The sequence below is a fragment of the Chenopodium album genome, chromosome 5 (assembly GCF_948465745.1).
Source record: "Chenopodium album chromosome 5, dcCheAlbu1.1, whole genome shotgun sequence".
NCBI lineage: Eukaryota > Viridiplantae > Streptophyta > Magnoliopsida > Caryophyllales > Amaranthaceae > Chenopodium > Chenopodium album.
In genome coordinates, this window is record NC_137838.1 from 16,037,846 (window position 1) to 16,109,934 (window position 72,089).

General features: G+C 34.1%; 1 protein-coding gene across 2 annotated transcripts; it reads left to right on the forward strand.

Moving 5' to 3' along the window:
• The first annotated feature begins 27,278 nt into the window (after positions 1-27,278).
• On the forward strand, positions 27,279-32,092 carry LOC145630518 (hyoscyamine 6-dioxygenase-like). 2 transcript variants are annotated; one of them, XM_081682778.1, is made up of 5 exons: positions 27,279-27,378; positions 30,125-30,228; positions 30,357-30,610; positions 30,901-31,222; positions 31,418-32,092. In XM_081682778.1, the coding sequence occupies exons 1-5, from the start codon at positions 27,294-27,296 to the stop codon at positions 31,673-31,675; spliced, it is 1,023 nt and encodes a 340-aa protein (XP_081538904.1). In that variant the 5' UTR covers positions 27,279-27,293; the 3' UTR covers positions 31,676-32,092. The 2 variants fall into 2 exon arrangements, with proteins under 2 accessions (XP_081538904.1, XP_081538905.1); XM_081682779.1 differs by lacking the exon at positions 30,125-30,228 and having other exon boundaries at positions 27,304-27,378.
• The last annotated feature ends 39,997 nt before the right edge of the window (positions 32,093-72,089 follow it).

The following is a 72,089-nucleotide window of genomic DNA, read 5'->3' on the forward strand; positions in this document are numbered from 1 at the left end:
TGTCAACTAAGAAGAAACGAAAGAGGTAGGTTTTTGAGTATTTTGTACACAAATAATAAACATAAGGTTACTAATTAACATTGTAAAAAAAAAAATGCTACTAATTGACAAAAAGTATAAGAGGACTATTTCTAACTCTCCATTGTTTGGGAAATGTTGATTCTATTTCTCTTAATTTATTTTTTTCATTTGGAAAAAAAAATTATTTTTCTAAGTTGCATATATAACTTTTCCTTTTTATTTTGTGTCTGTCATTATTATTTATGCATATGACATGATTTATTATTACTTAAGATTTTAAGAAGTTTAACTTGTTTCCCTAAGGTTTAATGTTCAAAACCCATGACAAGCTTTTTTATATTAATTTATCAATAATAGCATGAACACTTTGTTAAGTGGTGGTGTGTCGTTAACTGATGATGTGGCACAATGCTTGTTGAGTGGTAAATAACATGGCATAATGTTATTGCAAGAAAGGAGGGAATGACTGAATCCCACCTACTTAAGCATGTTGTAAATATGATTGACAATTATAGGAAGCGGTATTTAACATTATAAGACAGGAGACAAATAAAGTAGGGAGCCACAAACAAGTTTTTAAGAAACTTGTAAACTGTTCATGGATTGTTTAAGCAACCACATTAATGCACACATAATTCAAAATATTAGTGATCAATTTGATTATACAACAAGATTAAAAAAAGAACCTAAATCGATCTTCCAAATTATATTTTATTAGGCGTGATGTTCAATTACACATTTCCTTTCAAGATGTAATATGGCGATCATCAATACAAAAGAATAAGCAATAATATTGGAGCAATTTCACCATAATAATATAGCAATTAATAGATAACAAACATAATAAAAATTTGTTAGAAATATAATAAGAACAAAAGGAACTTAATTCTTACTTTGCTTGCAATTATAAAACAATAAACACGTTAATAACTTCAAGAAAAATAAATATATGGAAATCAAATTAAATGAAAGGAGAGTTGATTTGGGGCAAAACCCTCAAACAATAATTCTACCTTTGACGTACGCATTGGTTTAAGTACAGTAGTTCGGGTGAATTACAAACTCCGGGGAGTGCTTAGGGGTTGAATGATGTAGTTAGGAGGACAGTGTTTGATGCTAGAGTATGGAGCGAGAAACTGATAAAGAAAGACTATGTGTTGGTGCCACAAAACTCGTAAATGAGTCTCGAATTTATAGTGGAGAAATGAGGAATGAGATCAAGAACCCTAGAAATGAGGCGTCGTGGAAAGAAAAAGGTATCGCGACATAGCACATGTGCTATGTCACGCTACTAAGCATCGTATCACGGCATAGGTACCGTGTCACGGTATTGGCGCGACAACAAATATATATTATAATTTCAAAAAGTCAAAACGAGTGACAAAAGATAAAACTGGGCAAAGCAGGTACTGTGTCAAGGAATTGGTACCGTGGCACGACACACAGTACCGTGTCACAGTTCTCTTGCAATGACGCAACACTTGGTTTTCTGGAATTTTTTTAAAAAAAAAATCATTTTTATCTGATTTCTCATTAAACACGTGGTAATTAGGCATCTTTTCTGTCATTCCGGACTCATTTTTAGGTTAGGGTGTTGTGATTTTATTTATAGGGCTAAATTAATAATTAATGAAATAGATTAAATATGGTTCGGGCTAGAAATGAGGTTTGGATAAGGATTAAATAAATTTATTGCTAGATGTGGACTGACTGTACTTATAAAAATGTGTTGGATTGAATATGGATTTTAAGCACTCCTAAGATTAAATACTCAACCCGACCAATAATGGCAGTGAAAGGTTGTTCATCATTGGGTTTGGTTTTGAGGAGACATTTTTAGGTGTCTACAATATAATGACGTGGCATATTATTTAACAATTTTAGGAATGCTTTGTAATATATAAAGTGTAGACTTGTGTGTGGCCCGAGCGTTGCATCAGGTTGCTAGCTAGTTTAATTGAACATTTTAATATTTATGGTGTCTTTTTTTTCCTTTTAAATTAGAACTTATGATTGCAATTATATATAGTTATTTTCATATTTATAACATGATTCATAATTGGTTTAGGAGGGTAAATAACTACCCTTCTTACATCCTCCGTTTTAAATTAGATGCATCACTTTTAAAATTGCGGACTCCTAGGCAATTTTAGAGTAGAGAGATATAGAGAGAAAAATTAAAGAGGATCCATGTGATATGAGTAAGATAAAGAGAATTTCTAATTTTTTTTTTTTTTTGGAAAAATAAACTTTAATAATCCCAACTCTGTTGAGTTTACTTTAAATATTCCCAACTTTCACCTGCATTTTTTTTTCTTCAATCCCAAACCGGTCAACAAAAGTCAATGACCTAATATTCTAGGTCACTTGACACGTGTCAAGTCGTAAGTGGTCTAAAAAAATAAAATTAAAAATTAAAGAAAATATCAATAATAAAAAAAAAAAAACTAGCCACCACCAGCCAGGCTACAACCATCGGCGATCGCCAATTCCATCCACAACCAACCCCGAACCACCACCTCCCTTACCCCGGCCACAAAACTCCCTAGAAACCGCCCTTACACCGCAAAACCGGCCCCCTCTACCTCTCCCCACCCCTTAAACCAGCCATAGCCAAAACTCTTACGTCGAAACCACCGCCCATAAAACCTAAAACCACCATAACCAAAGCCCACATCCCTGAAACCGTCCCTATCCCTCCCCCAACCCCCGAAACCACTTGTCACACCAACCTTGACCATCAAAATCACCTCCCCCATCCCCAAAATACAAAAACGCAACCCTTTCTCTCTCCTATAATCGCCAGAAATCGCAATCAAAAGGAGTGACGATAGGGTGTTCGGTGAGGGGATGGTTTCCGGTAGGTCGAAAAAGTGGGTTTGGGTTTCTTGGGTGGTCGGGTTTGTGGGAGATCGAAGTTCGTGGGTGCAGTAGTTTGGGTTTCGTGAGTTGGTCGGGATTTCGGGGTTAGTGGGTTTCGTGAATGAGATCGGCATTTCAGGGGTGGTCGGGATTCGTGGGTGGTGGGAGTACGTGGTGGCTGGGGTTCTTGGTGGCTGGGGTTCTTGGTGGCTGGGTTTCATAGGCGGTGGCTGGGCTATGGGTCTTACCGGTTGGGGAAGTGCGGCCACCAGTGTTGGATGGCTGATGGTCTTTGTTTTTTTTTTTTTTTTTTTTTTTAAATTTATTTTAAAATTATTTTTTTAATCAATTATAAAGCGACACGTGACTTATAATTTTTTAAAAAAAATATTAACCCTTTGTTTAGATAACCGGTAATCCGGATTGAAGAAAGAAAACACATATGAAAGTTGGGATCATTGCAGAATAATCGAAAGTTGGAATTATTTAAATTAAATTGAGCAAAGTTGGGATTATTAAAGTGTATTTTGCCTTTTTTTTGGGATATCCTCTTTGATAACACTATAAATTTTTAGTTTTTTCAGTGGTAAATTGCTTAAAAAAAAAAAAAAACTTATTATCATTGGTATTTTTGAATTTTTTATATTAAACTAACTATAACATTAATGATAAATTTAAATTAAATATTTTAACTATAGTTAGGTTTTTTTTTTTTAATATTTAAATGAATTTTAGAAATAATTAATTTGAAAATAAAGTCACCCCCTTCCCCCACAAGTCTGCCACCACTCCTCCACAACCCACGCCGGCGCCCAGCCCCTCCCTAGCCGACACACTGGGCGTCGGACTCCTCCGCCGCTCCCCCTTCCCCCTGAACCACCACCCCGTCCCCCGAATCGAAACACATCTCCCTCCACTCGATAACCCTAAAAACCCTTCACTCACCCCTAAAATGCCTCGTTCGCATGTTGAAGACCTTTCCCTTGCCCTCTTTCCTTTCATTCACCTCGCCACCATCAAAAAATATGAACAATCAGACCACTTTTTGTAAATTTTTAACCTACCGGAACCTTAATCTACGTAATTTGAAAAGGTGGGGAAATAGAGAGTGGGCGAGGTGGACGAAAAGGAGGTGGTGGAAGTGTCGGGAGTAGGGGAAAGGGTCGCCGGCTAGGGAGGATGTGCGCCGGCCAGGGGAGGGGTTGGATGCCGACGGTCGGGTTGCTGGTTGTGGCTGTGGCCGGTGGTGGAAGGGTGATTGTTTTTTAAAAAATTATTTTTAAAATAAATTAATTGTTAAAAAATTCATTAAACTAACCATGGTTAAAGAATTTGGTTAAAATAGTTATTCTCTTTGGTAATAAAAAATTTTAGGCTTCATAAATTAAGATTTTTTCGAGTAATTAGAGATTCAGTCACTAATGTGTTTGGAAAAATATTTTTAAAAAACTGAGCATACTTCTAATCTTCATTACAAATTTGCAATGGTAATGCCCGATATCTTGATAACGTTTAAATTAAGGCAAGAATGAAAAACAAAGATTCTAGTGATAGTCTCGGTTTTCACTATCATTTCATAGTCAAACGTAATACTACAGTAAAAAGAGCATAGGAAAAACACAAATTTGATATGTTTTGCAAGTAGTCACTGATAATCACCATATCCCTATAATCTTACAGTATAATGTAAAACTACAATTATTTCAAGGTTTGTGAGAAAAACTACCCCTTTTTTTATATGTATTAAACAAATGTGAGAAAAGCTACCTGATATAATGTTTTTGGGAACTTTAATCTATTTTAAGCAGCCACTTTTCCTCATTCAATATATAAAGACGTTGCAAGACAAGCTCACATATTATCAGCTCTTGTCTTTCCTGCATATTACAGACAAAGAGAGAATAGTTATAACCAATAAGTTTAAGAAAACAAAAGAAGCATCAAGCCGTCAAAAAAAGGAGGGAAAAAAGTTTCAATTTTTATGGTGACAAATCCGTATTCAGTAGAATTCAGTGAAGGAAATGCCAACATCTATCAATCCTTGTCTTTATTGACTAACATCTCATCATGATAACGGAGAATATGCCACAAAAGTAGTAGCTCAGCATACAACTAAAAGACTGAATTCACAAATACTTTAACAAATAATTTTTAATTAAAATTCAAGGGTAATTTAGATGGTAAAGTATGAGCCAGAATAATTAACTGAAATTGAAGGAAGATTACAACATATGCCTTTTTCCTAAACTTTACTTCTACCACCAACGACTTGTAGAGATTAGAAAACCAAAATTTCATAGCATAAGATATAAATGCTCAGATTAAAGTTATGAAAAAGAAAAATTCTCTTACTGAGTAAAACTCGTGCTTAGGGCTTGACAAACAAATTTCTCATTATATGCATTGTAGCTCTTCTCTACGACTCTACTACATTCAGAGTCTCAGACTAAGATCTTCTTCATTCACTAGACATCCAATATCATAAGTCTTTCTCTAAAGGGTGTTGTTTTCTCTTCTGAAAAGCCCTTGACTTTCTCAGTCTCATCCTCAATCAATCTCTAATTCAGGAAATAAAATGTACAAGTTATTACTACATATATACGAATCAACTACCTCAAAGCTAAGCAAAGGATGACAACAATTGAAACATAACCAATGTTTATCTACTCAATCTTTTTAAGTTTTATCAAAATTCTAGTTGAGAAGGAAATTAAAGATCACTTCTATAGAAAAAAAATCCAGAAATAAGTAGCTGCAAAAGGTATTATCAAAGAAAAAATAATATACTTCGGAATAAACTACAAAATTTTCTTTTACAGATCAATTACAATTAATCAAAGTTCATTTAGAATCATTAGACAAATGAACGAAAAGAACAAATATATTGTACGAGTAAAATCAACCTTTAGTGATTAGGCAACCAGGACCATAGATACCAGTTGGGTGGAATTGCAAGAATTCAAGATCCTGCAAAACAACAATTCAGCTTAAATTTTGAACTTCAAAGCCACCAAAAAAAGATACTAATGAGCTGAAATTTCGGTTTCAATTAAGCTTTTGATGTTTTTTGTTGTCCCTAGTATTCTCCCTTTACCTTCCTATTCATTTTTTGGAATCCTATTGCAATTTCCATTCAAAACTTCATATTTTCATGATTTTTTTTTAAAAAAAAAAAAAAAAACTTGAGACCCATATATTATATTCTTATCCCTAATTAATGGAAACCCAAGCTCTAATTTCACCCACTTCAATTTTCTAATTACACTAGGTTTTTGTTCCCCTCAACTTCTTGAATATCCTTATATATCAAGCAATCAAATTAAAACTAAAAGAACCAAGCACATTAATTTAGCCTGTCATGCATAAATTTTCACATATTCCCATTAGCTTGATTCATATAGCTCAATTCCCAAATGACAGCCTTCCATTAAACTAAATTCCACCAAAACCTTAAAATTTTCATTATTTTTTTTGTTTTAAAAAAACCTAATCTAGCTTTGTAGGACATACAACACAACCTTTCAATGCAAAAATTGAATTTTACTCAAACTTCAATTTAGATACAAAATTAATTTGAATATTAACCTAATTATCAATGGAAGTATAAAATAAAAAAAATAAAATAAAATAGCATCAAATCAGCTCATCAATTAAAGCCAAAATCAAGTAAATGATGAAAAAAACTAAACCTACTCGTAGTAAATAAAACCGATAACAACGGTACCTATATCATCCCATGCTAATCATAGGTAAGATGATTAATTTAATTCTGTTGAAAGTTGCATTAATTAAACCGAATCAGTTAAGCTGTCATACAAAATCCACAAAATTAAATAACTAAATTCAACTACTACCAAATACAAATGGAAATAAATAGCCATTAACATAAGAAAATGAACAATTAACCCCATCTTACATTGGAATTTTTCCAAACAAATTATTAGAGTTGGTATATTTATGTTAATATTGTATTTATGTTAAGTTTATCCTTTTGGGAGTTTTAGGCTAATTAGGTTTCCTAATGTATTGGGTATATATATGTGGATAATATCAATACAAAGCTTAAGTCGTTTTCTCCAATATTTCTTGAGTTTAACATGGTATCACAGCCTCTCTAATTTCTAGAGATTTTTCGATCCTTGGTTCGTTTTTTTTTTTCCGCATATTGTTTGTTTGTGAGATTAGGCTTCAATTTTTTTTTTTACATTCCACAAAATTATTTTCTTTTGGTTGAATTCAGTTTTCCGTAATTTTCTGGTTTAGCTTTTCGAATTTAGGCTTCCAGACTCTAAGTTCGATTGCTGGGTTTCTGTTTTGGTGCGCAAGTTCCTGCTTGTGTGCTTCGTTTTTTGTGGTGCTCGTGCTTGAGTGCTACCCTTGGTGTGGTGTTGCTGCACGCTAGTGGTGCGTGGTGGTGCTGTGTGTTGTTTCTTGTTTGCTGTGCGAGTGCGTGATGCGTAAGGAGGGTGTGTGCTGTGCGCTATCGTGTGGTGTGTTGGTGTTGCTGCTGTGCGTTTGTGTGGCAGTGTGTGTGGCAGTACTTTGTTGCTGCTGTGTTTTTATTTGTTTGCCTTCTTGATTTGGTTGTGTTTTCTTTTTGGCTCGTAATTTAGTGCGATGGCGGGTGATGACAATACACCTCCTCCTCCTCCTCCTACTACTAAGTATGAGCTGTTCACCGATTATTATCTCCATCCGAGTGAAGGTTCTCAATTGGTGATCTGTCCGGTGTTGCTTACTGTCGACAACTATGAAGAGTGGTCGAGGTCTATTCGCAACAACCTTCGGTCCAAGAGCAAGCTCGGGTTTGTTGATGGTTCTATAGTTCAACCTGATCCTAAGCATCCGGATTATCGTCAGTGGGGTATTGTTAATTCTACTGTTGTTGCTTGGATTTATAATACTCTTGATGTTAGTATTCGTTCTACTGTTATTATTCCTGATGATGCTAAAACTTTGTGGGATGATTTGCGTGATCGTTATTCTCTTGGTAACGGTCCTCGTATTTTTGAATTGAAACATGATATTGCTGATTGTAAGCAAAGAGGTCGTTCTGTTGCAGTTTATTATGGTGAATTGAATAAATTGCAAAATTTATTGTCTAGTTATGTGAAATTGCCTGCTTGTACTTGTTCCGCTGCGAAAGAATATGCTAAGTTGCATGAGAATGAGTTATTGCATCAGTTTTGTCTTGGTTTGGAACCTAAGAAGTTTGATTATGTGGTGTCTACTTTGTTGATGAGTGATCCTTTGCCTAGTATGAATGCTGCTTATGCTAAGGTTATTGCTGATGAGCGTAAGCAATTTGTGTCTGAGGCACATGAGACCTCTTCTTCCTCTGCGACTGTTGGTTTTAATGCAACAGGTACGGCTTCCGGTCAAACTTCCGAGCGGATTGAGTGTACTTATTGTAAACGGTCTGGTCATGATAAGGACCACTGTTATCAGCTTCATGGCTTCCCGGGTGGGGGCGTGGAGGGCGTGGTGGTCGAGGAGGTAGTGGTGGTCGGTCTTCTGGTAAGGGCAAGGGTGAGTTTGCTGGTGCTGCTGAAAATTATCGTGGTAACAATGACCCGGTTTCTGATTCTGATCGTGGAAGTGTTCCAACGATTTCTGATGCTCAATGGAAGGAGCTCATGTCTGCGGTAAAGGGTGCCAAGTCTGGTTCTTCGTCAAATGGCAACAAACTTGGTACGTATAATCCCACTAATTGGCTAATTGACACTGGCGCTTCGAATCATATGTCTGGTAATATTGATCTTTTCACTGATTTACATGACATCTCTTCGCCTGTTGGTTTGCCCAATGGGAAGACACGACAGCAACGAAAGAAGGAAGAGTTATTTTGTCCGATAATTTAACTCTTGATAATGTTTTATATGTTCCTGCTCTTAAATGCAACTTGTTATCTGTGTCTCAATTATTAGAAAAACAATACTATTTTATTATGTTCACTGACAAGCTATGCATTATTCAGGACCGCAGTTTGAGGAACCTGATTGGAGCGGGGGTCCAATGTGATGGGGTCTATATTTTTCGTCCGATTCGTGCTCGGAATCTGCAGGCGAACAAAGTGGTTATTTCAGATGCGAGTTTATTATGGCATAGGCGTCTCGGGCACCCGTCAATGCAAGTTGTGAGCTCTCTTCCGGGAGTTTCTAGTAGTCGTAGTACTCATAGTAGTGACAATGTTTGTTTTTTTTTATTGTTCTATTTGTTTTATGGGGAAGCAACCACGAAACTCTTTTCCGTTAAGTATGAATAAAGCATCTGGAATTTTTGATTTAATTCATTGTGATATTTGGGGTCCGAATAAGATTGTCTCGAGTTGTGATGCTCGTTATTTTCTAACCATTGTTGATGATTTTTCTCGTGCTACTTGGGTGTTCTTGATGGTTGGTAAATATCAGGCTTCTCAGTTGGTTCGTGAGTTTTGTGCTATGGCCAAGACTCAATTTGGCAAGAAGGTGAAGGTGATTAGAAGTGATAACGGTCAAGAATTTCTGAGTTTGGGGTCGTTTTTTGCAAAAAAGGGCATTCTGCATCAGACATCATGTGTTGATACGGCTCAACAGAATGGTAGAGTTGAGCGTAAACATCGTCATATTTTAAATGTGGCCCGTGCACTTCGGTTCCAGGCTAAGTTGCCGAAGTATTTTTGGGGTGAGTGTGTTATGACTGCGGTGCATCTTATCAATCGCACTCCTACTTCGGTTTTGAAAGGTAAAACACCCCATGAGCTTTTATTTGGTCAGTTGCCTTCGTATGATAGTTTGTGGGTTTTTGGTTGTCTTGCTTATGCTGCGAATCGTCCTCGAGTTAAGGACAAGTTTGATTCTCGGAGTCGACGGTGTATCTTTATTGGTTATCCTCACGGAAAAAAAGGTTGGTGTCTCTTTGATTTGGAGACAAATGAATTTTTTATAAGTCGGGATGTGCAATTTTTCGAGGATAAATTCCCGTATTTGGAATCTCTTCCGGATGACCGACGTGTGTTGTGGGAAAAGTACTTTGCGACTCCGCCGGTGTGGGAGGACGATGTGTTGGGCGATTTTGGTGTGTATGATGGTAGCTTGGGGGTGCGAACTTTGAGACAGCCCGCACCACAGCCTAGCCGCGGCCAGCTCCTCACAGCCACAACCAGGCCGTGGCACGGACTGGCCAGCACCCCCAGCCAGCGCCCAACGCCAGGCCGCTAGAATTTCCAGCGCCAGCCACTGACCAGCAAGCTGGAAATCCAGCGGCAGTTGGCCACAACACAAGCAGCCAGCAGCACGGGTCTGACCAGCCCGCTGCATTTCCAGCGCCTGCTGGACAACAGGCCAGACGCACCCAGCCATCCAGCGCTGGGCAGTCAGCACCCCAGCCTGGTTTGGCTGGGCAGTCCAGGCCGGAGTCCGGCGCCGATCAGACCTAACCTCGGTCAGAGGGTAGTCCGGCAGCCGGCGGTGGCGGCGAACGGTGAAAATTTGCCAATTTCTGAAAATTCGGGTGATGTTGACAGTTCTTCGAGTATTGTTGAGCGAGATTTGGATGGAAATGGTATTTTTTTAAACCCGGATTTTTTGAGGGGGAGTTCGTCAGAAAATTTGGGTCGTGGACATCGTGATAAATGACCTCCTTCTTGGCATCGCAATAATGTAACGCACACTATCATCACTGAAAATATAGACCCTTCTACATCAATTGTCGACCCTTCTCAATCACATTCCTCAGGTAAACCTTTCCCTATAGCTTGTCATGTTGAATATAATCGTTTTTCTATGAGACACAGGTGTTTTTTGGCGACGATAACCAAGGGAAAGGAACCGTCTTCTTTCAAAGAAGCGGTTAAAGACGTCGGTTGGCGCAAGGCAATGCAAGATGAGATTGATGCTCTAGAACGCAATGGCACATGGACTGTTGAGGATCTTCCTCCCGACAAAAGAGCGATTGGCAGTGGTTGGGTGTACAAGATCAAGTACACCGACAAATCAAAGGTGGAACGTCTCAAGGCTCGGTTAGTTGTTTATGGCAATCGACAGGTTGAAGGTGTTGATTATAATAAGACGTTCGCTCCTGTTGCTAAGATGGCTACGATACGTATTTTATTAGCTGTTGCAGTATCTTTGAATTAGGAGTTACATCAGATGGATGTTCATAATGCTTTTCTTCATGGTGATTTGGATGAAGAAGTATACATGCAGTTTCCTCCAGGGTACGGTACTCCGACACCTGGCAAAGTTTGCAGGTTGCGGAAGTCTTTATATGGCTTGAAACAAGCCCCGAGACAGTGGTTTTCTAAGTTGTTGAGTGCTCTGCGAGGTTTTGGGTTTCAGAATTCATATGCTGATTACTCTCTTTTCAGTTATGTACAAGGCAGTGTCTCTTTGCATGTTCTTGTATATGTCGATGATTTGATTATTGCCGGCTCCTCACACGATGCTATTGTTCGATTTAAAGCATATTTATGCAAATTCTTCTATATGAAGGATTTGGGTTTGCTAAAGTATTTCTTAGGCATCGAGGTTGCTCGGAGTCCGGAGCGCATTTTTCTTTCTCAAAGGAAGTATGCTCTAGATATTTTGACTGAGGCAGGAATGTTGGGTTGTAAACCCATTGTTACTCCGATGGAGCAGAATCATCGTCTTGCTCATGCTTCCGGGGAGTCGTTCGCTCATCCGGAACAGTATCGTCGTTTGGTTGGTCGTTTGGTTTATTTGTCGGTCACTCGACCGGAGTTGAGTTACTCAGTGCATGTTTTGGCTCAATTTTTGAGTGTTCCCCAGGTTTCTCATTGGGATGCGGCGGCCATTCGTGTCTTGCGCTATCTTAAGGGTAGTCCGGGACAAGGTATTTTGTTGAGACCTACGACGGATTTACGCTTGACGACATTTTGTGATAGTGATTGGGCGGCGTGCCCGTTGAGTCGGCGTTCCTTGTCAGGTTATTTTGTTTTCTTAGGTTGTTCCCCTGTTTCTTGGAAGACTAAGAAACAACCTACTGTCGCCACATCCTCGTCAGAAGCCGAGTACAGGTCTATGGCTCTTACTTCTCGTGAGTTGAAATGGTTGAAAATGTTATTGTTTGTTCTTGGTGTTAAGCATTCAAAGCCTATGCAGTTGTTTTGTGATAATTAGTCGGCTTTGCATATAGCTAAGAATCCTGTATTTCATGAACGTACGAAACATATTGAGGTAGATTGTCACTTTGTTCGTGATGAGTTGGTAAGCGGTAATATCTCTACCTCCTATGTTTCGACGGGTCATCAGTTGGCAGATATTTTGACCAAGGCTCTTGGACGACAACAGTTTGGTTTTCTATTACGCAAGTTGGGCATTCGCGATTTGCATGCTCCAACTTGAGGGGGAGTATTAGAGTTGGTATATTTATGTTAATATTGTATTTATGTTAAGTGTATCTTTTTGGGAGTTTTAGGCTAATTAGGTTTCCTAATGTATTGGGTATATATATGTGGTTAATATCAATACAAAGCTTAAGCCGTTTTCTCCCATATTTCTTGAGTTTAACACAAATTGATATGATAGAAATAATCTTATAATCTTGTAAGCAAAAATCTACAAAGCCTTTAACTTAAAGCTTAGTACGAAGTATTAATTTTTTTTTTCCTAAAATTTTAACCTCATAAATGATGTTTAGGCTTATCAATTGTTTTATTATCTGTCTTTTTTAACTATATGTAATCATTCAATATTTTTATTGCATATATATAATATTGAATAAAAAAATAAAATATGCAAACATATAAGAGAAGAAAAAAGTGCACATCATTCTTACATATCACCTGTGACTAAAAGAGTTTTGAATTGTATTATACTGAAGAATTACATTCTCCTTATATTACATAGCTTGAGCTAAATACGTAGATAAATAAACTATCTTAGTAAGGACAACTAATATCCTTGACTAACGCCTATTATGTACAAGATAGATTGACAGCTAATATCCTTGATTAAGGAATATCAAGATATTAACTAAATAGGATCACAAGAGATATTATACATTTATACTAAATGAGAATATATCCTTGAGGAGTGTAATTATCTTTTACTATTCTCTACATGCCCCTGCAAGACTGACGATGGTTCGGAAAGTTTAATCTTGGATGCTAACAAGTCTAGCCATGGTCGAGTTAATGGCTTGGTTAAGCGATCTTTTAATTGATCAATCGTAGAGACATGAACCACGCGCAATGTTCCTTTTTGAACTTGTTCTCGTATGAAGTAGAAAGCAATAGCTAGATGTTTCGTTTGGAGTTAAAAACGGGATTAGCACTCAGGTGAGTAGCGCTAAGATTATCACAATAGATTACCGGAGTATAACCAAGACGAACACCCATTTCTATAAGCAGATATGTATCCACATGACCTTGGATGTTGATGAAGAAACCGCCCTATACTCAGCTTCGGTTGAAGATTTTGCTAATGACTTTTGTTTCTTATAACACCAAGTGATAGGTGTACGACCAAGAAAAATAACATGACCCACTCTGGAAGTATAGTCATCCTTATCTAGAGTACTTCACAGCTGGTCAATGGTCTAAAGTAGGACGATGCATGAATTGGGAAAGTTTGTTCACGACAAATGCTACATCTGAACGAGTCAGAGTGAGATATTGAAGGCTTCCAACTGCTGCCCTGTAGTCTTTAGGTTCATAAAGTACAACCTCGGAGCTAGCGGACAAAATTTGCGTGACTATCATAAGAGTAGGAGATGGTTTAGTTTCAAGCATGCCCATTTTTGCAAGTAAGTCAGTGATGTATTGTAATTGGCTTAAAAATAAACCAGTAGGAGTTGGCATTACCTCCACACCAAGAAAATATGAAAGATCACCCAAATCCTTGAGTGAAAAACGTTGAGAAAATCTTGTGACAAATGAGTTGACAGCCACCAAGTTTGGTCCGGTGACAATGATGTCGTCCACATATACAATTAAGTATATGGGGTTGGAGGATCGGAGTGATGTAAGATGAATAGCGATGCATCTGAAACGCAATGTTTGAACCCATTTAGTAAAGTACGAATGGTGGCCACTAAGAGAGATTTATACCGTTCAATTGAACGTCTTTCTTGTATTTAATTAGAAATACCCATTTACATTTGACAGTATTGTATGTGCTAGTTAACGAAACCAAATCCCAAGTACCAAGCTTGTAAAGTGATGTAAGTTCATCTTCCATTGCGTTATGCCAAAGTGGATCTTTTAGAGCTTGTGCAACAGTAGTTGGTGCAATTGGTTTGTTTTGAGTGGAGGTATGATGTGCATATTTTGGGTTTGGTTTAAAGATATTATTTTTGGACCTAGTTATAATGCCATGTTTTTGGTTGGTGTCAAGAGTGGGATGTAACTCATGTGAGATAGGAGTGCTTTGGGTGATAATGTTAGTGTCTATAGACAGTGATGTGCTTTCCTCAATAGGAGATGAGTTTAAATTGTCACTAGAATATGAGTTTTTTGGAAATAGGTTGTGAGTTAGTGGAGGCTTCAAAGGTAAAGTGTGCATTGGTGGAATTTTTAGGTGGGGAAGAGGGAGTAGCAACGTGTGAGGTGTTTTGATTTTGGGATAATGAGCTGCTATGATTTGGAGTTGGTGGGCCTAATGGATTATTTAGTGCTGGCATGTGTAGTGGATTTTGTAAAAAGGGTAGACTAATTGATAGTGCTGTCAAATTTCAAACCAAAACCGAAACCGTTTAACTGCCCGAAACCGACCGATTTAAATGAGAACTGAACCGATTAAAAACCGATTTTGTAAAACCGAAAACCGACCCGAACCGTATTTAAGTAAACCCGAAACCGAACCAATCCGAATAATGTCAAACCGTATAAGAACCGAACCCGTTAACAAACCGAACCAGTTCTAAACCGAACTGTAATCAAACCGAAACCGAAAAGGAACCGAACCGTTTCTAACCCGAAACTGTTTCCAATCCAAAACCGTTTGAACCGAGGTAAAAACCGTTTACACCGAACCGTTAACAAACTGCAACCCGTTTGCACCAAGGTAAAAATCGTTTACACCGAACCGTTAACAAACTGCAACCCGTTTGCACCGAACCGTTTATAAACCGAACCACTTACAAACCGAACCGTCTATAAATCAAACTGTAATTTCGACGTCACAATAACTCATCAAATCATGATTATGACACATCAATTAGTTGATTGAGTAAGAAGCAGCTAATAATGTGATAGTAAAACAATAATAATAATTCATTAATACACTAAACTTTTATAATCTACGTTACTTCGTAATAAACTAGTAAGATCAGTATGACTAAACTTGAAATAACATGATATGTATTTTTATAATCGATGAGAATTTGTATATAATATAATGCTTAATGCCTAAATATGAAGTGATGAAGTCTCGGCTTGATATAAAACTTGTTAACCGGCAAAAGGTTAGCAAGTACTATGAAACTTCAAACCAAAATCGTTTAACTGCCCGAATCCAAACGACCCGATTAAAAACCGGTTTTTTGAAATAAAAAACCGTTCCGAACCATAATTTAGTAAACGTGAAATGGAACTGATCCGAATAACGTTAAATCGTATAAAAGGCAAACCCGTTAACAAACCAAACCAAAATAAAACTGAACCGAAAAAGAATCGAACCGTTTCTAACTCGAAACCGTTTCCAACCCGAAACTGTTTGAACCGGTATAAAAACCGCTTAAACCGAACTGTTAACAAATTGCAACCCGGCTGCACCGAACCGTTTACTTTCCGAACCATTTACAACCCGAACCGAATTAAAACCGCTCAAGAATAAACCGAAACCGAATCGAACCGATAACTATTTAAACCGAACCAAAACCGACCCGCGAGACACTTAAACTGATTTCAAACCGACCCAATTTAATACCGAACCGAACCCGAACTGTCAAACCGTTTTGACAGTGCTGCTAATTGAGCACTAAGAATCAGGATGAAGAATGGAGGAGGTAGAATGTTTTTCAATTAGTTGGGAATACGGAAACTCAATTTCGACATACTTGACATGTCGAGATGTATATACCCGATTAGTTGTAGGATCAAGACAATGGTAAGCACTTTAAGTCTTTGAATAACCAATAAAAATACACGGCTTAGATTTTGGATCTAATTTGTGAGAAGTATATGGCTTAAGCCAAGGGTAACACAAACATCTAAAGATCCGTAATTTAAGATAATTAGGTGGATACCCAAATAAGCAATGATAAGGAGATTTACTTGATAAGGTTGGAGTAGGAAACTTATTTATTGAATAGGATGCCATAGAAAAGGCATAAGACCAGAAGTTAAGAGGTAATTTAGCATTAGATAAGAGAGCTAAGCTAGTTTCAACGATATAACCATGTCGTCATTACGCAAAACCATTATGTTCGAGAGTATGTGGTGTTGATGTGAGATGAGATACACCATCGATGGTAAGAAATGACTCTAGAGCTTCATATTCACCCCCATTATCCGAATAGAGAATTTTTATTAGCTTTTCAAAAACTTTTCCACTAGAGCTTTAAATCGGATGAAAAAAACCTTAGTGCCCGATTTATTTTTAAGAGGGTAGAACCAAATATATTTGGTAAAATGGTCTGCAAAAATAACATAGTACTTAAAACCATCAAGGGAATAAACTGGAGATGTCCATAAATCAGTGCAAATAATGTCTAGTAGAGCATAAGACATTAAAGTAGAGCGGTTGAAGGGAAGTTTACGACTTTTATTGCATTGACAAGCATTACAATTAAAGGACAATGATTGAGAGACACCCAGATCAAAATCCGAGATAAGCTTCTTAGAAAAAAGATATTGAGGGATGCCCAAGTCTATGATGCCAATCTATTGCAGTAGTTTTCATAGTGGACAATGCTAGGATATTTGAAAAAGATGGTAGTTCATAAACCCCTTGGCTAGTTGTACCTTTGAGCATATGTGCCCCCGTGAGACTGTCTTTGATTAAGAATGAATCAGATAAGAACTCAAAAACTAAATTATTTTTGTAAGACGGAGACCCGAGGGTGCACCGGTGCGAAGAGTGGAAGAGTGGGACCATGGAGGGATTAAACGAGGAAGAGGGAGACCAAAGATGACTTGGTTGGAAGGAGTGAGGAAGGATATGAAGTGCATGGATTTACGTGAGGATGAAGTTTTGGATCGTAAGGGATGGAGGAGAAAGATTTATGTTGATGACTACACGGAATAATCAAATTTGGTTCATGTTAGCCGACCCCACTTTTGGGATTAAGGCTTTGATTGATTGATTGATTGATTGAGTTAAGAAAAAGAAATGATGTTACAAGTCATAGTGGGTGCACATAGAATATTCAATAAATGAATAGATTTAGTAGGAGAGGTGTGAAGAGTAACTGAACCAGTGTGAGTAATAGAAACACCAGTGTCATTGTCAATGACAATTTATTCGGTTCCTTTGTAGGGATGTGGGAAGGTCAAGTTGGACATATCATGAGTGACATGATGCGTGGCACCCGTATCAAGGAGCCAAGTTGTGGAAGGCGTGGCATTGCGAGCTGTTGTAATGTGAACTTGAGGTGATGAAAGCATACCAATGGAAGGAAGGTATGTGTCATGAACCGGGTTATTAGACAGCCTGGTGTGCCGTGTTTGCGTTCGGAGTCTTACAGGAAGGGGATGTAATGGTCTACCATTAGAGTTATTTGAATCCATGAAGGTAGGTAATGTTGGTAGAGGGAAAAAAAAAATTGAGGTTATTGTAGACACCTAAAAATGTCTCCCCAAAACCAAACCCGATGATGAACAACCTTTAACCGCCATTACTGGTAGGGTTGAGTATTTAATCTTTGAAGTTCTTAAATCCATGTTCTATGCAATACATTTCATAAACCAACCCATTTCCTAGCTCATTTCCCTAAACTATAACTTGTTCTCATCTCTTCGTGTGCACATCGCAAAACCGAGAGAAACTAATTTTTTGGTCTTATATTTTTGATCCAATTATTATTATTTTGGATATTCCTTGAAATAAGCTTTCCAACCATATATTATAAGCCCAATTTCCGATGTAAAATGAAGAAGATATGAGCAAAACACTAAACTCGGCCCAAAACCGACACCCTTCTCCTAAAACGACCATATTTTAAAATATACAAATTATTTTGAACTTATTATAATTGGGTTGGAAATAAGACTTGATAATCTTTTCAATGATATATTTTATGCTTTATTCCGAGTTACAGATCAAAAGTTATGATAATTTTAAAAACGCGCTAAAAAACTAGAATTACCGCGCAGCAGCTAAAATGCCGCGACGCGGCAAATGCTGATGTGTCACGGGGCATATTTCCGTGGGTGACTTTTTGTGTAATTCTGCCTTTTCTTCACACATTTAATTTCCGCGTACTTTTTTTTACCGTGACACGGTGTACGTACTATACCGTGCCACGGTAGACACTGTCGTGTCACGGTTTCCGTGTCACGGAATCTTCTCGTGTCTTTTCCGCGTAAACCCTTCACGCGTTTTTACTTCCGTAGGTCAAATATTTCCTGCGTCACTCCAGATTCCCCCGTGTCACGGTATTATTTGCCATGTCGCAGTGTTCTTTGCAGGGTTGCGACATTATTTTTAGGGTTTTTATCTTTTTAGGGTTCCGTGTGTTCCCTCTGCTCATTTTCCCTATAAATACCCCCCTCCTTTTAGGGTTCCGTGAGTTCCCTCTACTCATTATATTCTCTCTCTCCCATATTCTAAGCCTTAAACCTATATTCCTAATTAAACCATTCTTCCCTTAAGCACTCCAAAGAGTCCATTCTTAACCCGAGATTCTGTCCTTAAACTAAGGCGTGAAAGGTACAAATAACTGAGGGTTTGGACCAAATCAAATCTACATTTATTTAATTTAATTTTCATTTGATTTATATTTTTTTTTATTGAAGTTACTAACAATTTATTCATGATGTAGCAATTTAAAGGAACGCGCGGAATGTGAGTAATTAATTAATCCAATTACTCTTATTTTATTTTAATATTGCTAGCATCATGATTAGGTTATTTTATATTTGATTTAACTAACGATATTATTGTTAAATTTCTTCCAATATTAATGTTTATTTTATTATATTTATTGATCACCATATTGCATGTTAAAGGGAATATGTAATTAAAAATCACGCTTAATAAGATAATTTGGACAACTGGCTTAGGTTCCTTTTTAATCTTATTGATAATTCAAGTGATCACAAATATTTTAGAATTATGTGTTGCATTAATATTCAACCAATTTAGCATAATAATAGTTTAGAGCAAATTGAATCATTTTTTGCATGCCTTTAAGATCACAGGAATCACTTTTCACTACAAGAATCGAGTAGAGGCCAATACGGGCGAATATCACTCCATGACTCACTTCGTACCATCACCCCCGATCCTCCTTTCGTGGTTCCGAACCATTTGGAGTTAGTAATCTCATGGATTATGAATGGGGTGTAACCTTCACGGGTCAATCGTTGTTGTCTATCGTTGTCCCTTTATTCATGGTTGCCTTTTATGATCCGTGAACGGTTTACAAGTTCCTTAAAAACTTGTTGGCGGCTCCCTACTTTCCTTGTCCCTAATCGTTGTCCTTAATCGTATATGTCAATCCCCACTTCCTATGAGTGGCAAGCATATTCACAACATGTTTTAACGTAGGCGCACTTCGAGCGACGCCTACAATTTGGCGACTCCACTAGGGAGGATTCTTGGTTATTTATCGATTTGAGTGATCAGTATTTAATTAAGATGAGTGGATGAGACTTGAAAGATTTTTGAAAATATTCCTGTGATTAAATTGGCATTTTTACATATGTATAGATGTTTTAACGTCGTATTTTAGGTCTATCCCGTAGGAATTAATCACGTAGATTTTATTTACAAGCATTAATCACGTAGATTTTATTTACAAGCATTAATCACGTAAATTTTATTTACAAGCATTAATCACGTAGATTTTATTTACAAGCATTAATCACATAGGGTTTACATTGCAAAAGTCGTTATTCTTATTTAATAATATTTGTGAAAGAACAATAAATAAACAAGATTCGCCTTGTCTTAAGTGATAAAACAACAATTAACTATTCCAATTGTAGTCTTGATTAACGAAAGAGTACTATGTGAATTAATTAATTAAAAGTTTGTTTAAAGTGATCAAACAACACTATTTATTCAATTAAAGTGATTTAAACAATAAAAGAAAAGGGATTTATCTAAGTGCTCAGGAAACTAACCATTCTTCTTTTATGTTAAATCTTCGTTTAATGTGTTTATGGACTTTCTTTCTTCTTCGTACCTTCAGGAGCTTCAATGGATGGATTAGGGTTGAAGAGTAGTATGGAAGAAAGAGGGAAAAGTAGTATGATAGTAAGAGAAGTAGAGAGATTAGGGTTTTGAAAATAATAGGGTTTTAATTTTGATTTTTCCAGTCCCCGTAATGCTGAACGAAGACTCCTATTTATAGGCGTAGGGATCTAGGTTTAGGGTTTTAGAGCCCCGCCGTCAGGTGGCGCGCGCATCTCAATGAGTCGCGTGCGCCAGGCACGCGCAACTGATTGAGTTGGGCTGGTTTGCGGTTTGCCTTATACGAAAGCGCGTTTTTAAAACTTCCATAACTTTTGATTGCGGAGTGGGATTAAGGCGTGTGAGATATAATTGGAAAGCTCTGAATGTCTACTTTCTAATTCCGTTATAATTTGGTTAAAATATGTTATGTATCAAAAGTTATGGCCGTTGGAGTGCAAGGATATCGGTTTTAGGCCCGGTTTAGTGTTTTGATCACAACTTCTTCGTTTTGGCTCAGAATTGGGCTTATAATATACCGCTGGAAAAATCTTTGAAAGGTATATCCATCTGTATAGGCTTTGTATGGAAATTTGATAGTTGTTTCATCTGTTTGGCTCGGTTTTTCAACAATGTTGGTTCCATTGGATCCAATCATTGCATTTGACGCATTTGGGTCCGTTATTAATCAAGTTTAAACATGTATGAACACGTTTTAGGCCTAATTAGTAATTGGAAAAGGATCTAATATAAATTGGTCTCAAATATGGGTTTCAACTTACTTTATAATTCTTTTCATAGTCCATAAACACTTCAACTTTGATCTAGCATGAGGAACGGATTTTTGTAACATCATCGCACTTCCTTTCGGGACAAGAGGCCAAAAGTAGGTGTCTACACATATCGTTCTTAGATCCTTGACCTAAGCAACGTTCATTATGCAATAATCACTTTATCTATATGCGTGCTTAGCTTCCAGACCTAAGTGACGTTCAAGATCGTTTCTTTACACCATATATGATGCTTAGCTCCATGACCTAAGTTCATTCATCTATCGTGTCACATGATGTAATTGTCCTTAGCCTCCTAGCCTAAGAACATGCATCATGCATACAATCCATGTGATTCATTTCTTCTTGCTCAACGAGGAAGTTCAAAACTTCTTCCTTTTTTCATGTCTTTTCTTTTGGGGAAATTCAAAAACTTTTTCTAAATTTTCTCATCGAGGGAAATTTGAAAATAAAAGTTCGGTTTTCACGTCTTTCTTTTTCGGGAGAAAGTCAGTACCCTCCACTCGTCTCATGACAAAAATGGCGGAAAATTTTTGCTTTTTGCATTGTTGATTGCTTGTGTCTGCTCATACATTCAAATCATACTTATACACACACAATCACAAGTCATACACATGTCATGTCGTGTCAAGTCAAAGCTTGGTCAAGTCTGTTGGTCAAGTCAATCATAGTCTATACGAGTCTCTTAGCAAATTTTATTTTGCAGGCCTCAATTACAGCCCACGTCCGGGGACAAGCGGACCATCTACATCCCACGTCCGGGGACAAGAGAACCATCTACAGCCCACGTTCGGGGACAAGCGAACCATTTCCAGCCCACGTTCGGGGACAAGCGAATAAACTACAGCCCACGTTCGGGGACAATCAAACCACCATCATTTCACGACGTAGGTTCTCGATACAGAGAGACTTGCAATCTCATCATCTGTCGACTTTCCTCAAGAATGGAAAGTATTATTCGGTGGATTTCTTCAAGCATAGAAACCTGCCAAAATCATCTGTCGACTTTCCTCAAGCATGGAAAATGTCATCTGCTGAATTTCTTCAAGCATAGAAAGCTGCCAAAATCATCTGTCGACTTTCCTAAAGCATGGAAAGTATTATCGGTGGGTTTCTTCAAGCATAGAAAACCGTCAAATTCCTTTGTCGACTTTCCTCAAGCATGGAAAGTATTATCGGTGGGTTTCTTCAAGCATAGAAAAAAACCAAATTCATATGTCGACTTTCCTCAAGCATGAAAAGTATCACCCGGTAGGTTTCTTCATGCTTAGAAAGCTACCAAACTCATCATTCGACTTTCCTCAGGCATGGAAAGTATTTCAAAAAAATGCCATCCGGTGGATTCCTTTAAGCATAGGAAGCTACCGAACACATTTGTCACCGATACACTAGTGTCAGATAACCATTCTATCCCTTTACTCTTTTATCTGCGGAACTACCACTTTTCTGCATGTATCGGCGTATACAGAGTGATTTAGGATTGCAGAACGTCTTAAATCATTTTCCGTCCCTATCGACTACTTTGACTGTAGTTTTCGAAACTGACATTTCTAAAAACTCAGTCAAAGTGGGGGCTTCTGTAGACACCTAAAAATGTCTCCCCAAAACCAAACCCGATGATGAACAACCTTTCACCGCCATTACTGGTAGGGTTGAATATTTAATCTTTGGAGTACTTAAATCCATGTTCTATCCAATAAATTTCATAAACCAACCCATTTCCTAGCTCATTTCCCTAACCATAACTTGTTCTCCTCTCTTCGTGTCCACATCGCAAAACCAAGAGAAATTGTTTTTTCGGTCTTATAATTTTGTTCCAATTATTATTTTGTTGGATATTCCTTGAAATAAGCTTTCCAACCATATATCATAAGCCCAATTTCGATTTAAAACGAAGAAGATATGAGCAAAACACTAAACTCATACCAAAACCGACACCCTTCTACTAAAACGACCATATCTTAAAATCTACAACATATTTTGACCTCATTCAAATTGGGTTGGAAATTAGACTTGATAAGATTTCCAATGATATATTGTATGCCTTATTATGAGTTACGGATAAAAAGTTATGATAATTTTAAAAACGCGCAAAAAAATTGGAATTACCGCGCAGCAGCTAAAATGTCGTGACGTGGCAAATGCTGACGTGTCACGGGGCATATTGCCGTGACACGATGCCTTTTTGTGTAACTCTGCCTTTTCTTCACACGTTTAATCCACTGTGTCACGGGAATATTTCCGCGCCACGGGATTTTGCACCATGTCAGGGTACAATTTTCCGTGTCACGATGCACATTCCGTGACACGGGCCTGTTCCGTGTAATTTCCGAGCACTTTTTTTTACTGCGACATGGTGTACTGTACCATGCCACGGTGGACACTGCCGTGTCACGGTAAATGTGCTGTGTCATGGATTCTTCTCGTGTCTTTTCCGCATAAACCCTTCACGCGTTTTTACTCCCGTAGGTCAAATACTTCACGCGTCACTCCAGTTTTTCCCACGTCACTCCAGATTCCCCCGTGTCACGGTATTCTTTACCGTGTCGCGGTGTTGTTTGCCGTGTCTCAGTGTTCTTTGCCGTGTCACGACATTATTTTTAAGGGTTTTTATCTTTTTAGGGTTCCGTGTGTTCCCTCTGCTCATTTTCCCTATAAATACCCCCTCCTTTCTGCAGTTCGGGGCATAAAATCATTATCTCTTCCTCTCTTTTACACCAAATATCATTCTATTCTCTCTCCCATATTCTAAGCCTTAAAACTATATTCCTAATTACACCATTCTTCCCTTAAGTACTCCAAGAAGTTCATTCTTAACCTGAGGTTCCGTCCTTAAACCAAGGCGTGAAAGGTACAAATAACTAAGGGTTTGGACCAAGTCAAATCTACATTTATTTAATTTAATTTTCATTTGATTTATATTTTTTTATTGAAGTTACTAACAATTTATTCATGATGTAGCAATTTAATGGAACGCACGGAATATGAGTGATTAATTAATTTAATTACTCTTATTTTATTTTAATATTGCTAGCATCATGATTAGGTTATTTTATATTTGATTTAACTAACGCTATTATTGTTAAATTGCTTCCAATATTAATGTTTATTTTATTATATTTATTGATCACCATCCCTCAAAATAAATATTTATTGATCACCATATTGCATCTTAAAGGGAATATGTAATTAAAAATCACGCTTAATAAGATAATTTGGACAACTAGCTTAGGTTCCTTTTTAATCTTGTTGATAATTCAAGTGATCACAGATATTTTAAAATTATGTGTTACATTAATATTCAACTAATTTAGCATAATAATAGTTTGGAGCAAATTGAATCTTTTTTTGCATGCCTTTGAGATCGCAGGAATCACTTTATACTACAAGAATCGAGTAGAGGCCAATACGGGCGAATGTGACTCCATGACTCACTTCGTACCATCATCCCCGATCCTCCTTTCGTGGTTCCGAACCATATGGAGTTAGTAATCTCATGGATTATAAATTGAGTGTAACCTTCATGGGTCAATCGTTGTTGCCTATCGTTGTCCCTTTATTCGTGGTTGCCTTTTATGATCCGTGAACGGTTTACAAGTTCCTTAAAAACTTGTTGGCGGCTCCCTACTTTCCTTGTCCCTAATCGTTGTCCTTAATCGTATATGTCAATTCTCACTTCATATGAGTGCCAAGCATATTCACAACATGCTTAACGTAGGCGCACTTCGAGCAACGCCTACACTTATGGATCAACCTACTTTGATACCATGAAAGAGTTTTGAATATATTGAAGAATTACATTCTCCTTATATTACATAGCTTGAGCTAAATATGTAAATAAATAAACTATCTTAGAAAGAACAACTAACATCCTTGATTAACGCCTATTATGTACAAGATAGATTGACAGCTAATATCCTTGATTAAGGAATATCAAAATATTAACTAAATAGGATCACAAGAGATATTATACTAAATGAGAATATATATATTATACTAAATTGAAATTATTTTTTCTAAATATTATATATTTAAAGTGAAGTGAACAGAGTCTTATTATAATAATTTATTAATTCTTAAATAACAAAGTACAACATTGACAAAGTAACAACTATAACACTAAATGGGTAATCTTTATAACACTAACCGAGTAACCCTACGATGATTGGCTACACACATATATAAAATTAGTACCAAAATCTATATTAAAAATGAAAATTATAGTTTTTATTATAGGGTGGTACTCATATTATTATTTTTTTATATGCATTTATTTATGTCTATTATGCAAATTTATATATGATATATAAATAAAATCATTCTTATACATATTTAGTACTAATATAATTTATAAAAAATTCTAGCTTCATAAAATGGTCAATATTGCTTGTATTTTGTAGCTATTCATAATATATTATTAACTATAATTTTAGAAAAAAATACCACTTGCCAATCTTTTACCAAACTGCAAAAGATTTTTAATACATAGATTTTATACATAAAGTGGTAAAATATAGGATAAATATATATTTTCTATAGATTATATGTATCACTCCTTATCTTTTAATAATATTCTAATTAATAATATATTACATTCTATAAAAAAAGATAGAATATTAAATATTATAAAATATACGTATTATATTTTTAAGGAATAGTATACTTGAGTGATAGATGAGTGATCTATATTATCAATACGTATATATTATATTGAGTTCCATACAAGAATATAAACAAAAAAATTTATTTATTAATATTATATATGTAGGATAAAAAATTATTTACTATAATTAAGGTATAAAAATATTATTCAACATCTTTCACAATATTAGTTTGCTACTTAATACTACCCTCGCTTTTCTAAGTTCTATCCATTTAAAATTCCTAAGGTTAAAGTGGAGGTAGTATATTACATAGTATATTTGTAAATAAAATAATTTATAAAATTAGTGTATTTGAGTAATAATCTACCTTTAATATATAGTTAATTATATCTTTACAAAACTGTAATATAATCTTAACTAAAATATTCACTATTCATGTGTTATATCATATTTTATAGATTATAAAAATTGTTTTATACTATGCAATCAATAGAATCTTCGACAATTATATACATTCTAACTAGGGTTGTACACAGTTTGGTCTGGACCGTAACCAAACCAGACCAAACCGCATTTTAGCGGTTTGGTTTGGTTTCGGTTTTTTGGGAAATACGGTTTGCGGTTGGTTTGGTTTTTCAAAAATTATAAACCAAACCAAACTGTAAACCAGTAAACCGCATTTTAATATTTATATATTTTTAAATAAATTATAATAGTTATTACATATTATTAAAAAATTAAAAAATCATGAAAAATCATTAGAAGACTATACGGTCAGTATACTACTATACTCTATACTCAATCTCAAATATCAATACTTAAAATTCAATAGGTCATATAACTATAATGGAGTATGAATTATTTTTTTGGACAAATGTATTATGTTTTTTTCCACTGTTAATTTGTTATGTATTATTTTTATTATGTGTTATTGTGTTAGCACTTAGCACTTGATTAGTTGGTTGTTATTTTTATTGAAAATTTGTAGTAGAATTTAATCCCTTTGGACTAATTATTAGAACTTTATTATAAATTTATTAATATTTGACAATTTTTAGGAAAAAATGTCGTCTCATCATAAACCGCAAACCAAACCGCACCAAACCGCATTATTACGGTTTGGTTTCAATATTAATATGGTTTGGTTTGGTTTGGAAAATTGACCAAACCATATTTTGCGGTTTGGTTTGGTTTAGACTCAAACCACACCAAACCAGACCATGTTCACCCCTAATTCTAACAATAGATAACTCAAAAATAAATAAATCAATAAAAAGGAAAAAACCAAAATATTAAAACAGCTACACGTATCAACTTTGGAGCTAGTGTACCCTGTTTTAGTATAATATATAGATATAATTAGTATATATAATTGCATCATAAATACACGTAATAGTTCTACTTCAAAAAAGTAATAATACAGGGCATTTTCTGGGCCTAAGCCTCAAATACTATGGTTTAAAACTAAATCAGTCCAGATACATTCCTATATAATATTATATGGAATTAATTAATCAAGATACTCTAAATACAGGATTGTACAATATAATATCTTTCGGGATGGTAATAAATCATTCAGGATTGTACAATATCTTTAATTTACAAATATCTTGAATATCCTGTAAAAACAATAATGATTTATTACCAAAAAGTTACCCATATAGTTGTACTATAAATAGGGGGGTTGCCAAAATGGCTAATTAGTCTTCTCATCACAAACTGCAATTATTCTAGTTATGGCGAACCTCCTCTCAAGTAGCATTATTATTGCAAATAGAGAAATTCCTCAAAAGTATGTGGTTCCACCGAAAGAAAGAGCGGGTTAGATTTCTTATAAACCTTCATAATTTACTTCATCTGTCACATTTTAATCTTTACATTCCATGAATTTTAGTTTTGTGCACTACAATTTTGATGGTTGGCTAACTTAAATTAAGTAAGCCCAATTGTCTATTAAAAAAAAAAAAAAAAAAAAAAGTAAGCCCAATTGTCTATTCAAAAAAAAAAAAAAAAAAAGTAAAAAAAAAAAAAAGTAAGCCCAATTGATATACTTGTTCGGTCGTTAGCAAAAATTAACGAGTGAGATTGTACTAATATAGACATCCACAACGTTGTAAAACTATCATCTCTCTCATTTCAACAATGTTGAATTGATGGTCAAATCAATTATAGAGTATCCTCATAATTGAAAAATACGAGGATATAGACAATCCCTTAATTAAAAAGTGATTCAAGATGTGTAATTTTTAACTTATTTTGAATTATTTTTTATTAGCTTAAATGGTGATAAAAAAAAATTTAGATATAATCAAATTAATTATAAGGCGTTTGGTATTATGGATGGGAATAAGGAAGATAAGAAGGTAGGATTAGAATAAAAAATTAATAGTGGGATAAGGATAAAAAATAAGACAATAATGGTTAATTTATATGAGAAACATATATCATTATCCTTTAATAAAGGTTATAGATTTTTTAAAATGAAAATTTTAATGTTGTGCTTAAGGGTGCACTCGACCAACAATTGGTGTTGTCTTAACCAAATTTGTCTAAAAATATATGAGTGCTATTCTTTTGATATGGGTTAGGGATTTGATTGGATAACTAATGAAAATACATAATTACCCTTACCTACCTTTGTACAGTCTACTCTTCTTTCATTTTCAATAAAGGTAGATATATATTTTACTCATTTAATTATGTCCTTTCCCTCCTGCACCCCCTTGTTATTATTTTGGAGCGAGCTGAAGGATAAATATCCTTCTTTATCCCCCTCCCCACCCTGGCCTCCTTCTTATCTCTATCCCTCTAACAAACAAAAGATTTGTCAAATCCATTCTCTTTTATCCATGTCCATTCTCTCCTCTCCTATTTCTTTAAAGGTATAGGTTGTTAAAGTTCATACAAGTTTTTCAATGTTACTTTGTATAAGCGCAGCTAGGTTTAATAATCAATACAAAAACAAAGAAAAAAATCATTAAAAATACATTTTAATTAGTAAACTCGATTTTAATCCGTACTTAAAAAAAGTGCAAATCATGCCTCACAAGTTGAGACAAAATTTAATTAAATTTCAAATTTAAAATTAGTTGAATAAAATACACTCCTAATATGTACACTGTAATTTAGTACGCTTTCATAAGTGCATCGGTTTGATTTACAAATAATTTTAGATAGGTGGCTTAAATAAACTAAAATATTGGGTATGTGGGGTTTATTGGGAAATTTAAAACCATAGAGAAGAAGCTATAATGGAGTAATTTGTTGAAAAAAAATAAGAACATGCATAAGAAAAGAAGAATAACTGAATAACTAAAAAAACGAGTGGTGATCATGTGAGAAGAGAGTTATGATAAAACATAAAAAAAAAAATTAAAAAAAAAAAGTAATTATGGACTTAAAAAATGTCTAATCTACAAAAGCATTGTATTTAAAAAAAAAAAAAAGGGAGTATATATATGTCACCATATTGATTTAGGCTATGTTTAGTTCAGTATATTTTTTTAATTTTTTTTTTTAATTTGATCTGATTGCTTTATTTGATCTTATATGTGCAGTAATACACAAGGGAAAATGTATTACATTAGGTAATATAAGATTTGTATATATTAATGCATATTTTACAAAACATCTAATTTTTATAATATTTTTTTTTTTCATTCTGGAATCAAAGATATTTAATAATAAACATAAATCAATAAGTATGACTTGAGCCTATAAATTATTTGTATTATTTGTTAAGAAATACTCAATTTATTTTTATTTAAGTGCTCCACTTTGATTGGACACATGTACCAATGCAAACTTTTGACCAATTTCATCAAGTATCCACATGACTATATATTTTCTTTTAATGCAAATCACTGTCGTTGATCAAAGTAGATTATATTACGTGTTAGGAATAGAGATATGAGATATGAGATATCGGAAAATATATGTGTGATATATTTTCCGTAAATATTATTAGGAGAATAATATATTTAGGTTTATTTATGTTAAGATATTATTAAGTGAATATATCTTTAGGATATGTGGTTATGATTGTATATCCTCCAGGAAGATTGTTTCCTATGATGTTAGGTTTTATATAAATATTTTACCTATTGATCAATAATAAGTAAGTCATTCCATTCTATTTTCTCTTTCCCCCAAATTTGTCATGGTATCAAGAGCTGATTAGGTCTTAGGAGTATTTACTAACAATTTCCTTGCCGGTGGGTTAGAAAATTAAATCCAGCGACGGGATTCCCATTTTTTTTTTGGTATACGTGATTAATTAATCACATACATATATAATGGTAATGGTATGTCCGTGATTTTTTTTTCTGTGAGTGGACTTCATCTACTATTACATATATATGGAGATGAAGAGAAGGCGTTATATTTGACGCAATAAACAATAAAATAAAAAAAAGGTCAACATAGGACACTTAAAAAACGAAAGAAAAAAAAAAGAGTAAGTAATAAGGTACTTTTTTGACAAAAATCAACAAAATAGGTGAACTAAACATACCCTTATTAAGACATGCATGAACTTATAATTGAAAATTTTCTATATTATTTTCAGGTCATACAGTGGGCAAAATAGAGATTCCAATAATTGATCTTCATGACGAAAATAATTCAACCCATCACATTATGAAGGCTAGCCAAGATTTGGGATTATTTCAGGTTCATACTTCATGATATATATTTTGTAACAATTGTAAATAAAGCTACATCACTATATATGTTATTATTTTTTTCATTAGCAATTTGATAATAAGGTTAATTTATATATTTTTCTTTTCTCAAAATAGGTGATAAACCATGGAATTTCTATCGAGTTAATGAATGATGCAATGAAAGTGTTCAAGGAAGTATTTGATTTGCCTCCAGAAGAAAGATCGAAAATAAACATGAAAGAGGATTTAAAAAATATATGCAGAATTTATTCGAGTAGCTTCAACTATAATACCGAGGAGTTTCACTTTTGGAGGGATGTTTTGAGGCACAATTGTAACCCTTTGGAGGAATGCATCAAATATTGGCCTCAATATCCCAAAAATTATAGGTAATCATTCAAATTACTCAGTAAAGATAAATTTTAACACGTAATAAATATTATATGAATTGAGATGTGACATATAATGACATGTTGGCTTGTCTTTACACCGCTCATTTAATTAACATATACGCTCGAATGAAATTAGACTTATTGGCTTCTTTTAAAAGTGCAATTACCTACATCTTAACACTAAAATAATAAAATTTACCCATTGAATACACTAGTCATTTAGACTTAGTATGTACAACTTTAATTTAACAGTCATTTTTACATTGTGCTCATGCTAAAATATTCAGGGAGATAGTCGGAGCTTATGTTGTTGCATTGAAGGGCATGGGAATGAAGATCTTAGAGCATATATCCCAAGTGCTTGGGTTAGAAAAAACTTATTTTGCAAATGAACTAACTGAAGACAACATCTTAACTATAAATCACTATCCTAAATGCCTTGATCCAAGTTTGACCATGGGACTAACCAAGCACAAAGATCCGACCCTTATAAATATAGTTCATGCACCTGCCAATGTTCCGGGGCTACAACTCTTTAAGGATGGTCAATGGTTTGGTTTTGAGCCGGCTCCTAATGCATTTCTAGTCTTTGTGGGAAATCAACTTGAGGTAATAAATGTTGTTCTAAATGATATTGTACAATTTTTACATTGTTCTACATATAAACTAGTACAATATATCTATGTACCTAAGTTTTCATAATATCTGTATTATATTCCTCGTACCAAACACCTTGTAAGATTTTTAATTTATAAGTACATACATTACATTGGAGATTATTAAATAAAGTGCACCTTGAGGCAGGTTGTAAGCAATGGGAAAATTAAAGGGGTAGTGCATCGAGTCGTGACAAACTCAATTGACGCACGAACAACTGCAGTGTTCTTTGTTAGTCCATCAATGGAGTGCATTATTGAGCCAGCTAAAGTTCTTGTAGAAGCAGAAGATTGTGGTCCACTCTATAAGACATTTCGATACAAGGAATATTTTGACGTCCATGTTGGCCATACTGATGGGGATAAAGATTCTATACTTGAAACTTATAACTTTAAGATAAAGTAATAAATATCAATGCTAAACTTATACCCCTCCATCACAAAATATAGTTTATTATACCTATTTTGACTATTTTATTGTCGCGTAAAATATGTTAAATAAAGCTAGAATTATATAGAAATAGAGGGGAGTACATCGTTTCTAGCTTCTTAACCGTAGAGTACTTTGTATTATTTTGCGGTTGTTAGTTATTGTTATACATTATATTGTTATGATTGATGTCAATAAGTGTGGTGACATGAAACTATGTTTATTAAAATTAAAATTCAGGAGTTTTTTTTTTAATTATTTTTTATGAGTAGTACATGGTACGTACAACCCTTGGTCATCCCATTTTCAACTTTTTAATCAAGTCAAATATAAATGATAGCTAGCTATTCAGGTATTAAGGGCTAACTTTATTGTAATTGGTTGATTATATATTGCCTCTATTTCTAAATAAATTTAATAGACTAAAAATATTTACGAGTATTACAATTCATACTAAAATTGGCCAACTCTATTAACTTAAATAGGATTTTTTTTGTGAAAAACTACCTAATAAAATTCATTTTTTCTGAAAAAGTGATGGAAAAACTACCTTTTATAAAATATGTAATAAGAAACTACCTATTATAATGCAAAATGTTTGTAAAAGACTACTATAAGTTGGAATCTCGCCGTTGACTTTTTTCTCCGGCGTTGACCTAACCACGTGACCATTAACAACCCCTTTGCACCCAAATTTCTTGCCCAATTCTTCGACACACCCTCTCATAGCCCTAAACTTCAATTACCCGTTCATTTTCATTGTCCTTCCCCTCATTGCAGCAAATACGTTCCCTTCTTCTTCCTTTCAATTATGTAAGACTTCCTTTAATTTAATTAGGGTTATTTTGTTGTATCAATTGTTGGGGGTATACAAAATTACAACTGTCATCGCCAATAAGGAACCACCACTTCCCATCGCCCTTAGCACAACCAATTGCTACATGAGAACCACTCGTTGTACCCATTTAAACTCATACCATAAGTTATGAAATACAATTAAACCCAAAACCCATCTCAATTTTTCGTCAATTGCATATTTTTGTTGTTGTTATTGTTGTTGGTTAATGATATAGGCAGGCTAGATCTGGCTTCACTAATTTGATCTTCGAAATTGGTGGTAGAAAGGATGTGCTTAAGGGAGAGGTGGTTGTGTAATAAAGTTTGTGAATGCTGGGAATTTGAGAAGAAGAACGAGGTTGATAAATGAAAAGGGAAAAGTAGGTGGAAAATGAGTTAAAAACAAGTCATTTAGAAGGAAAAAGTCAACGGTGAGATTCCACTTATGATAGTCTTTTACAACAATTTACATATTAATAGGTAGTTTCTTACCGTACAATAATTTTTTTTAATAGGTAGTTTCTCACAAAAATCGGATTTTATTAGGTAGTTTCTCATAAAAAAAATCATTTTAAATAAACTTTGAACATTCTAGTACTCACCTTGGTAATATTTCTTACAATATTTAGAAATTTCTAATGCATCAATTAATTGACAGAGCTTTGAATTTAATAGATAGAGTTTTCATGTGACAATGCTTATGAATAATAATCATAACAAAAATAAATTAAAATAAAGTAAATTAATTGGTTGAAAGTCAACATTTTAGCCTATTTATATATGATACTTTCAACAATAATCAATTAATTGACTTAATTTTTTTCTATAAATTTTGTCGTTAATATCCATAAACATTAAGGTTTTTTCACCAAATACCCTTGAATATCGAAAAAAAAATCACCAAATGCCTCATTATTTTCAAAAGTAACCAGATACCCCCATAGTTTTTTTAAAAAACACCAAATGCCCTAAATGACTAAAATGGTTGTTAGCTTTGTTAGTTATTAACTTATTAACCCTTAATTAAACAAAAGAAAATATCTTGCTAGGTTTGCTTGCTTTAGTTTGAATACTATGCAAATTACTTGGTTAAGATTTTGAAGATCATTTTGGACCTATGGCAAAATTTCAGGTCGAAGTTGGCACAAAAAAAAAAAAAAAAAAAAAAAAAAAGAAAAAAAAAAAACACTAAAAATGCCTCAGTGCGTGCAAGCATATTAACAAGATAATACCAAGAATATATTTTGATATTAAATTTTCCATATACATAATTGACCATTAATGTTTTTTTGTTACTCTGTACACATTAACAAAAAATATAAAATGTTGATATTATAAAACTACATATTGTGACAAATTTAACAATACCCTCCCATGATCATATTTAATTGTACATTTTGAGAAAAATTTTAGTCAAAGTTTTTTTTAAAGTTTGACAATAAAAATAAAAATGGACATTATATTATGGGATGGAGCGAATACTTTTTTTTAGTATGTGTAGGGAATATTTCAAGCATCTCACACTTAAGCCCCACTGTGATCATACACTTAAGTATGGTGGCGTCCAAAGGGAAGGAAACTAGAATAAAAGAGTTGCCAACAAGTTTTAGGAACTTGAATACCATTCACAGGGTGAAGGTTACACCCCTTCACGATCCATGAGATCGCTAACTCCATAGTGGTCTGGAACCATGACTGGATATTTGGGGATGAAGGTACAAATCCAACCTAACAGAGATTGAACCTGCCCTAAAAATAGGCCTCTATTTTATTCTTCTCGTATTCATGTGCGCTTTTTGACTAACATATAATCAATAGGTTAACCCTAAACCTGTTTATCTATGTTGGTTGAATATTAATGCACAAGAAAATCTATTATTGGCAATCACTTGAATTATAATCATATTAGCCTAAACAAGATTATTAATTGTCTTATTAAGCGTGATTACAAGTACAAATTCCCTTTAAACATGCATGAAAGGCGTGATCAAGCAACAACAATAATATATACATCAAGCAACATAATAATAATGAAGCAACATAATAATAATATTAATCTCAATCTCATGAAAGCATAATGATATTAGCAATATCCTAGGCATGATACTAACAAGATTAATAACAAACCCTAGCATGTTACTAAACATTATAGATCAAAACTTTATCCCTAACATGATATTAGGAAAGATATAGGAAGCATCATAAACATACATAATATTAGAAATCTTAGTTATTACCCTAAACATGATACTAGGAATCATAAAAACATCCTAACATGATACTAGGAATCAAAATAATCAAAGCATGATCTCTATATCAAAAGAATAACGATTAAACTACTTACTTGGATGCCTCGTATCTCTTTCTAATAACAAAATACACGCGTTAGTAATTTCAAGGAAAATATTAAATCAAACAATTAATTAAAAGAATTAAATAAAGATTTGGGACCAAACCCTCAGAAAGTATCAACCTTTCACGTTTAGGGAGAAGGCAACTTCGAACTTGGTTAGGTGTGTCTAGAGCTAATGTATGTGGAATTTTGTAAGAGGGAAGGTTTAGAAAAAGAATAGAGAGAGAAAAAGCTTCTAGCTTTAGAGAAAGAATAGAATAGAGATTGAAGGTTGTGAATGAATAAAAACGGGGAGATACGACCCCTATTTGTATAAAAATAGCCCGGAACCTGAATCAAGTCCCATTCGGAGATACGACAGGCTTAGCGCTAGGCAACAACTGTCAACGTCAGGCGACAACTGTTAGCACCAGGCGACAGCCTTGTTGTCTTGCGCTAAGTCGGAAATCAAACGCGCTTTATACGCGGAATCCTCTTCTTAATACGATTAAGCTGTTAATTCCACGTTGATCAGATTAAAATCACGTTTGTGATAAATCACATATTTTTTTCCAAATAAAACTCTTTCAAATATAATTATCAATCCTAATACTATTAGAATTTAAAAGAACTTTCTAGATTATTCTAGAAGATTAAAGTCAATCCTAATAACTTTAGGAATAATAATTAATAGGTCCTCCTTTAGATCTTTGGATCGCATATAAAATTCATTTCGGGCCCAATTTAGTATTTTGGTCATAACTTCCTCATTATTCATCGGAATTGGGCTTATAATATATCCTTGGAAATCTCTTTTTGAGCCCAATCCAACTACACCATTATTAGACCTTTATCATGGAATATATTAAATAAGACTGGCTATTTTCATAAATAGAGTATAAAAAGAAATATTTTCAAAAACAGAAATAGAGATATTTTAATAAAAACAACCACACTACTAGACTTTTCACACTTTCACTTTGTTTGATAATCAAATGACGTGAAAGGTATTCATCACTGGGTTTTGTTTTAGGGAGACACATTTGGGTGTCTACAGTATGTACAAGTACTTTTCTAATGACATTATGTTTCTTTATAAACACTTCCTTCGTTTTGTTTTTGTTGATACATTTTGACTTTTGTGACTATTTCACAAACTCTACTTTGACTACCATTTGTGATTCATTATTATGGTATACTATGTACTATAGTCATGTAAGATGTAATTAGAATCATCTCAATGTATATATTTATAATTATCAACTTTTAATTTTTACTTGATTAATCGTTGAACTTGTACACAAACTTGATGAAAGAAACGTGCAATTAAAAAAGAATGGAGAAAATATTAATTCTTTTTTCTTAAGTGCATTGATTTGGCTATCTTAAGTACAAATTAGATCCCGTGCCATGCACTATTTTTCACTCTTTAATTAATTGTTATCAATTTAACACCTTTTTTTTAAGTATGCAAAATAATTTGTTTCGAAAGTACTATGAATATGATTTTTTTTTGTTGAATATATGTTGTTAAATAGCCACATATAACACATTTTTTTTAACTGTGTATTTAACTGTATGAGAATTATTTGTCTATTTTAGGGACAAATTGGTCCCGTTATTCTTCTAGTTAATCAACTAAGTATTTTAAAACTATGTATAAAACTATAAGAATATACTACATTAATTATATGGTGCTATTGTAAAAAACAAAAATTACCTATTTTTTTTTATTTAATCCCAAGTCAAGCAACTTAAAATATTATTCTTTGTCTTTCATGATTACATATTATTTTTTATGCAAATTTTTTTCTATTACGAACCTTGATGGTATTATTGTATTTACTTTTTTTAAATTTTTACATTGGACGATTTTTATTCACCAATTATTTTATACTTTGTTTTATATCGTACTAGGTTAGAATATGTGCGATGCAAGGTTTAAAATATATTTTTATAATATTTATATTTTTAAATAATGGATAAATATAAATAAAAAATTATGCACCTTGTTTAGGGTAAAAATACCCTAGACATGTGGACCAATAAGAGAAGGCCACGTGTCAAGTTCAGGTTGGCCCAAGTGGCCCAATAGCCACCTGACACGTGTCCCCTTCAGATAGCTTCTGGAATGACGGCCTTCAAGGGCCCAAATCCTAAGAAGCGTCGTAATTCGGCGCAGCCCACTAAAATCTAGGTCAAGTGACCTAGATAGGGGCACACCCACTAACGACCCTATAAATAGGGAGATATTTCCCCATTTTGGGGACACATTCAATCATTTTATTACACCTACTTTCTCTCTCATCAGAGAAACACCTGAGCTTGGAATCCAAGTAGATACCCACCTAAATTTCCGTACTCTTTATTCTCTTTCAAGTTACTAACTTGATCTTCGGAGGCAGAGCTCCAACCACTCGGAGTCACCGTTGTTTTTGCAAGTACAACTCAGCCGGACCAGTCTTTGTGACGTAACTCTCCCGAGGGACAAAAACTCCCAAAACACACCTTGTAACAAAATATTTGTAACTTTAAAATTTTTGAATTTCATCAAAATTATGATATAGTATTTGTTCAACGTCGCTTAATACATATTTCAATGTAGGAGTCCATTTATTAGTGTGCTATTGACAATTATTTCATTATTTTAGGATAAATTGAGGGTTTGTTTACTTCAGCTTAATTTCAGTTCAGTTTAGTTCAGTTCAGCTCCAATTAGTTCAGTTCAGTTCATTTCAGCTCCAATCAGTTCAGTTCAATTCTGCTCCAATCACTTCAGTTCAGCTTAGTTCAGTAAATGAGAACAGGCCCTGATAGGTTGCTTGTAGTTATAATGTAGAAGATTCTAATATTCAAATTTCAAATTTATTAAATATAGTAACTCCACAAAAAAAAAAATGACTCATCCTTGCATTTAGTCGGGAAAAAATTTATTATGACATAGAAGATTCTAATATTCAAATTTCAAATTTATTAAATATAGTAACTCCACAAAAAAAAAATGACTCATCCTTGCATGTAGTCGGCAAAAAATTTATTATGATAGTGACATGTGGACAGTGATGATGTCAGCAACGTTTTGTTATAGTAATAGTTAATAGATAACATTTCTTTTTTTATTCAACTTTCCATTTACAAATTTTTACTACACATTTTCTTTGTTTATATATTAAAATTATATCTTGACAAATTTTTCTATTCAGAATACTTCTTGTTAATTTTTTATTTTATTATATTAGACTGTCCTTTAATTTTATTGATTAAGTTCAATTTCCAAATCATATTAATTCCTTTAAAATTTATGGAAATTTTTTATCAAAAAAAAAAAAAAAAACAAAAATAAAATTACATTTTTATCTTGTATAATTATTTTTCATAAGAGAATAATGAAAGGGCCAAAAACATATGTGTCACGCCAAGAATCAAGTAATTGGCACATGTTGTTTTTAGTGTGTCTTTTAGTATTTATTTCATGATATGTGTGGAGTATGTTAGATTATTCATTGACTATTATATATTTATAAATAGTACTCTCTCCATTTTTTTTATAGGCTAGAGATGAGATTATGCGGAGTTTTAGGTGTTTTAATAAAATAAAATGTTAGGAGAGATGTTAGTGCGGTAGATAAAGTTAATATTTTATTGAAAATTAAAGTGGTGTGAGATGGAATGGGGACCATTGGAGGAGTGAGAAATGATAAAATACGGAAGAGTGGGAACATTATTCGTGGGTAAAGATATACTATTAAATTGTAAGAGATTTCCAAAAATGGAACTCTAGCTTATAATAAAAAGGGACGAAAATAGTAACTCTAGCTTATAAGAAAAAACAGAGAGGGTACTCTGTATAAAGTTCTTAACTAGCTTTTGGGCCCGGGCGATGCCCTAGATTACTACATGAAACTAAGTGATCATTAATATACATTGTAAACATGATTTAATTTTCTTGGAATGAATATGTGTTTTTTTTTAAAATAATTATACCATGTATGTATGTATATATATATATATATATATATATATATATATATATATATATATATATATGAAAATTTTGATAATCACCACCATCTATAGTAGGAAAATTGGAATTACCACCTCAAGTTTTTTTTTTTAAAATTACCACCTAGTTTTTTCCAAAACTTTAAAAACTCCCACCTGTTTGATAAATGACGTCATCATGGGACCCAATTTTGCGTTTTCCCACTCTCCTCCCTTGAATTCCCCTATTTCCTTGCCTTCCTTCTCCCTTTTTATAAATTCTTCTTTGAAATTCAATTTCAATTACTCAAATTAGGTTTACATTTTTGCAATCTTACCTACTTCGAATTGAATTGAATAGTGTAATTAGGGTTTAGGGGTAATCAATTTGGGGGGTTTTGCTAAAATTGAAAAATTAGGGTTTATGAAATGAAAATTGGACAATTAAATTAGTAATTGGCTCGAAAACACAATTAAATCATGCAATTTGATGGGCAAGAGAAACAAGGTAATTCGAGGGAGGATAGAGGGAAAATGCGAAATTGGGTTCCAAGATGACGTCATTCGTCAAACAGGTGGGAGTTTAAAAAGTTTTGGAAAAAACTAGGTGGTAATTTTTAAAAAAAAAAAACTTGAGGTGGTAATTCCAATTTTTCCTATTACAGATGGTGGTAATTATCAAATTTTCATATATATATATATATATATATATATATATATATATATATATATATATATCTCATATTTATAACATGTTTGATAATTAGCATAGATGACTAAATAGTCAATTTTGTTGTAAGTGGTTTGGAGTTCGAATCCTCTTATCTTCATATTTTTTTTTATATTTGTGATAATGTGGCATGTTGTGATGTTGGGTAGACGACGTGGCGCCATCAAGTGTTTGTGAACTAACGTGGCGTCATGAATTGTTAGTGAAGTGACATGGCGTAATTTGGAAGAGTCTAGGTGGCGCATGGACGTTTTTATAAACGCCTTTTAATAGATTAGTATAGATATATGTTTATGAATTATTGATTGATTTTTGTTATAATAATTAACTAGTGTGTGTCCCGGGTGATGCCCCGGATTGCTAGTTTGTGTATTTCTTTAATTTGATGATTATGTTCAACTATTTGTATATAGTGTGTAATTCGAGCATTGTCTTAATTGTCACTTTTTTTTTTTACCTCATATATATTTATATTTTAGTATTGTGAAAAATAAATGAATTAAATATATAATATTATATGAAATTTGAAACATTAATAAAAGTTGGTCGATATGGTATATGTATTACCTTTATGTTTAATATACTTCCTTTTTTAATTAGTATATTAAGTTGGGAATTTATCTACAATTCACAAGTGAACCGGTGTAATAAATGTTTATTTATTGTCTATTTTTCTACCTTTAGCTTTTTATATGCAACCGTAAGGGTTGCACATATCTTTTTCCTTTAATATATAGTATAAATTTTTCAAAAAAATAACAAAATATGTTGTTGTATGGATATTCACATTGCTCTATTTTTCAATACAATTAAATAAATTTTATTAGGAAAATAATCGATAAAAACTTTGTATACAGTTAATTTTTTTTATTATAATTATTATTTTTAATATGTCACAAAATAGCAAAATGAAGATTCGAACCTTTAATCTATTATAACAAAAATGGCTATTTAAGCATCTAAACAATTATCAACTATGTTATTAATATGTACAAAAAAATTACACAAGTGTGATCGGGATAGAATAGGTCGTTAAACTACTCCCCTAATCAAATTAACAATTTATAAAGCCTAAACCTACACTAAGCTAGTCAGTGGCAAGTAAAGGGTCGAACCACTAGGGAAGCACGCTAATTCAACATCAAATATCACTAATGCAAGAGTAAAAAGGGGATTGTTTTGTTGGTTTTGTTGAGTAGAACACTAAAACTACAAGTAACCAAGAAAATGATGATTAAAATCAATAGAAAATAATGATGCTAGGGATTCGGGGGTTTCAAACATGCATTAGAAGAGGGGAACAATGATAGTTATCATGATGAACATGCCAAAGAACACAAGATTCTACCTAAACAATTCATTCTCATGCAATAGTCTAGGCAAATCAATGAAAGAAGTCTATGCTAATTAGGATCATTCTCATGCATCCTATTAGACACAAGCAAATCAAGAGAATAAAGAAGCACAATACATGAAACTCCATTTTAACAACTCATTCTCATGCAATCATTAAAATAGAGGTGATCTTAATCTAGTTCAAATCATTTTCATGCATTCAAACTAGGAGGCAATCAAATAAAGTGCAACAATAATCTCAAGCCATTAAAAATCATGTCTTTCATCAATTTAAGGCATGTAGTCAATCCAACTATCATCATTCATCCATCATTCAATACATATCTTCCACCCCCTTCCTCTAGCTAAGAGTTTAGCCTAGAGAAGGGAGATTAAACATAATATCAAAACTAGAAATAAACACAAGAAACTCAAACCAAAACATGATTGAAATATATGAAATCAATAATAACTAGATAAACTAATAAGATAGACAAAAATAAATAACAATAAAACAAATAAATAATATTAAAGGAAAGGAGAAGAGATTACTAAAGAAAGGATTGAAGAAATATTAAAACTTGGATACTTGCTTGATTGATGGAAGATTAAAGCTTGAGGAAAGTTGAATACATTAAAGGAAGCTTGAATAACAATCTATTTTCTCTCTTAGATTAGGCTAATGTTCTATGGAATTAGTACTAAGTGTCCTTCTATTACAAAGAGTCCCGTCTATATATATGTGGCTCCACCCAAAAGAAAGAGACTTGGACAACAAGGCGCAAATAAATCGTAAACCCAGCCGTGCGCACCCACACAGATGAGCTGCGCGCCCGCACAGAATGTTTGTGCGCCTTCTCAGCGTAGTGCGCGGCCGCAACTTTGAGGGTACGGGAAAAATGAGCGCGCCCGCACATTAGTCCTGCGCGCTCGCGCATCAGGTATGTGCGCCCGCACACAAGTCGCGCATAAGGTCGCGCAAACTCTCTGGTTTGGCTCTGTTTCTTCAGTATGGCTGTGCGGGTTCTGACAGGGCCGCGCGCCCGCACAGCCTCACATGTGCGCCCGCACAGAAGCCGCACAGTACCCCGCGCACAACAGATAGCTTGGTTTCTTGATATCCTCTTTCTTTCGGCACATAATACCTACAAAACCAAAGCATGGAAATCAAAATAAAAACAAAGAGAAAAGACTAAGAGAAGGGAAGATAAGGGAGAAAAGGAAAGAGGAAGTAAAACTAAGTAAAAAATGCTTAGGAAAAGGGCCAAACAAGCGCAAATCAGGGGAGAATCCTTAGAGAAAAAGGATAAAAGAGTGGCATAAATGCCACTCATCAAAGTGCAAAAGGTTCAATGAAAAAAAAAGATACTTAAAGAGTAACTCAGTTTTAGTTGACAATAACAATTTCAGTTTTGAAAAGCATTTAAAAAAAATTATCGATTGGACATCTAAAATAGTAGCAACCCGGGGCAACGCCCGGGCTATTTACTAGTATTATACACCCTCCGTTTCGCATTAATTGCAACAGTAGGGTTGGCTCAAAGTTTTTTTTTTTTTAATCAGTTGGCTCAAAATTGAAAAATATAGACTATGCCTATAATATAAAGTACTCGTATTATTAGTAAGAGAGAAAATAATAATAAAAAAAAAGTAGTGTGTGTGGGATTTGTAGGAAAGAGAAATAATAATTTTTTTTTTTTATTTTTTGAAAAAAGATTAATTCATAAATAAAAAGTCATACGATATCTACAAAGAGATTTGAATATAAAAAATATATGACTATTGAATCAAATAAAAACATCCTTTCAGAAAAGCTACGATCGTGCAAATCGGACATTCTTCATACCTTTTTTCATATCGCTGTGATTTACAACCTTCTTCAACGAGGGGATCTATCGATCTGTTGTAGTCGTGAAGAAAATTTCCATCTAAATCATCTGATTGTAATTGAAGGATGAACCTCTTTCTCGATCCCGCACAATTCTTAACAACTTGTACCATACTAAACTCAAAAAACAAAAACAAAAACAAAACTAGAACAAAACCTACCATAGGGGCACTTACGACACTCAAACCCACTATAGGGGTACTTATTACCTTCAAAGAGTGTAGATTTATTGAAATAAATAACCTTAGAGAGAAAAAAATAAAATATTTGTGAAAGTGGGATTAGTGGGAGAGAGAGAACTTATACAATAATGGGGGGTCTTTTCCAAATATAAAGTGTTGCAATTGATATGAAACAGATGTAAAAAGAAAGTGTTGCGATTAATATGAAACAGAATGAGTATACTACCTCCGTTAAATATTATGTGCAGCTTATGCCAAAAACTGATGATAAAGATAATGTGCAACTTTTCATTTTCTTATCTATTTTAGTAAACAAAAAAGCTTAAAAAGACTGATATACCCTTACTTAAAAAATCAAATTTGAATAATTAAGTGGGATAGTCCCATTTTCTCTCTCTCTTTTTTAAGTGGGGTGGTCCCATTTTCTCTCTCCCTCCAAATAAAATTAGAATTCCTCACCCTTTTTTAAGTGGGGTGGTCCTATTTTCTCTCTATCTCCTAAGAGCACCCACTATGGGGTTACTCACACCCTACTCACTACTCTCTCTCTCTCTCTCTCTCTCTCTCTCTCTCTCTCTCTCTCTCTCTCTCTCTCTCCTATTCTGAGCAAGCTCACCATTATTGAAGACTTGTAGGTGACTCGTGAGTAGCATTTGAGCTGAGGCTCCTCCCACTTCCGGGTAGGTTACCTCCTCGATCCAAGAACCACAAAGTTGGTCGTTTTATGTATTTTTGCCTTATCCCAAAGCTTAAACGACGTCAATTCTTGCAAGAAATAATAATAAAAAAAACAAAAATTTACCTGATAGATCTGTAGTGTATCAGATAAAAAGGGTCCTAACAAAAAATTGACATGTGGCAAAACTTATTCAAATGTTTGTACAAACGGGCCACGTGGAAACAACAATACTATGCAATTTTACTCCTACCTAGCTTTATGTTTATGTTTATGTTTTATCTTTAGTTTACTGATGCTAGTTTATCTTATTTCTATTCGGCTGTAGCTGCTTCCATGCTCTGCAATTTTCTTTGTATCAGCAATCATGGAAGCCCCTTTTGCTTACTAACTATGGTTTTCCTAGATGTCCTAATCATCTAGTTGTAATATAGTATCTTTTCCTTGTTAAAAAAAAATTGTTACTGCTAAAAACCATTCACCATATGAAATTTAAGTATTTATATTTTACACTAGAAACCTTTCAACGGTAATAAAAAAAAATTCTGCTTTGTTTTTCAAAAAAAAAAAAAAAACGTTGCAATTGTCATAATTTTACCTATAAATAGATTCTAATATTGACATATTTTTTCACCCTTAAAATTTTTAGCCTCTCTCTATTAATGAACCCACAACATTCAATTTTTTATCTAAACCCAAAAAACAAAATATTAGTGTTTCTTATGGATCCTAATAATCTTAATCAAGTATATAATTTCTACTCTACAAATAATCCAAATTTGCAAAATAATTTCAATTCTCCAAATTTTCAAGCCAATTATCATATTGGACCCAAATAATATTTCTAATCCAAATGTTCAAAGAATGTTATATTATAATAACATTCCTAATCGGCCAATAATACATCCAAACCAACAATTTCCTAACCAATTTCCACAAGAATTTCCAAACCGATTATAACAACAATTTGTACATCAAATCCCTCAAAATCATCCACCTGGTTTAACGCTTTTGATGTCTCAACACTTTGTTAATCAACTCAAAAATACTCTAGCAACTCCCGGGGGAGATGGAAGTAGTAACAAAACTCTTCCCAAAATGAATGCTAATGATGACGACAATGACAATGAAGATGTTGATGTAGTAGATCTGCTAGAGTGTAACATCTATTGGTGAACTAGTAAGTGGGGTGCACAAGAAGACGATGCACTAGTCTTCTCTTGGATTCATTGTGCGATTGATGACCCAGATTCAACAACGATCAAACCCTAAGGGATATATGGAAAGGTATATATGAGATGTATGAGCAAGCTACGGTAGAAAAACCATTTATCATCCAACGTAGAAATTTGAGGGCTATGAAAAGTCGTTGGGGCAGAATAAACAAATAATTTAACCAATGGGTTGGTTGCTACGTGGGGGCACAACCTAAAAATGGTAGTGGTACCAACAACCAAAATGTCATCACAAATGATCAAGAATTATATAGAGAAACATGTCACAGAGCAAGGTTTACTTTACTTAGTGTATGGGAAGTGCTTAGTACTTGTGATAAATGGAATCCAATAAAAAATCAAGTGCCAGGAACCAGTGGAAGTAGTAGCTCCAAAAGATCCAAACCAGATACTCCAACAGATGAAGGAATACATGGATGTCCCAATGGGGTGAAAAAGGAAAAAAGAAAAGGTAAATATGTTGCTAGTTCTAGTATTAATAGTTTAGATTCATTTACACAAGCCTTATCAGAGATGAATATGATGAAAGAGCAATACAAACTGTTGATGAGAAGTGAGCAGATGTAGCACAAAAAAATGTTGGATTATCATAAAGAGCGAGATGTGATGAAGAGACAGAGAAAGGAAGAAAAGAATAGGTTCAAATTATTTAGTGTCTTACTTGCAGTATCACACCTGACTGAAGACGATGAAAAACTTCTTGACAAACTAAAACAATAATTTGCCACCTCCTAGGGTAGTTTGAACGTCTTTTTAAGTTAATTTAACTTGTAATTTGTAATTTATCTTAACTTATGTTGTTTAGTTTTTAATATTGTAATGTCGTGGTTATTCACTTTATGTTTTAATGGTTTTATACAAATATTTAAGGATTATATAAGTTAATGTTATTTAAATATGTGCATATTGTTTCTTTTAGTCATGTTTTTCAAATTTGAAATCAAAACTGATAATGAGATAGTTACTTTATTTAACTGTGTATATAAAGATATGAATTTAATAAGTCAATTGACAGTTAACCTGTTTCAATTGAGATGTTAGACATTTTTTTGTTTTTGGGTGAAAATCTTGATACATTATCAAAAATATAATCTTTCTGAGATTCGTGGTCATACATTGCTTTGTACTTGGAAAAAAATCTGAATGTTTTACCCAAAATCTCATCATCTAGAATTATGTGCAATAGTATGTAATTGTTATTGGAAAGAAATCTGAATTACCTTATCAAAAATATCATCTCATACAGTTTTGAGCCTATAAGCCTTGCCTTTAATGAACTTATATATTTACACTGGTTACACTTTGTAGTTGGTACACACAAATAGAAATACCTTCTGTAAAAACAATACCTACTTCTAAAACACTACTTGTAAGTCTCCACTATTCACATATATCAAAAATGAACTCTGATTCAAATTCATCTAGTTCATCGAGTTCGTGAGTTTTTTAATACATGGTGAATGATTATGTAGAGTGACATGAATTAATTACTCAGCGGCGTAAAGAAGAGGAATTAGTTGAGTAAGCAATCGATCAACTCAACCGTGTGTGCCCCTTGTAACCTCTACTTTTCAAGTCGCATTCATTCCTGATTCTATGAGAAAAAAAGGGGAGTATGTATCAAGAGTCCGTGAAGATTCCGAAACACAATTATACAACGACTACTTTAGCCCCTAACCTCTTTACAATGATGTTATGTTTCGTCGAAGATTTCGCATGCGTAAACCTGCCTTCCAACGCATTGTTGAAAAACTAAGCGAAAATGATGTATACTTTCGACAAAGGCCTGATCCTGGTGCATCCGTGTTACAAAAATGCATAGCAGCTATGAGTATGTTATCTTATAGTTCAGCAGCCGATGCAGTTCATGAATACCTCAAAATTACGGATAGCACAGCAAAAGAGTGTCTTAGACACTTTGTTGAAGGGATTATCTCAAATTTTGGTCAACAGTACTTGAGGAGAGCGACACCAACGGATGTCGAATGACTTCTTCGTGAAAGTAATGCCCGTGGATTTCCTGGTATGTTGGGGAGCATTAACTGCATGCATTAGGAATGGAAAAATTGTCCGCGTGCATGGAAAGGAATGTACCAAGGAAGAAGTAAAACTGCAACCATAATTTTAGAAGTTTTTTCGTCACAAGACTTGTGGATATGCAATGCTTTTTTTTTTTGGCACACCAGGCCCCCTTAGTGATATAAATGTACTCCAGCGGTCCCTAATGTTCGATGATAATTGTGAAGGTCAATCACCACAAGTTAGCTTCAATGTCAACGAAAATACAAACAATATGGGATACTACCTTACAGATGGTATATATCCAAAATGGCAGCATTTATCTCAGCAATCAAGCTTCCACAAACCGCTAAACAAAGATTATTTACACAGAAATAAGAAAGTTATCAAAAAGATGTTGAACGTGACTTTGGAGTGTTACAAGCTCGATTCGCAATAATACGACAACCAGCTCTCGCATGGTTGACATAAATCTTAAATTATGGAAAATTATGATGGCTTGTATTATCATGCACAATATGATAGTGTAAGGAGGGTGTTCCCATCGTAGGGTTTCCTTCTCCTTAAATGCTCATGGCTCTTTAAAAGCCTAGAACTTTACACTTGTTAGGGTGTATTAGGATTTGAATTCCTGACTGTTTAGGCGACCTTGAATTAGAATTTATATTATCATCACGCTTTTTTATGAGAAACAAGTAGGAGTCACCAATGAGTTTTAGGAAAATTCATAAACCTCGTTCATGTCTTTCTCCCTAGAAGAGTTCAAGGGATATCTAGCATGAATCGTAAGTTTAATTTACCCATGCCCAAATTGGTCTACATGTACCAAAAATGAGTTCGAGAGCGAGGGTACTAAAATAACGTTCCTTTTAGGGAGGAATCGATATTCTAGCCCTAGTGCGGCCTCTACTAGCTCTTCCTTTTTCACAATTTCGTCACCAAATAATATATGCAATGTGGCTCCTAAAAGATAAGTTAGTTGATTTTATTTACAATCATTAATCATGTAGGAAATATATTGCAAAAGTCGTTATTCTTTTGTTATTCAAATTCGTGAAAAGAACAAGATATAAACAATGTTTGCCTTGACTTAGGTGATAATACAATTAATTAATTATTCAAATTCTAGTCTTGATTAACACAAGAATACTATGTGAATTAAATTAATTAAAAGTTTGTTTAAAGTGATCAAACAACACTATTTATTCAATTAAAGTTATTTAAATAATAAAAGAAAAGTGATTTATCTAAGTACTCAGGAAACTAACCGTTCTTCTTTTATGTTAAATCTCCTTTTAATGCATTTATGGACTTTCTTTCTTCTTTGTACCTCCAAATATTTCAATGGATTCAATTAGGGTTGGAAAGTATTTGGGAAGAGAGGAGAAAAGTAGTATGATAGTAACAGAATTTGAGAGATTAGGGTTTTGATAATATTAGGGTTCGAATTCTGATTTTTCTTGTCCCTCTTTAGTGTTGAACAAAGACCCCTATTTATAGACGTAGGAATCTAGGTTTAGAGTTTTAGATCCGCGCCATCAGGTGGCGCGCGCAACTCTCTGAGTCGCTCTGGTATTCCCAACGCAACTCTTTGACTTGCGCTCGGCTGGCACGTGTGGTTTGCCTTATACAAAAAGGCGTTTTTAAAACTTCCATAACTTTTTATTAAAAAGTCGGATTAAGGCGTGTGAGATATCATTTGAAATATCTGAATGTCTACTTTCCAATAAAGTTGTAATTAGGTTAAAAAAAAATTTGGATCAAAAGATATGACCGTTAGAGTGCAAGGGTGTCGGTTTTAGGACTCGGTTTAATGTTTTGATCATAACTTCTTCGTTTTAGCTCGGAATTGAGCTTATAATATACCATTGGAAAGAAATTTGAAAGGGATATCCAACTGTGTAGGCCATGAATGGAAATATGATGTTTGGTTTATCTATTTGGCTTGGTTTTTAACAATGTAAGATCCATTGGATCGAATCATTGGATTTGCCGCATTTAGGTCCGTTATTAATCAATTTTAAACATGTATGAGCACGTTTTAGGCCTAATTAGTAATTGGACAAGGATCTAAGATAACTTGGTCTTAAATATGAGTTTTAACTTACTTCATAATGCATTTTGTAGTCCATAAACACTTCAATTTTGATCCAGAAAGAAGAACGGGTTTTGTAACATCATCGCACTTCCTTTCGGGACAAGAGGCCAAAAGTAGATGTATACAAATAGTTGAAGATGAACAAGAAAACTATTTGCATTACTATATATAGACACCAAAATGTGTCTCCCCAAAACAAAACCCGGTGATAAATATCTTTCACGTCATTGATTATCGAACTAGGGGAAATGTGAAAAGTCTTGTGATGCGATTGTTTCAATAAAAAATACTTCTTTCTGTTTTTGAAAATATTTATTTTCTTACTCTATTAAAGGAAAACTTCTAGTCTAGTTTATTTTGGTCCATGATAAGGGTCCAATAATGGTGTAGTTGGATGGGGTTTGAAAATACCTTCCCAGCGATATATTGTAAGCCCAATTCCGATAAATAATGAGAAAGTTATGGCTAAAATACTAAACTGGGCTCAAACCGGATTTAAACTACGGCCCAATGATCATGTGGAGGGTCCGAAGGTTTAATCCCATTCCTAAAATAATTAGGATTTATTAGAAGCTTCTATAAGTTTCTGAAAGATATTTATTATCCTTTTTTAAAAAGATAAGATCAAAGAATTCGAAATTGAATAAAACTTCTCTTTTTGAGAGTCCTTATTCTATGCAAAATGGAATATTTTCAAATATTATTTTCGTGCCGCATAGTCTTTATCCAAATCTTATAGGGTTGGATAGATCTTGAAATTATATTTCCAATGAAACATTATAATATTAATTCCGTGCTATAACGAAAAAGATATGAAAGAAATACGAAACTCTATCTAAAACTGATACCCTTCCACTATTTCGGCATATATTTTTATCTAAAATATTTTAATCTGATTTTAATTGGGTTAGAAAGTAGACTTCAAGATCTTTCTAACGACCTATTATATGACTTATTTGAACTTCTGGATCAATAGATATGATAAAAACAAAATCTGTAAAAAAATTGTCCCATCGCCAAATGACAGCTTTGTCACCAAACGACAAAGCTTGTCGCCATGCGTGATCCCTATCGTTTCACAACAGACCCTGTCGCGGGCGACAACTCTGCGATAGAACCAATTTTATTCCGATTTGAATTCTAATTCTTTTCTATCGTTTTCAGACAATTTTCTCTATAAATAGGGTCGTATTTCCCCTTTTTTATTCATCAACAAGCATTCACAACAATCTAATTCTATTATTTCTCTCTAGAAGCTTATTCTTTCTCCCTCTTTATAAGCCATCCCCTTTTACAAAATTCCACATTCAAAAGTTTTAGACACATCTAGCCAAGTTCGAAGTTGTCTTCGCCCTAGACGTGAAAGGTTGATAATTTCTTAGGGTTTGGTCCCAAATCTCTATTTCAATTATTTAATTTAATTGTTTGATTAATATTTTCCTTGAAGTTACTAACGCGTGCATTTTGTTACTAGAAATAGATACGAGGCATCCAAGTAAGTAATTTAATTACTTTGTTATTCCTTTGATAAATAAATCATGCTCTAATTATTTTAATTCCTAGTATCATGTTAGGATGCTTTTATTGCTTTCTAGTATCATGTGTAGGTTGCTTCCTATTCTTTCTTATATCATTTTAGTATCATGTTAGGGCTAAAGCTTTGATCTTTATTGTTTAGTGACATGCGAGGATTTGTTATTAATCTTGTTAGTATCATGCCTAGGATCTTGCTAATATTATTACGCTTTATTGAGAATATTATTAATATGATGATGATGATTGTTGTTATTATGTTGCTTGATATATATTACTATTGCTATTGCTTGATCACGCCTTTTATGCATGTTTAAAGGGAATTTGTACTTGTAATCACGCTTAATAAGATAATTAAAAATCTTGTTTAGGTTAATTTGATTATAATTCAAGTGATCACCAATAATAGTTTTGTTTGTGCATTAATATTCAACCAACATAGATTAAACAGGTTTAGGATTAACCTAATGATTGCATGTTAGTCAAAAAGCGCACATGAATATGAGAAGAATAAATTAGAGGCCTATTTTTAGGGCAGGTTCAATCTCTTTTAGGTTGGATTTGTACCTTCATTCCCGAATATTCAGTCATGGTTCCAGAACACTATAGAGTTAGCGATCTCATGGATCGTGAAGGGGTGTAACCTTCACTCTGTGAACGGTTTACAAGTTCCTAAAACTTGTTGGTGACTCTTTTGCTCTAGCTTCGTTTCCTTTGGACGCTACCATGCTTAAGTGTATGATCACAGTGAGGCTCAAGTGTGGGATGCTTGAAATATTCCCTACACTATGTATCTGAATTTACCTCTTACCAACCTCAAAATGTTAGCGAATCATCAAATCAAGGTAACAATGAACCATTATAGTGAGACGTGGAAGACTAGATAAACTAAGTTTAGCGGGTTACATGGCAAATAGAAATAATGTACGTGATAGGGAGATTCATATGACATTAAAGAAAGGAAAATTTGTCAGGAACTACATGCTTAATAGGGGTATTTGGAAACAACTACCCACTAAAAAATTTTATCAAAAAAACTACCCTCTAAATTTAAAAAGTTAGAGTAGCACTACCCATTTGCATTTTTCGGCAAGAATGTCCGGACTTAGCTTGGTTGAGCATATATGGAATCGTTTTGGTAATACATGAAGGTAACTAGTAGTTTGAGAAACCTTTTCTTGTTTAATGATTTACCCGCTATTATGTTTTCCCATATTAGTTGTAACATACTATTTTAGCAAGCCCATAATATTGATTGTAACAATGTTGTTTTAATTCTTTCTAAAAAAAACAATTTTGTTTTAATTTTAATAATAATATAACATATTTAGTTATTTTAATAAGTTTAAAACCACTAATTCTCAACTAATCTAATTTATTTCAGAGTAGTTAATAGAGATAGTAATTAAAACATAAGATTATTAATTAATTGTATTATAAAATTAAGTTATGACTATTAAATAAAACATTAAATTTATTATCATAAAATAAAAATATAAATGATATTGAAAAAATTAGGAGAGATAATGTTGGGGTGACTCACCATCTTAGGAAAAATTAATGGGTTACTCGATCACAATAATAACTAAAGAAAAAGGTTCGAGAGAGAAATAAGTGAGCAACTCACCAATGTGGGTGCTCTAATAAAATCATATTTCCCCACCCCTTTTAAAGTGGAGTGGTCCCATTTTCTCTCTCCCTTTTCTTTAATTATTCCCTCCGTTTTTAAATACTTGCTTCACTTTTCTTTTGCGTCCGTTTTTATTTACTTACGTCATTTCCTTATCTCGAAAGGTTTAATAATATTTAATTTATCCCTCTCATTACTAATGGGACTTTTTTTTTTTTATCACTTTTAGATTCTCTCTCCTTTAATTTACCTTCTACTAACCCACTATCTCTATATTTTATTACTTTCTCCAAAATCTCCTAAAACTCCGCGCATGAAGAAATGGGGCAAGTATTTAAAAACGAAGGAAGTATTTCCCATTACACTAGCTAATCTTTTCCCCTAAAATTTTGCCTTGGTAACCGCCACCCCCTCCAAATTTGCACATACTCCCTCCGTTATTTAATACTTGCTTCATTTCTCCATGCGCGGAGTTTTAGGAGATATTGGAGAAATTAATAAAATATGGAGGTAGTGGGATAGGTGGAAGTATGAAATATTGTAAAAAGCAAAAGTAGTGGAAAGAATTGGAGGAGAGAGAACATGAAATTAATAAAATATGATTAATGGTGGGTCCACTTGGTGAGAAAAATTAATTAAATATTGTAAAAGTTTTCCAAATAAAGAAATGAAGCAAATATTTTAAAACGAACGAAAAAGAAAAGTGGAGCAAGTATTTAAAAAGGGATGAAGTAACATTTAACGGAGGTAGTCTAAAAAAACTAGAGAGACTACATTTAAATGACAATCCCTCCGTTTTTAAATACTTTCTCCACTTCCTTTTTCGGCCGTTTCTAAATACTTGTTTCATTTTTTAATTTGGAAAGCTTTTACAATATTTAATTCATTTGGGAAATTATCAAAGATACCCTCCAGGTTCTGACTTTTATCAATGATACACTTCATTAAACTTTCGATCATTATCAGGGGTACCCCTATAATTTTACCTTAATTGCTACAGTAATCAGGATGTTAAACAAGTGTTAAGTATAGTTCATTTGACAGGGTTAATGGGCTGACTTGGATCGACAAAAATGTCCCCCCACTCATTAATACCTCCCAAGCCCAACCAACACCATTTAATACTTCAAATCAAATTTGATCATTCATCTTCTTTGAAATTGCTCCCCTGTTCTTCTTCTTCTGAGTAACCCTAAGTGCGCTTAGAGTGAAGCAGGATCCTTGAAGATTTAGAAGTTCTTTGCAATTCTAAAGGTTAGTGCTTACTTCTCTTGTGAATTCTTGCTATTTTGGTTTAAATTGTTAGGTTTAAGGTTATGTATGCATCTTTGTGTAATTTGTTTGTTTTTGTGTACAATTTGCAAGTGTTGTTAGATTTAGCTCTGATTTATGCTCAATTTACATATGATCATGTTAGCTTGCTAAATTTTTAATCTTTTTAGATATTAAAATACATTTGAGTGTGATATTGTGTTTGTGGTTACATGTAACAATGTTATTTTTTATATTACATAGTAATTGCTAAATATTTAATCTTTTCATACATTTAAATTGGTGTTGAGTGTGAAATTGTATTGTGATGTTTTGGTGTGGTTAAATTAAGTGATTGTATACTGGTTTTGCATAATGAATGAGAATGAGAAGTTGTGTTTCGATTTAAGTATAAGGTGCATAGAATTGATGTTGAAGTGGACCCTGATGAATGTAACTTAATGGATTAAGTCATATAATTTGAAGATAAGTTACAAATAAAAGGAGTAGTTATATTGAACCCTATTTTTGCTTATGCTTATAAAGGTAAACATTGGCCAATCGATGATAATGGTGACATAATGAGGTTCTTTAGGTTATTCCCAAGTGCTGCTGTGTATGAGATTTTAGTTGGAACTACTATGAATTCAACTTCCTTGAATGACCTAGCGTCTGGTTTTAGGAGGAACAAAATAGTTTTTGAAAGAGCTAACCAAGCACTTGAACATATACCTCATCCTATTAATCAACCACCACTTAATGAACCTCCACTTGTTAATCAACCACCACTTGATGAACCTCTAGTTGTTAATGAACCTCCTCTTGATATTGTACAAGAAGCTAACCCTTTTGAAGCTACTCCTTCTGGAAGAAGTAAGCTAAAACCTAGGAGGAGATTGAAACTTAAATACCAATCAGAACCTCAACCATCAAGCCCTGTATTTCCTGTTATCCCTTCATTGGAAGACTCTGGCCCTAAGATTATAAAATATGACCCAAATTCTACCTTAGCTGAAATGGAAGACCTGTATGAAATGAACAGTGCTAAGAAGTCTACAGAAGAGTACAGAAGGGGTAGAAAGGAGTTTGAGAAGTATATGGATAGGGATAAGGGTAAGGGTCAAGATAAGGTTGAGGGAGAAGAAGTAGTCGATTCTTCTGGTGCTACAGCAAAGGGAAGAGGGAAAAAGGGCAATTCAAAGGGAAATGGAAAGGGTAAGGGTAAGGCAAAGCTATTAATTTATGGTGGTGAGAAGTTATCCCCATCTCTCATTTTACCACACACTGTTTTTAAGACACTAGATTTTAGGAGAAGCCCTAGGTTTTCACCAGCACAAACTAATACCAAGCAACCCACCATTCTACTCTCAACTAGCCCAAACACAAGAGGTCCAAATCCAACCACTAACCCCACACTTTTTGGTAGAAAAATTCCTAAGAGTGCAGCTGTTAGAAAAGGAATTTAGATTGGTGCTAAGGCTAGAGTCCCCAATAAGCCAAAGGAGGTTGGGGAAAGCAGTCAACCAACTGCTAGAAGGAAAGTCCTTTTTGATATTGATGATGATGGTGGGGTGAGCCTAGTGACTCCAATGAAAGCAGTACTGAGGATGAGGATTTCAATGACAATGGTAGAGAGTTTGATGATGTGAGTGATGATTCATATGGTGAAGTCATCCCTGAAGGTGATGTACCAGAAGATGAGAGGGAAGAAATAGGAGAGGTTCCCCACATTGAAGACAATTGGGAGCAGGGTTTCTGGTCTGGATTTATAGATGATGATGATGATGATGATGATGATAACTACTTCAAACAGCTATATGGGAATGGTGAAATGTATGAAGATGTGATATTTGGGAAGATTGTTCTTAGACCCTAGATGCTTTTCATAGACAAGGCTCATTTAAGGGAGACTTTGAAAGATTATGCAGTCCAAGAAGGTTTTGCTTTGTATGTTGTTGCTGCAAACAATACTAGATACACTATGACATGTTATACTGAATGCTGTGAGTGGAGATTTCATGCTAGTAGGTTAGTCGATGGTAAGACTTGTGCAATAAAGAAAATATGGCCAGATGTGCATAATTGTAGAGGTTTGGAAACATATTTGTACTGTGAAGTGGGCTGCTCCAAAAGTGATGGAAGATATTAGGGCTGCTCTAGATATTTTAGGAAAAGCATTGAATGAACTTTTGTTTCAGAGATTTGGGATATATATGAAACAAGCTTCATTGTACAGATTGAAGAGGTATGTCATTCAAGAAATGTTTGGTGGGCATGATGAGTCCTACTCCCTGATGCCAAGTTATGATGACATGATTTGCCACACTAATCCTAAATCAAAGGCATTTATAGCTTGGCAGCTGAGTGAGAGCATTCCTAGGGGTCAATTTATTCACTAGTATCTTTATTAGTTTTGCAGGAAATGGAAGGGTTTTCTAGCAGGTTGAAGAACTTTGATTGGTGTTGATGGGGCACATTTAAAAGGCAATTATGGTGGTATTCTTTTGTCTGCAGTTGCATTAGATGGCAACAATGAGATTTACCCAATAGCATATGTTATAGCGACTGTTAAAGACAAGTAAAGTTGGTCTTACTTCTTCTGGCATCCCTACAATATAGTTAAGCAGTCCAACAGGTAACATGGGACAATTATATCTGATAGACAAAAGGTATATAGATTTTACCAATTTGAAATTACCTTTTTATGTACATTTGTTTTAGTACCTAACTCACATTACTTGCACCAATAAGGAGTTGATCTAGCTCTGAAAGATGTGTGGCCTGATGCAAAGAGGAGATAATGCTGCAGACACTTGAGCAGGAACTAAAAAAAGGAATTCCCAGGTCCTTTGATATACACCTTGTTCTGGAGGGCATGCAATGCAACAAACAAGTTAACCTTCAGAAAAGCTATGGAGAGATTGCAAAAGGAAGGAGGAGAGGATGTTATGATTTGGTTTGCTAACTTAGGTGATTAATCAAAATGGAGTAAACATAAATTTGATCCAAATGTATGCAATGACTCAAACACCTCTAACTTTGTAGAGAATTTTAACTCCACCTTAGGTATTGACAGGTGCAGACCTGTCTTAACACTACTTGAAGGTAAAACTTGTAGTTTTTTTTCTCTTTATTACAACTCATAAAACAGTAATGCTTATGTGTTCTAATATCTATAATTGGCAGGAATTAGAAGAGTGTGAATGGTGAGGATTGCTTCAAGGCATGAGAGAGCACAAAGTTGGGAGGATAATGACTTATGCCCCAAGATTGCAAAGCTGGTCAAGGAAATTAGCAAAGCAACCTCCACCTGCAGAGATTTTCAGTCAAGTCTAGGGGAGTATGAGATACATGAGGGGAGGTCCCCGTTTTCTCTAAGTCTCAGCTCAAAAATATGCTCATGTGGAGCTTGAAAACTCTCTGGTATCCCATGCAGGCATGCAGTGAGGGCAATGTTTCATGCCAAAGTTGATCCACACAATTATGTCAGCTCATGGTATACTGTTAGAACCTACAAGCAAGTGTAAAAACGTTGTGATTCACCCTATTCCTGATTCAAGTCAATGGCCACCTATTGATGCTAACCACCCCCAACACATTCATCCACCAAAGATGAATAGAGGCGTTAGTAGGCCAAGTAGAAACAGGTTGAGAGAAGAGGGTGAAGACCAACAAGGGAAGAGGTCTAGAACAGTTAAATGCAGCAACTGTGGGAATTCAGGGCACAACAAAGCAACTTGCAAGAGGGGTTTAACTGGAAAGGAGCTACAGTCAGTTAAGGCCATGGTTGTTAAAAACCCAAGATCAAGGAATCAGTCAAATGCAGCAAAAGAAGCTAGAGCTAAGTCAAATGCTGCAGCATCTGCAATAGAGATCTCATCTTCACAATTGGCAAGCCAACCACAGTACTTGTCCCAATCTCAACCCTGACATCTGCAATCAAGTTGCAATAGTAGTTTTTTAGGTGTTTGATACAGTTATAATACTCTTATGAAGTTTTTTTAAACATGTTTTATAAGCTTCTACTAATACAACAACTTCTTCTTCTTTTTTTTTTTTTTTTTTTTTTTGGAAATGACTTGCAGCAACTTGTTTTTTTTTTGGGGAAATGACTTTGAAGCAGGTTTAGTTGTGATTTTTTGTAAGGGAATGCAGCATGACTTATTTGTTGTATATATATATATATATATATATATATATATATATATATATATATATATATATATATATATATATATATATATAGAGAGAGAGAGAGAGAGAGAGAGAGAGAGAGAGAGAGAGATATGAAGGCTCATGTAAGAACCCTCCTCTATATAAGAACCTAATCTTATATAAGAACCAATCTAGACCGTGGGATTAGAATTGATCTGACTGCTCAAAATAAATAGGCTAGTAATGACACTTTTGTAATTTTCACTGCACACTTTCCCCTTTCCTTCTCATTCACAGTTTATTTCTCTTTCTTTCTCTCTCGACTTTACATTACAGTTCTCTCTTCTCTTATGATTTTGGGTGCAAATTCCTTCAAGAAATTAGGGTTTAATCCAAGAAATCAAGGCTTAATGTTTCGTATTTATGATTAAATTCTTTTTATTTATTCTATTCAAATTTGCGATTATTTTGAGCATTATTAAGCAATTTTTTCTCAACATTTTTTTGCGTGTTTTTGCTGCGATTCGTCTACAGCTTTTATGCGATGTTGATGCAATTTTTTACTGCAATTTTGATGTGATTTTGCTGCGTTTTTATGCGATTTTTCCTCAAAATTTTCTCCGATTTTTGCGATTTGTATTCAGCGATTTTGATGCGTTTATTTCTCAATTTTTTGCTGCGATATATGTTCGTTATGTGATGAATAAATTACAAACATTAAGACTTTAAGTGTGTTGATTTTTTTCGTATGAAATTAATTTTGTTGTTGTTGATTTCAATTCCATGTTTATCATTTTTCATTGAATAAGTTTTGGATCCTTAAGTTTATCTTAAGTGATCTTCTTCATCATATTAATTACAATCTGATATTATGATATTATTCAATCTGATTAATTTTTCATATTTATTACTGCCTGATTTGCTCCTTGTTTATCACTTTTTCATTTTGAATTAAATTTCTTCTATGCTTGCATATTTTTACCTAGATAGAAGAATCAGACATTGATGATATTCTTACAGAATAGGAGGTAAATTTAAGCACTCATTTTTTATTGTTCAAATAGATTCAAGTGATTAAGAACTCGATGCTAATTACCCTGTTGTTTTACTTTCGATTTTGTTGAATTTAATTCTAGTGTTGTAATAAAGGAAATAAAGTACATTTCTTTCTGATTGTTTTCCCTTAATATATTTCCTATCTGAAAGGGAGCAAATGTGGAATTGCCTTGCTGGCTTGCACATTATCATTTAAACCAAGTAGTGGTTATGAACATTCCACTCTCCTTCAATCAAATGTAAATGAAACTTGCATTATTACTTTATTAAGTGTTGCATCGCCTCTTGTCATCTTTAATTTAGATATCTTGTGTTATTGTTTTATCAAGTTAACATGCTTGGTATTAAAATTTATCACTATTGTAGTGCATTGCAATTAATCTAATTTTGAATCTTGTTACTCATTTCCTTCTCATTCCAAGACAAGGAAAATGATCCTGCATCTTTTGATCATTAAAATATATGTCAATTTTTTTATGAATTAGGATGCTCTCCACCTTTTGGTTTGCGTATGTATATGATTCTTATATTTGTTAAAAAATTGTGCATTTGTATGTACTACTTAGTATCCCTGCGAGGTTAAACCTGCAATTTGGTCAAATCTAACCTCAGAGAATTTGTTGCTTCATGCTTAGGGGTATGTAATTACAAATCCCTCACTTTGGCTTGTATGTAGTGTCAAATAGATTTGTAGAGCAACATAGTACAAATGCTTTGCTCACCTGTTTAGTACGAGTAATTTTTTTTAGTCCGAATATTTTATATACATTAGCCTACTAGCTCAATGGGGGAGCATTGTGCAAATGCACTAAAATGTGGGTTCGAATCCCACGTAGGTTCATTTGTCTAATGTGACGACGTGAGTTTTGCACAAAAGTTTAGTTGTAACGTAATTTCTATAGTAATTGATCATTTAAACTCAATGTTTAATTTTTTTATTTTTTTTTGTATAACCTGTGCTAATTTGATTTTTTTTTTTTTTTAAAGTTAGTTTTTTGTAGAGACACAATCTATGTAGGAATCGAACCTACATCCCCTATGCATTTGCATAGTGCTCTACCACTTGAGCTAATAGGTTTTAGCATACATAATAATAAAATAGAGTACTCCATCTTGAAATTTACCTATGCTCTAAATTCTCTTCTTATGCTCTTTTTTTTTTTTTTTTTTTTTTTTTTTTTTTTTTTTTAATGTAAAATTCTCTTCTTATGCTCTAAAATATGTTTATTTTTTTCCTATGTTCTAATTATTTTTTGTCTATGTCCTAAATTTTTACATCTATGTTCTAAATTTATTTTCTATGTTCTAAACCTATATTCTAAATTTTTTTTTCCTATGTTCGAATTTTTTTTTTCTTACATTCTAAATTATTCACCTATTTTTTTTTTTATTTTCTAAATTTATATGCTTTAAATTTTTTTCCCTTATGTTCTAAATTTTTTTCCCATGTTCTAATTTTTTTTTTGTATGTTCTAAATTTTATTCTATATGTTCTAAATTTTTTCCAATGTTCTAAATTACATTTCTATATGTTCTAAACTTTTTTCTATATGTTCTAAATTTTTTTTATGTTCTAAATTTTTTTCCCATGTTCTAAAATTATTTTTTCAATTCTGTGTATGTTCTAAACTTCTTTTTATGTTCTAAAATTTTTTATAACTATGTTCTAAACTTTTTTTTTTCTATGTTCTATGTTTTTTATGTCTATGTTTTAAATTATTTTCCTTATGTTCTAAATCTTTTAATTTTTTTTCCTTATTTTTCTATGTTCTAAACTTTTTACTCAACATTATAAACTTTTTTTTTTATGTTCCAAACTTTTATTTACTATGTTCTAATTAAACTTTTATTCTTTTTTTTATTATTATTTTTTACCAATGTTCTAAATTTTTTTTCCTATGTTCTAAACCTTTTATTTTTTATGTTCTAAGTTTAGCCTATGTTCTAAAAAAATTTCATATGTTCTAAAATTTTTCTGCATATGTTCTAAATTTTTTTCTATGTTCTAAAATTTATTCATATGTTCTAAATATTTTTGTATATGTTCTAAATTTTTTTGCATATGTTCTAAACTTTTTTTTTTACTTATGTTCTAAATTTTTTTACTTATGTTCTAAACTCTTTTTACTTATATTCTAAACTTTTTTACTTTTGATCTAATTTTTTTTACTTCTGTTCTAAACTTTTTTTACTTAGGTTCTAAACGAAGGGTATACAAACGCATTTTTCTCTACCCAAACTTGAATAGAGTTGTTCCAAAATGTCTTACAAGTATGTTTTAAACGAAGTGTATACAAACGCATTTTTCCTACCCAAACTCGAATAGAGTTGTTCCAAAATGTAGGTTTCATAGTATTGAAAATTTCATCCAAAAATAGCAAAAACATTAACCGAAAATAGCAAAATAAATTCATAGATTGTTCGAAATTATCACTCTAACAAATATCTTTGTATTCCAGAACTAATTTGTGGACTCGCTTTTCCCTTCCTTCCATTCTAGGGTTTTTACTTGAGAAAAAATCCACTAAAATCGAACGACAAAAAAAACTAATTCAAATAATGTATATTTGAAAACAATAAATTAGAACGAGCTATGTATAATGAACATAGGAATTGAATATCTAACAAATTTGAAAAAAAAAGTACCTTAAATTGATAATTTGCGATTACTGGTAGAATAAATGTGATGGAAAGCTCCAATTGGCAAGCGGTTTTAAAAATCCGCTTGCCATTTACCTAATTAAAAAAAAATTGTCTAATGAATTGGCTAGCGATTTTGGCGCAAACCGCTTGCAATTTAACTAATCGCAAGCGGTTTGGGGTTGAAACGCTTACCATTAGATAAATTGGCAAACGGTTCAACCCCAAACCGCTTGCCAATTCCCAAAAAAAAAAAAAAAAAAAAAAAGTGGGCTTACCTCCTCTTCACTTCTCTGCTGTTCACTTAACACAAATTTCCCAAAAACTTTCATCTCCCGCGCCTTCACTCCTCCTCTCTATCTCACTCGTCCTTACCCTCTCTTTCACTTCTTCAGATTCCGGCCACCACCACCACCACTCCATTCACTTGGTTTTTAATTTTATTTTTTTATTTTTCTTTCCATAGAAGCTGTTTCAAGGCTATTTATGGGTGGCTAAGGCTCGAGGCTTCTCGCGCGTGGGTTCGTGGGTTGTGGCTCCTACTCGAGGCTGCTGGTAGTTGTTGCTCCTAGTTGCTGGTGGTGTTCGTGGGTGCAATAGGTGGTGGTGTTCGTGGGTGGTGGTGAACCGAGCCCAACACACACCACAACTCTCTATCTATCTCTCTCCCTCCAACTGTCATCCTCATACCTCAATCTTTCTCTTTCTCACTCTCAAATTAGTGTGAGTTCTTGCTAAATTTTAGTTTCATATGTATTAATTTGTATTAATTGTTTGTTAAATTTATTCCAAAATTTAAAGTTAGGGTTTCAAGTAGTTAACACAATTTTAATTGGTTTATTATTTGTTTGTATATTCGATAATGTTAATTGTTACTTTAATTGTTTAAATATTATATATAATAGTATATATATATATATATATATATATATATATATATATATATATATATATATATATATGTAGGGAATATTTCAAGCGTTAATCCCCTAGCTTGAACCCTATTGTGATCATACACTAAAGTACGGTGGCGTCCAAAAGGGAAGAAGATAGAGCAAAAGAGTCGTCAACAAGTTTTAGGAACTTGTAAACCGTTCACGGGGTGAAGGTTACACCCCTTAACGATCCAAGAGATCGTCAACTCCATAAGGTCTTGAACCAAATAAGGGTTCGGGGATGAAGGTACAAATTCGACCTAAAAGAGATTGAACCTGCCCTAATATTAGGCCTCTACTTTATTCTGATCGTATTCATGTGCGCTTCCTGATTAACATACAATCAATAGGATTACCCTAAACCTGTTTATCTATGTTGGTTGAATTTAATGCACAAACAAATCTATTATTGGCGATCACTTGAATTATAATCATATTAACCCTAAACAAGATTATTAATTATCTTATTAAACGTGATTACAAGTACCAATTCCCTTTAAACATGCATAAAAGGTGAAATCAAGCAATAACAATAAATATAATCAAGTAACATAATAACTAATCAAAATCAATAATTAAAATAATCATAATAATAATCAAAACAATAATCATCATAATAATAATTATAATAATCATAATCATAATAATCATGTTAAAGCATAATAATAGCAAGACCCTAGGCATGATACTAACAAGATTAATAACAAACCCTAGCATGTCACTAAACAATAAAAATCAAAGCTTTAGCCCTAACATGATACTAACAATCATAAATATTAGGAAGAACATAGGAAGCATCATACTTTTAATCATACTTGATATTAAAATTACCCTAGACCTGATACTAGGAATATCATAATAACAATTTAAACATGATTTCTACATCATAACATCAATAAATCATTAGAGTACTTACTTTGATGCCTCGTACCTCTTTCTAATAACAAAATACACGCGTTAGTAATTTCAAGGAAAATAATATTCAAAACAATTAAACTAAATAATTGAAAGAGAGATTTGGGACCAAACCCTCAAAAATTAAACCTTTCACGTCTAGGGCGAAGGCAACTTCGAATATGGCTAGGTGTTTCTAGATCTAATGAATGCGGAATTTTGTATGTAAAAGGCAAGTTTTGAGAAAGAAAGAGAAGGATGAATTAATAAATGAATTGATTAGGGAAATCTTAAGGAGAATTAGCGAAAGATTAAAGAGAATGAAAGAGAATTGAAAACTGATCGTTGATGAGAATTGGTGAATGAAAACAGAGTTTTTAATACGTTATTTATAGAGAAAGTCAGCCAAAAAGATAAATTAACAGAACAGAGTCCTGGCGCAACCGAAACAGAGCTGGCGCCAACCCTGGCTAACTGGCGCCAGGCACCAACACTAGCGTCAGGCGCCAAGCCTGGTTCTAGGCGCCAATGCCTGGAGTTAGGTGCCAGGCCTGTTTTTGACGCGTTTTCAAAAATCAGATAAGTTTTGCCGTACTGGAGGATAAAATCGTATATTTTCCTCAAAAATGCTCTTTGATCTTAATTAAAGCTCTGAAAAGTCAACAAAAGTCAATTTATCAATGCTAATTGAATTAGGAATGAAAAGAACCTTCTAGAAGAATCTAGAAGACTAAAACCATTCCTAATTGCATTAGGAATGATAAATCTATATTAGGCCCTCCCCAAAATCATTGGGCCGCATATAAGGTTCAAACCGGGCCTAGTTTGGTAAATTAGCCATAACTTCCTCAATATTCATCAGAATTGGGCTTATAATATATCGTTGAAAAGCTCATGTCAAGCCCCATCCAACTACACTACTATTGGACCCATATCATGGACCAACCAAACTAGATTGACTGTTTCCTAAAATAAGTTTTCAAAAACAGAGAGAAGAGAAAAGAAATTAAAAACTTATCCGCAACACTAAACTTTCCACACTTTCGCTTCATTCGATTATGATTCGACGCGAAAGGCACTCATCACCGGGTTTGGTTTTGGGGAGACACAAATGGGTGTCTATAGAAGCCCCCACTTTGACTGAGTTTGGAGAAACGCGAGTTTCAAAAACAAAAGTCAAAGTATCGATAGGGACGGAGAATGATTCAGAACGTTCTGCGATCCTATATCATTCTTGTAACGCCGATACCTGTAAAACTAGAGTTAGTTAAACAGATAAAAGAGTTAAGAAGCGCGTATCTTGCACCGTCGAGCACACGTCTATGAAAGTAACCGATTTACTGCCGCTCTTCTGTTGTTTTGATGACCTCCTGCAAGCTAGAGAACGCCATCCCGCTTGAAAACTGCTACGCATGTAACTGCTTCCAATTTGGAAGACTGCTTCGCCTGAAACGATCCTCCTCCGCTACGATAATATTCTACGTTCAAGGGAATACTATCGAAGATTGCTTCTCTTGAAAAAATCCTCAGTTGTTTGTGACAACTCTCCACAATCTAGGGAACGCCACCTTGCTGTTTCGATGTCCACAAAGAGCTTCTTTTTGATATGATCTTCTGAATGATGTGTCCACGCGTCTCTGAACGAAGAGCTTGATAATAGGATGCCCACGCGTCTCTGAGCAAAAGAGCTTGAAAATAGGAGATCTATGATGATATGTCCATGCGTCTCTGGAGCAAAAGAGCTTTTGAATGATATGCCCACGCGTCTCTGGACAATAGAGCTTGAATAGAAATTTTCACGTGTCTCTGAACAATAGAGCTTGAATGAAATTCCCTTGCGTCTCTGGACAATAGAGCTTGAATGGAAATGTTCACGCGTCTCTGAACAATAGAGCTTGAATGAAATGTCCACGCGTCTCTGAACAAAAGAGCTTTGAAAAATATGCCCACGCGTCTCTGGAGCAAAGAGCTTCGATGATTGAATGTTTGTTGCGATAATATTCTGAAGAAAAATTTCCGAAGATCAACGGTTGCCGATCTCTAAAGCTCGCATGAACTTTGCTTCCGCTAAAACCAGTATGTCGGTGTTTTCGTGATGAGCCACTTCTTAGGCGCTTTAAGCTAAGTGAGACGATCTTTCATCAGGTCGACCACTTATTGTGATTGTAATCAAACTGACTACTTAATCATGTCAAATTGCTTATAGGGGCTAACTGGCGTACCAAGGGACCCGAAATTGCTGTATGAGGTCAAAATCACCTTTCTGAGAGGCTTCGATCTCTGTCGCTACTGAAATATCTCTGGCGCCAGGAGTTGAAGTAGGGTCCTCCCTATTCTACTGCACCTGTATTTATTTTGACTATAGAACTTTGCCAATTTGTTTAATTATCTTAGGGTTGACCTAAGGTTTAATGTTGCTTGACTCATCGACTTGACACGACTCAAGGTATAAACTTGACTCGCTGTGATCGACTTACTCGAGGTAGACTCGACTCGAAGTGTTTGACATGTGTGACTCATGACCCGTGTGTGCATAGTGTTGATTATGCGACTCGAAAATGCAAAAAAGCAAAAATTTTCCGTCATTTTTGTGGAGGGTACCAACTTTCTCCCGAAAAAGAAAGACGCGAAAAAGAATCGAAAGTGTTTGAAGACGCATGTTGAATGAGCTTAGTCAAATGTCATTTGATACTATCTCTCAAGGTGCAAGGATTAATCCATCCTAGGCTATCTCAACTGTTGACTCAATGATGAAAACATTTGGGTAACTTAGGCACAGAGGCTAAGCACTTCGTACTTCGTGATGCAATGACAATTATGATTGATGAGTGATTTTGATATGACAAGGCATGCTTAAGCGTTGTGTTAAGATTCCATGACAAAGGGTTCCTAAGGGAAGTATATTTGGTCATGTATCTGTGCGGTGTGTGAAATTGATACTAAAGCTAGGCAGCAAGAGCTAAGTGTGTGGGGAAATATATTGAAAAGAGTCAAATGGTGGTGACTCTTAGGCTAGGTAAGCTAATGATATAAGGATCAAGCCCCCAAGTATAGCTCTAAGTGAATAGGGATGAGCATTGGAGATCCCTTGATATGATCATGGTGCAAGTGTGTGAATGTGAATATGAATGCATGTTTATTACGGTCGCACCTCGATGTGAGGTTGCCTACGTATCCGTTAGGAATCAGGCCGAACGTAGCTCTAGCCGAACCTCGCACAAGTGTGTATACCTCAAAAAGGTCTTTTTTAAGGATTGTAACGTGGTTAGGCTAAAGGTTTGAAGAAGAAGGGGATAAAGGCTCAAGACCCTAGATAAGCCCCCAAGGTGTGCAACCTTGCTTCTGAATCTTTGTATTTTCATGCTTGAGTTTCTACTCTTTTTTGGCTCTCTTTTTTTGCTTTATTTGTTTTATTTTCATAAGTGTGGGCAATCCCGATAATGCGGTCTATCACTCACTTGGCATTCATGTTTCTCAGGCACAGTACCGAGCACTCGATAAGAGACGCAATTTGAGACGTGTTCTTATCGAAGATATTTTCATATCAAAGACATTGGAACACTTACCCTTTTGTACACTTTTATTTATCTTTGCTATTTTAATTTTTTAAATCACTCAAGCTTTTTGAAGTTGCATAAGTTACACACCATCCCATCCCAAGGTTAGGTAGATGTAGGTTGAAAAAAGAAGGGTCTATCGTTAGACGAGGCTCAAAGTGGTTTATGAAGAAAGGATTGCATATTTGAAAGGTGAAAGTAGATATGATGTGGCTACAAGGGGTGCCTCAAATCATTGGTATACCTTGTGCTTAATGGATTTTTTTTTTTTTTTATTTAATGCAATATAATGAAATGATCATATGCAAGAAAATAAATGCTCATATTATTAAAAGGAATAAAGAATCTACAAAAATAATCTAAGGGAAAAGAAAGGTGCCTATGCTAGACTTATTGGGGAAAGGAAAAAATGAAAAAGAAATTGAAAAAGAGGTCATGAAATCCTGTCGTTGAAACTCACCTCTTGTCTTGTGTCGTTCGCTTCATCATCACCCAGTCTTCTCGCTAGCTAGAGGCAATGGGATCTTGTTTGTTTGCTTCTATGAGATCTTGAATGATTTTTTGAAACCTGTAGCATTCATCAGTGGTATGACCGCATCCTCAATGGTATTTGCAATAGGAGTTTGGATTCCATCTCGAAAATCGATTTTCTGGTGTTGGATCCTCGGTAGGGCCAATAGGTTGGATTAATCCTTGATCGTAGAGACGATCGAAAGCAGCATCGTAGGTCATTCCAATGCGTGTGAACTCTCGCCTGGGTTTCCTTTTAGATCCTTGATTGTCCATGGCTAAGACACCATTATGGTCAAAGGTACTAACATTATTACTAGAGTGGGCATTTTCGGAAGAAGAAGGATTGTCGTTCTTCTTTCCTTTCCAGCCACCGTGGTTACTATTGTTAGTAGCTTTTTGCTTTGCGAGGTCGTCTTCGATTTCAATTCCGATGTCATAAACGGCCTCGAAAGTATTCAAGTTGTGTTGATATTTTAAGTGCTTTGAATACTTTTCTTGGAGATTCTTGATAAACATCCTCACAGACTCCTTTTCGGTGGGGACCTCAATCATCTTGGCGGAAGTTTCCCTCCATTTATTAAAGAAAGAAGTAAAACCTTCATTCTCTTTTTGTCTTAGCATCTCAAGTTGTCTATGATCGGTTTCAACTTGAATATTGCACTTGTACCTATCAATGAAAGCGTTTGCTATCGATTCCCAGGTAGAGGTTTTCTCTTTGTCAAGGGAGAAGTACCATTGTTGGCAAATGGTTTCAAGAGATAGAGAGAACAGAGAGGGGAAAACTTTCTTATCGATACCCTTAATGCTCATTATAGTTTCAAAAGCTCTTAGATGGAAGTAAGGGTTATCCGTCGCCTTGAATTTTGGGATGTCAGTGGCGTTGAACTTATTCGGAAGAAGTCCATGTCCAGCGAGACCCCTTGTGAACTCATGCCCTGAAATTTATAGTCACTAGATAGCTTTCTCAAACTCTCTTGCATGAGGTTCATTTGTTGTTGTTTCACGGGATCATCGACCTTAAGTGTGAGGAGCTTCAGTGTTTCAGTCATGGTAACCAGTTGGTTCCTAAGTTCATTGACTTCCTCTTGAGTTGCCATTATCTTCTTAGCCTTCCTCTTTTGACGAATCGGTTTATCAAAAAGCGAGACCTGAATAAAGAGGTTGTCCTTAATTAATCGCCCTTCTCTCCTCGACCAAGTACTGTGGAAAAGGAATTTGGGGATATTCATTGTTAATTATTTGACTCAAACTTATTCAACATGCAATGGATGGAGGAAGTGAAGAAAGATTGGAATAGAATGTGAAAGAAGATTTAGATGGAGGGATATGAAGAATTAGGAATAGAATGTACCCCCAACTCAAATGACGGAAAAGACCGACTCATGCATGAACCTAAGACATGGTCATGGTGACATATACTCAAAGTGTGTGCTAAGACTAGTGAGTGTAGGTGATATGTTAAGACTCGTGTCATGACCATGTGGCTAGACTATGTGACTAGACTCGATTAAAGACTAAGTTAAGACCTCACGTATATGCATTAAACTGGATAGGCTGTGGTATTTTAGTCATAACTTTTGATCTGTGACTCTGATTTAGATGAAACCAACGCCAAATTAAGATAAAACTCGGGGTTACAGATCCATAGGTTGTACGACTCGTAGTTCTTTCTAGAACTCCAGATATGACCAAAACAAGTTGACGCTTGTGCAGTATATGGGAGTAAAAATCTGGGTTGACTTAAAGGAACTATGACTTGATTTTAGGTATATTTATTAGCTCTAATTAATTAATTAATTAATTAATAAAATAAAGTCCTTTAGTCATTAATCAGTTTGTTTAGTCTTAACACAAGTCAAACAAACGGTTAGGAAAAACATAGGATATATGCACGACAAATAATGCACAATTAGTCAAGTAGGCACAATATGATGCAATGAGTTTGCAACCTAACCATGGATCTAGTTCTCTAAAGTTCGGGATATGATTTAGTCAATAGAGGGTCCATGGTTAATTGTCCGGATGCACTGTGCGGAAGCCTAACCGTGAAGGGTTGGCGCGAGTGGATGGGACACCGCGAGCTTTAGAAAAAACTCGCTTCCATGGTTTGGTGAATTCAACATTCTCGGATGTACCCTTTGTTGCACGGAGCGTTCAATCAGGTAGATGGAGCATGAATTCCCAGAGGGTTATGTCCATATGTAGAACACATATGGGTTTCAGAAAAGTGAGAAAAAATTCAATCAGGAAGTAGGGTCGAGCAAACAATACGAAAAACCGGTCGAAATTAGAACACATATTTCTAGATCGGTATTGGGGGAAATTGGCGCCAGCAATCAGAGACTGGCGCCAGATTTTAACTGTAGCTCCTAGCGCCAATGCTGGCGTCTGGCGGTACGGCTAAAAATCTGGCGCCAAGCTCTGGTCCCTGGCGCTACTTCCCACATGCCTCAGCAGCTTTCTGTGCTCGATAAAAATTTCAAGTTTCGCGCGGTGTTATTTCGGTCTTAGTTGTGAAAGATATTTCTCAAATTTCCTACGTGTAAAATCCTATGTTTTTAACTCATTACGGATGGTCTTTCTAATGAGATCTTTTTTACTAACATGCAATCAATAGGTTTACCCTAAACTTGTTTATCTATGTTGGTTGAATATTAATGCACAAATAAATCTATTATTGGCGATCACTTGAATTATAATCATATTAACTCTAAACAAGATTATTAATTATCTTATTAAACGTGATTACAAGTACCAATTCCCTTTAAACATGCATTAAAGGTGTGATCAAGCAATAACAATAAATATAATCAAGCAACATAATAAATAATCAAAATCAATAATTAAAATAATCATAATAATAATCAAAACAATAATCATCATAATAATAATTATAATAATCATAATCATAATAATCATGTTAAAGCATAATAATAGCAAGACCCTAGGCATGATACTAACAAGATTAATAACAAACCCTAGCATGTCACTAAACAATAAAAATCAAAGCTTTAGCCCTAACATGATACTAACAATCATAAATATTAGGAAGAACATAGGAATCATCACACTTTTAATCATACTTGATATTAAAATTACCCTAGACATGATACTAGGAATATAATAATAACAATTTAAACATGATTTCTACATTATAACATCAATAAATCATTAGAGTACTTACTTTGATGCCTCGTACCTCTTTCTAATAACAAAATACACGCGTTAGTAACTTCAAGGAAAATAATAATCAAAACAATTAAACTAAATAATTGAAAGAGAGATTTGGGACCAAACCCTCAGAAATAAAACCTTTCACGTCTAGGGCGAAGGCAACTTCGAATATGGCTAGGTGTTTCTAGATCTAATGAATGCGGAATTTTGTATGTAAAAAGCAAGTTTTGAGAAAGAAAGAGAAGGATGAATTAATGAATGAATTGATTAGGGAAATCCTAAGGAGAATTAGCGAATGATTAAAGAGAATGAAAGAGAATTGAAAAATGATCGTTGATGAGAATTGGTGAATGAAAACGGAGTTTTTAATACGTTATTTATAGAGAAAATCAGCCAAAAAGATAAATTAACAGAACAGAGTCCTGGCGCAACCGAAACAGAGCTGGCGCCAACCCTGGCTAACTGGCGCCAGACACAAACACTAGCGCCAGGCGCCAATGCCTGGAGTCAGGCGCCAGGCTTGTTTTTGACGCGTTTTTGAAAATCAGATAAGTTTTGCAGTACTGGAGGATAAAATCGTATATTTTCCTCAAAAATGCTCTTTGATCATAATTAAAACTCTGAAAAGTCAACAAAAGTCAATTTATCAATGCTAATTGAATTAGGAATGAAAAGTACCTTCTAGAAGAATCTAGAAGACTAAAACCATTCCTAATTGCATTAGTAATGATAAATCTATATTCGACCCTCCCTAAGATCATTGGGCCGCATATAAGGTTCAAACCGGGCCCAGTTTGGTAAATTGGCCATAACTTCCTCAATATTCATCGGAATTGGGCTTATAATATATCGTTGGAAAGGTCTTGTCAAGCCCCATCCAACTACACTACTATTGGACCCATATCATGGACCAAAAAAACTGGATTGGCTGTTTTCCTAAAATAAGTTTTCAAAAACAGAGAGAAGAGAAAAGAAATTAAAAACTTATCCGCAACACTAAACTTTCCACACTTTCGCTTCATTCGATTATGATTCGACGCGAAAGGCACTCATCACCGGGTTTGGTTTTGGGGAGACACAAATGGGTGTCTACAATATATATATATATATATATATATATATATATATATATATATATATATATATATATATATATATATATATATATATTGTTCGAATTTGAGTAGCTTTAAAGTGAATTGTTGAATAGAATATATATTAGTTAACATTTTAGTTTGTTAAATGTGGTTAGTAAATTGCAATGTATGAATATAGTGGATTGCTATATATATATAAGTAACCTTAGTTTGATTGTAGGTAGGTTAATTTAATTATTAGCACTATATAAATGAATGAACTTGTGTATTGTTGAATGTCAAATAAATGCAAATTATTGAATGCTTGCATTATCATGTGCCTAGATACCCGTTCGAGCCTTTCTCAATAGGAGAAAGTCCTGAATAGTTCCCGGTTAGGACTGTTGTTGGACGTTTAATCTCACTTAAGTAGTGAATGTATGTCTCTTTTTCGATTTTAAGGAATATCTCAGCTTATCATTTTCTCACCATGTTCTATGGGTACATATGTAGGTAAGTTATTACCTACATTGTGTACTTGTAGAAGTGGGGGGAAATGATGCCGGATTTTCCTTAAAATTGAAAAGTTGACATACATTCACTAGTGATATTAGACGTTCAAGGATGGGTTAGGTTGGAGTGATAAGGAACTTTTGGGAGCAT

Bases quoted from the DNA above. Each gene is read 5' to 3' on its own strand.
- LOC145630518 (XM_081682778.1), top strand. From the start codon at position 27,294: ATGGCGAACCTCCTCTCAAGTAGCATTATTATTGCAAATAGAGAAATT. The intron at 27,379-30,124 runs GTTAGATTTCTT...TATTATTTTCAG, and splicing joins TCCACCGAAAGAAAGAGCGG to GTCATACAGTGGGCAAAATA. The intron at 30,611-30,900 runs GTAATCATTCAA...TAAAATATTCAG, and splicing joins CAATATCCCAAAAATTATAG to GGAGATAGTCGGAGCTTATG.